The 72,089-nt window shown below is 38.5% G+C and overlaps 3 protein-coding genes and 1 long non-coding RNA gene across 13 annotated transcripts; 3 read left to right on the top strand and 1 right to left on the bottom strand.

Moving 5' to 3' along the window:
• The first annotated feature begins 20,209 nt into the window (after window positions 1-20,209).
• On the top strand, window positions 20,210-25,245 carry LOC104089003 (uncharacterized). Its single transcript, XR_684673.3, has 2 exons — window positions 20,210-22,037; window positions 22,136-25,245. It is a non-coding gene; the product is annotated as an uncharacterized lncRNA (long non-coding RNA).
• Window positions 25,246-43,426: 18,181 nt separating this feature from the next.
• On the top strand, window positions 43,427-52,565 carry LOC104108857 (E3 ubiquitin-protein ligase DIS1-like). 3 transcript variants are annotated; one of them, XM_070195399.1, is made up of 5 exons: window positions 45,633-46,088; window positions 47,115-48,845; window positions 48,935-49,053; window positions 49,152-49,624; window positions 50,535-50,672. In XM_070195399.1, the coding sequence occupies exons 2-4, from the start codon at window positions 48,062-48,064 to the stop codon at window positions 49,611-49,613; spliced, it is 1,365 nt and encodes a 454-aa protein (XP_070051500.1). In that variant the 5' UTR covers window positions 45,633-46,088; window positions 47,115-48,061; the 3' UTR covers window positions 49,614-49,624; window positions 50,535-50,672. The 3 variants fall into 3 exon arrangements, with proteins under 3 accessions (XP_070051502.1, XP_070051501.1, XP_070051500.1); XM_070195401.1 differs by lacking the exons at window positions 45,633-46,088; window positions 47,115-48,845; window positions 48,935-49,053; window positions 49,152-49,624 and adding exons at window positions 43,427-43,709; window positions 45,395-45,626; window positions 51,958-52,565 and having other exon boundaries at window positions 50,535-50,921; XM_070195400.1 differs by lacking the exons at window positions 45,633-46,088; window positions 47,115-48,845; window positions 48,935-49,053; window positions 49,152-49,624 and adding exons at window positions 43,427-43,811; window positions 45,395-45,626; window positions 51,958-52,565 and having other exon boundaries at window positions 50,535-50,921.
• Window positions 52,566-53,784: 1,219 nt separating this feature from the next.
• Window positions 53,785-60,739, top strand: LOC104108854 (nuclear transcription factor Y subunit A-7). 8 transcript variants are annotated; one of them, XM_009617989.4, is made up of 7 exons: window positions 53,800-53,953; window positions 54,701-54,764; window positions 55,539-55,684; window positions 57,558-57,659; window positions 57,752-57,916; window positions 59,940-59,999; window positions 60,108-60,739. In XM_009617989.4, the coding sequence occupies exons 2-7, from the start codon at window positions 54,737-54,739 to the stop codon at window positions 60,288-60,290; spliced, it is 684 nt and encodes a 227-aa protein (XP_009616284.1). In that variant the 5' UTR covers window positions 53,800-53,953; window positions 54,701-54,736; the 3' UTR covers window positions 60,291-60,739. The 8 variants fall into 8 exon arrangements, with proteins under 8 accessions (XP_009616285.1, XP_009616286.1, XP_009616284.1 ...); XM_009617986.4 differs by having other exon boundaries at window positions 57,552-57,659; XM_009617987.4 differs by having other exon boundaries at window positions 53,816-53,930; window positions 57,552-57,659.
• Window positions 60,740-61,504: 765 nt separating this feature from the next.
• Window positions 61,505-63,470, bottom strand: LOC104108853 (small ribosomal subunit protein eS25). Its single transcript, XM_009617984.4, has 4 exons — window positions 63,299-63,470; window positions 63,147-63,218; window positions 62,917-63,051; window positions 61,505-61,824 (listed from the first exon to the last, which is right to left on the bottom strand). Exons 1-4 carry the CDS (start codon window positions 63,299-63,301, stop codon window positions 61,711-61,713), a joined length of 324 nt encoding a protein of 107 aa, XP_009616279.1. The 5' UTR covers window positions 63,302-63,470; the 3' UTR covers window positions 61,505-61,710.
• Between the last annotated feature and the right edge of the window lie 8,619 nt (window positions 63,471-72,089).

Genomic DNA, 72,089 nt, shown 5'->3' with positions numbered 1-72,089 from the left:
ATCAATCCTGCCTGGCAGGAAGCAATGACTCAAAAATTTGATGTTTTGCACAACAATCACGCATGGGATCTAGTATCTTTGTCTCCTGGCAAGAAAGCTATAGGGTGTAAGTGGGTATATAAGATTAAGCACAAGGCAGATGGATCTGTTAAAAGGTTTAAAGCAAGTCTAGTTGTGAAGGGATACTCACAAGAAGCTGGAATTGATTACACAAAGACATTCTCCCCAGTGGTAAAAATGACCACATTGAGAGCTTTGATTGCAACTGCAGTAAAGAAGGGATGGTTCATGTCCCAACTTGATTTCAACAATGCATTCCTCCATGGTGATCTTCATGAGGAAGTGTATCTGGAGGTCCCACCAGGATTAAAGGTCACTAAGGAAGGACTGGTTTGCAAGTTAAACAAGTCCTTATATGGCCTCAAACAGGCAAGCAGGCAGTGGTATTCCAAGCTGAGTGAGGCATTGTGCTCCAGAGGTTATACACATTCTATGCTTGACTATTCATTATTCCATAAGAAAGAAGGCACTAATGCAGTTTATGTGACAATTTATGTAGATGATATAGTTGTGGCAGGGACTGATGTAGTAGAATTAGAAAGACTGAAGAGTTTTCTTCATGACAGTTTCAGAATCAAGGACCTTGTCAAATTGCATTATTTCAGGGAATGGAAGTACTGTATAAGGCAGATGGTGTAGTAATATCACAAAGAAAATTTGCATTTAGACTTATTAAAGAAATATGATTGCTTATCTTAGAGTGGCTTTTCTTCTCCCTTAGATCCTACTATCAAGTTGAAGGCCAAGGAAGGCATTCCATTACAAGATCCTACTTACTATAGAAAGCTAGTGGGAAAACTCAATTTCCTAACCAATACCAGATTAGACATTGCCTATGGAGTTCAATGCCTGAGTCAGTTTATGCAAGACCCCAGAGAACCTCATCTTAAGGCAGCCTTTCACTTGCTCAGATATCTGAGAACTAATCCAACATTGGGGATTTTCTTTTCCAAAGATGAAGATCGTACTGTAATAGCCTATTGTGACTCTAATTGGGCATCATGTCCAGATTCTAGAAAATCTGTTAATGGTTATATTGTCTTGCTAGGTCACAGTCCTGTTAGCTGGAAATCCAAAAGGCAAGAAACTGTCTCACTATCATCTGCAGAGGCAGAGTACAGGTCATTGAGGAAAGTTGTAGGAGAACTGGTTTGGCTGAGCAGGTTATTTGAAGAGTTAACTGTGCCTATTGACGTCTACTGTGACAGCCAATCTGCACTTCACATAGCCAGGAATCCAGTTTTTCATGAACGAACTAAACACATCGAAGTTGATTATCACTTAGTGCGGGATAAACTTTAGGAAGGTCTCATTTCCTTACATCATATCACCACTAGTGCTCAACTAGCAAACATACTGGCCAAGGCCTTAACATGCATCAAACATTCTGCTATATTGCATAAGTTGTTTGTGCTTCACTCACTTCCAACTTGGGGAGGGGGGGTGTTAAGACGCAAAAATTATTAATTATTAGATGTTAGTGTATTAAGTCAGTTAGTTGTCAGCTGGCAGTTAGTTATACTAACTGGAGGTTAGTTAGTGGTTGTTATTTTCTTGTTAAAACTTCTTGTATATAAGTCATTATTTTACAGAATGAAATTTGAGATTCTTGCTTCAATATATCTTTTCTCCCTCTCGATATCATTACTTCTGAATTTCGAGAACATTCTATGGAATCTCCATTGAAGCTTGATTCAAGCTCATGTTAGAAATCTGTATCGCTGTAATAAACAATTAAACCATTAAACTTTTTAAAATATATAAACAAAACAGAAAGTTAGTAATACTTGTTTAAGGAAATAAATTCTGAAAAATTAGTATAGGAATAAATCGAGCCCACTGAATACACAGTGTGTCCTTAAGGAAATTATTCCCCTTAACTACCCGAGGTGCTGGAATGTATCCTCCTAGGATAGAACGATTTAACTCACCGAAGTGTTGGTACCAAAACGCCGGTGAACAGCGAGCCACTCGAAGGCTGTAAAATACACTGGAATTTTTGTGCAAAAGAAGAAGAAGAAGATCGGAAAATTTTCTAAGGAAAGATTTTGGGATTCAAAGTATATTTATAGAGTTCCTGGCATTGTTTCTGAAAAGGTTTGCAACCTTTCAGAAACAGCCATGGCTGTTGGAACAGGTTGTTTGAAATATTGCGGAAAAATAGATTTAAAATAATCCGAGAAAGAAAACGGGCCTGACCGGACCGGGTCGCGGGTCATGGGTTATTTCGGATTGAATTTTTTGTTAATTAATTAATTAATTAATTAAATAATTGAAAAGAATTTTGTCCAAAAAGATTAATCAATCAATCTTTGAACAAATCCAAATCCGAATCTGAAGCCGAAGCCGAGTGAGCGACGACGACGACGGTGCGAGGCTTGCCTTCTTCTTAACTCTTTAAGAGCTAGAAGAAGAGCAATTATATATATACCCATCAAAAGCCTTTTCTTCCTCCTATATGGGACAATGTCCCTTTGCCAAGGAGGGAAACTCAAATATTTTATTTTCCCTCCATTTCTCATTCACCCTTTTTAAGCTATACAAGCTTACAATCCCAACAATCCCCCACATGAATGGGGAATGGATATAAAATAAAGGAATGCACGGACGCGTGTGTGTTTTACATGCAAGAATTAATTGCATCTGGATAAGTAGGTTTTCCTTTTTAACTTTTCGTAGTAAACTTATATCGGATATACTCGGTCAATCGGTAGATTTGATATCTTTGAACCGTCGAGCTTTGTTGTATACCTAGACAACATAAGTCACATAATCAATCCTTAACCATCTATGGTTCTCACGGTTGTGTTCGTTTCAGCTATGAACACCGCCTGGTTTCATGAGTGCTTAGAGAATGGGCCTTTACTTTCATTCCCCTTGAAGCGGCTTACACTTCACACTCACATAGGTAATTTCTAAACGTGTAATCCTGTAGACACACTATCTGGTCATATCCTGCCAGAATTAGCAAATCATTAAAAAGCCTTTAAGCTTTGTTGACTCATCAAAAAGCCTTAATGCTTTACCTCAATTTATGAACATTGTCTTCATCACGAGAATGGGTTGAATTATTTGACAATGTTGAACCGTCATTCATAACTTTGTTTGATCTCTTTGAACCTAGCTCATGGGATCTCCAGTCTGCTAGGTAGAGTTACTGCCATGATGACTGTCTTATACCTTAACCACATTCCCTTTGATGATCTTTCAACTGCCTCTCTAGATAGGCCTTTTGTAAGTGGATCCGACACATTATCTATTGACTTTACGTAGTCAATTGTGATAACACCACTAGAGAGTAGTTGTCTACCGGTATTGTGTCTCTGTCGTATATGACGAGATTTTCCGTTATACATAATGCTCTCTGACCTGACCTGCCTATTGCCGCTTGACTATCAAAATGTATACAAATAGGTGCCAAAGTTTTGTTATAATGCAAAGCGTAATTTTGGGTATGTTTGAGATACCCCAAAACTCGTTTCATTGCCATCCAGTGTATGTGATTGGGATTACTTGTAAACCGACTCAGTTTACTAATAGCACATGCTATATCTGGTCGCGAACAATTCACGATATACATAAAACTTTCCAATACTCTTGCATAGTCCAGATGTAAGTCACTTTCACCTTCATTCTTTTGAAGTGCATAACTCACGTCAATTGGAGTCTTGGCAATTTTGAAATCCAAATACTTGAACTTGTCAAGCACCTTTTCAATGTAGTGCGACTGAGATAATGCTAGACCTTGTGGAGTCTTGTGAATTCTGATTCCTAAGATCACATCAGCAACTCCTAAGTCTTTCATATCGAATTTGCTAGCCAACATGCGCTTAGTAGCATTTATATCTGCCATGTTTTTGCTCATTATCAAAATGTCATCAACATATAAACAAACAATGACTTCATGACCTGGAGTGTTTTTAATGTAAACACATTTGTCGCACTCGTTGATTTTAAACCCACTTGCCAACATTGTTTGGTCAAATTTGGCATGTCATTGTTTGGGTGCTTGTTTAAGTCCATAAAGCGACTTAACAAGTTTGCACATTTTCTTTTCTTTAGCAGGAACCACAAAACCCTCAGGTTATTCCATGTAAATCTCTTCCTCTAATTCTCCATTTAAGAAAGCTGTTTTAACATCCATTTGATGGATTTCAAGACCATACACGGCCGCTAGTGCCACAAACACCCTAATAGATGTTATCCTCGTTACTGGCGAGTAAGTGTCAAAGTAATCAAGGCCTTCCTTTTGCCTATAACCGTTGACAACAAGTCTTGCCTTATATTTGTCAATAGTGCCATCAGCTTTAACTTTCCGTTTAAAGATCCATTTCGAACCTAAAGGCTTATTTCTCGGAGGAAGATCTACCAATTCCCATGTATGATATCCAAAATTGATTGAATCTCACTATTGACTGCCTCTTTCCAAAATGCTGAATCAGAAGATGACATAGCTGCTTTAAAAGTTTGAGGCTCATTTTCAAACAAGAATGTCACAAAATCTGGTCCAAAGGAAGTAGATGTTCTTTGACGTTTGCTACGCCTTTGATCTTCTATACTTGGAGTATTTTCCTTTGGTTCTTCCCGAGGTCGTTTAGTTCTTTCAATTAACGACTCACATTCAGTTTTATATGGATAGATGCTTTCAAAGAATTCAGCATTATCAGATTCCATTACCGTATTAACGTGAATTTCGGGATTATAGGATTTATGAACCAAAAACCGACATGCTTTACTGTTTGTAGCATATCCAATGAAAATGCAATCAATAGTTTTTGGTCCGATTTTAACCCTTTTAGGTAAAGGAACTTGTACCTTTGCTAGACACCCCCACACTTTGAAATATTTTAAGTTGAGTTTTCTTTCTTTCCATTTTTCATATGGAATAGATTGTGTTTTGCTGTACTCTGTTAAGTATTCGATTAGCTGTAAGGATAGCTTCGCCCCACAAACTCTGCGGTAATCCGAAACTTATTAATAAAGAATTCATCATTTCCTTTAATGTACGATTTTTCCTTTCCGCAATTCCATTGGATTGAGGTGTGTAAGGTGCAGAAGTTTGATGGATAATTCCATATTCCGAACATATTTCTGCAAATGGAAATTCATATTCTCCACCCCTATCACTTCTAATCATTTTGATCTTTTTATTCAATTGATTCTCCACTTCATTCTTGTATTTCTTAAATACTTCAATTGCTTCATCCTTACTATTAAGCAAATAAACATAACAATATCGAGTGCAATCGTCAATAAAAGTAATAAAATACTTTTTCCCATCTCGAGATGGTGTTGACTTCATATCACAAATGTCAGTATGAATTAAGTCTAAAGGATTTGAATTCCTTTCAATAGACTTATAAGGATGTTTTACAAACTTAGACTCAATACATATTTGATATTTTGATTTATTACACTCGAATTTAGGCAATACTTCTAAATTAATTAACTTCCGTAAGGTTTTGTAATTGACATGTCCTAAACGAATATGCCATAAACCATTTGACTCCAATAAATAAGAAGAAGTTGAAATTTTATTCATATTGTCAACAACCATTACATTTAGTTTGAAGAGGCCCTCTGTGAGGTAGCCCTTTCCAACATACATTTCATTCTTGCTTACAACAACTTTATCAGAAACAAATACACATTTGAATCCATTCTTAACAAGCAAAGAAGTAGAAACTAAATTCTTCCTAATAGTAGGAACATGAAGAACGTTGTTGAGCGTTAACACCTTGCCGGAAGTCATCTTCAGGAATATCTTCCCATAACCTTCAATCTTGGTTGTTGCAGTATTTCCCATGGAAAGCTTTTCTTTGGGACCAGTAGTAGAGTAAGTCGCAAATGCTTACTTGACATCACAAACATGTCGAGTGGCTCCAGAGTCAATCCACCACACCTTCGGATTTCCAACTAGGTTGCATTCCGAAAGAATTGCACACAGATCATCAATGTCATCATTCTTCTCCACTATGTTGGTCTGTCCCTTCTTCTTATACCTTTTCGGGAGACAACAATCAGGGGCTTTGTGACCGGTTTTTCCACAATTGTAGTATCTGCCCTTGAATTTCTTTTTGTTCTGCTCCTTAGTCTGTCCAGAACACCTCTTTCTCTTCTTACTTTTTGGAGCAGTCTCCTCAACGATATTAGCTCCCATGATCGTTGAATTTCCACGAGACTTCTTCTCGGCTGTTTTGTTGTCTTCCTCATTCTTGAAACGAATCACAAGATCTTTCAACTTCATTTCTTTGCGCTTGTGCTTAAGATAGTTCTTGAAATCTCTCCAAGAAGGAGGCAATTTTTCAATCATTGCAGCCACTTGAAATGCTTCATTCACGACCATACCTTCAGTAATAAGGTCATGAAAAATAAAGAAATAAAAACTAAATTCTTCCTAATAGTAGGAACATCGAGGCCGAGGCCGAGGCGAGCGAGCGACGACGACGACGAAGACGGCGCGAGACTTGCCTTCTTCTTAACTCTTTAAGAGCTAGAAGAAGAGCAATTATATATATACCCATCAAAAACCTTTTCTTCCTCCAATATGGGACAATGTCCCTTTGCCAAGGAGGGAAACTCAAATATTTCATTTTTCCTCCATTTCTCATTCACCCTCTTTAAGTTATACAAGCTTACAATCCCAACAGCTCATTCACAGCAGAACACTCGAAATTGTTAATATATTCTCTCTTGAATATGACCACGATAGAGGAAGATATTCAACTTCCAAACTTACCAGAGCTAGATCATGAGCCTTACATGTGCCAAATCTTGACTTCATCACCAAGTACTGATCCCAATTGTCCAATTATGTTTATAGGAGGCGGTGACGAGAAATGCATCATGTTTTGCCGTCCTAGTGATCAGGGACGGAGCTACAGTAGTGGGTGCGGGTTCAGGCGAACCAAATAACTTTTTTCTAAATCATGTATTTGTATTAAAATATTTACTAAATCTACATAAATATATACTACCGAACCTAGTAACAAAAGGGGTCTTGGTTCAACGGTAAGGATTGTGGGTTCGCTGAGAAAGATGGGGGTTCGATTCCCAAATTTAAAACCCACACACTATAAATCCTAGCTCCGCCTCTGCTAGTGATGATCATTTGTTATGCATAACTTTGCAACCGAGGATGATACTTTGTGCCAAGCAATATGTATCAATGGAAAGCTCTACGGCTTAACCAGGCTGATATCAATAGTGATCCTTTAAAGATTTATTTCGAGAAATTAATAGTAATGAGTCTCTCAATGAGATATGTCCATCATTTTAAACGAAGAGCTCTTAATGAAATGTAACAAAGAGATCTTCCTCATGTGGATGGAATATTTTGCTAACGACCAGGATATCATAGGATTTAGGCTCTTTAAAGCAGACCCTTCAACAAAGGCATAGGCAGCAAGTAATTGTAAGAGTGCTATAGTTTAGCAACTTGTAAGAATTAATCACAAGTTCAAATAAAAATACCTAAACATCAAATGGATTCTACGTTGGTAGCTAAATCAACAATTAAATCTCAATTCATCAAGTAAATGGCAGATAAATGTCCCATACATATGCTTCGATCCAAATTGGCACTTCAAAGAGAAGAACCTGAGAAGACTCTCTTTAGACTCTCGGATATATTAGAGATTGTTGTCCTTGTTAGAGGTGATTTTAGAATTTAAACTTGATGGGTTTAAAATCTAATATTCTCTTTGGTGAACCTATTTCACTTTTGGAATTATGGGTTCAAATATTATTATTTGTTAAAATTCAGTGACCTTTTACATATATATTATACACGTGCGGAAATGTTGGGTTCGAATATTGAAATCTCGATGAACATGCTACATCCGCCCCGTTTCTAGTTAAATTATGTAATCTGTTCTATTTTTCTTATCTAGATTTCTGAAATTCGTACCGAAATTATTATACACTATCCATTCAAATAAAGCAGGGAATGCTACTCTATACCTCCCTTAATTGCTTATGTCTCTTTTTAATGTGAAAGAATGCAGGGAGGAAAGGATGTTTACATCTTAGAACTTGCAATAAGTAAGATAATTAAAATTTAACCCTAAAAATGATATAGTATAACTTTATGTTGCATTTTGGTTTTACCGAATTTTTATTATATTTACCCTATATTTGACAGGCACTCTCGAAAGTGGAGTGTTTTACTTGGTTGGTTGCTCAAGGAGCATGTCTAACTCGTGAGAATCTTTAGAAAAGGGATAAATACGTGCAACTGATGCTCATTATGTGAAATACAGAATGAGGACATCAACTACCTTTTTATCCATTGTCCATTCACCAAACAAGTCTGGAATCTCATCATGAGCTTTTTGGGAACTAAATTGGGTTATGCCTAGGACAACAGAGGAGTAGCTGTAATGCTGGTACATTAAAGGGCTGGAAAAGGCAAGAAAGAAGACCTGGGGTATGTCATCGGTGATCAAAAAATATTTTCTACAAAAGTTGTTCTCTACCTTTTACTCCTACCTCAAACAGCTAGTTTCTGGACAATTTTACTTTCTCAGCCCCTTTGGGAAAGTAGTAAGCATTTATACATCAGTAGTTCCCCCTTTTTAAATAAGTACTTATAGAAATTAAGCTCAAAGATAAAGTAAATACTTTCACACCACTCCATCTTTCGGAAAGTAAACATATATGTTTACCCTTAAAATTGGATAACAATTAAACTTATGATGTGGATTTAAGGATACGTGATTTCACTTAATACCAATTGAAATATATGAAGATTAATGATAGAATTGTACAATAAAATAAATCAAACCAGTATTTGAGTAGAACTCAACCCTTGAGTTAGAGTATCCTCGAACTAGTTGATGCAAGGACAATAAAAATACAATAAGCTGAAGAACAAAAGTGCGAGCGAGAAAGAAAATTATATTGCTTTTGTATCAGTTTTTGTCACAAAATGGTTAGAACTCCCCTTTATATAGTAGAGAAATTTTATATATGGTATAATTTTAATTATAGAAGAAAATCCCATGATTAGCTAAACAGCCGTTCTTGATTTTCCGTTATTATGCTATCTTCGGTATTACTCGATGCCTGTCTTATTTGGTCTCGATTGCTGTAGGCCTCGATCTTAGCAGGTGTCTCGAATCTAGAGCTCGGTACCTTTTCTTCGTGCCTTGACCCGATCCACTTCGAGGTCGAACTTCGATGCAACTTCTTGGTCTCGGTCAACATAGAAAAATCAGGTGGGCCCGATTTTAACCGTATATAGATAGTTCCCTCATTTTTTGGAGTATAACGACAAGGAACGAACTGAGTTTTCGATTCTCTAGTTTGACCTATTATGACGTCATCATTGTCATGACGTCATCCTCGCAAATGACCGAAAACGTCCCGTCAGTACGGTTCCTCAAACCATTAATGAGCGTCAGTTGATGGTCGGCCACTAGTGCTTTTGAACCGTCGCTATAAATCCCATAAATAGGCCCTCTCTTCATTAATTCAAATTTTACTTTCACTTTCTTCTCCAAAGACTTTACCTCTTTCAAGTTTTTCCATTTTGCGAAATCCTCAGGTTTTGTTGTTAACCCTTTCTCAAAATACCAAATCCTACTACTTCCTTCTTTCTTCAAACCCATATGAAAAATGGCAAAAATATCAAAAATGATACCACAAAAAGAAGTTGCTTCATCTTCTCAACCGGCCGGCGGGAAAATGCCAGCGGAACCTCGTATTGAGGAGTGTATTCCCAGGGGTGCGTGTTAAACTTCGATTTCAAAACCAATAAGGCTTAGTCGGTTCTAGGTCTATGTGAGCCTGTGTCAAGATATTTATGCTCGATAACAGAGAAATACCTCGAGCAGGTAAAGAAAGACTGTAACTGAGGGGATATAGAGGTGGTGATCCCGACCACCGAAGAGGACATAACTACCTATGTGAAAGGGTTTCTAAGTGTTTGCACTTACCCTTTCATGTTGGGCCCCCTCGACCACGTCGTCGTTGATTTTTGTCGTCAGTATCAAATAACCCTACGCCAAATCCATCCTTTTTTTGGCGAATTGTTATTCTGCTCCGATTCTTCGTGAGCAAAGTTGAAGGGATGCCTTTCACCCTCGACCACCTCATCATGTTATACAGCCCCCGCCTCTATCGAGGCGGGTTAATAAACCTCCAACGCCGGGCTACAAAAGTGTTGTTCTCGATCATAGACAAGGACAAGGACCAATACTGGATGGGCTGGTTTGTTCGAGTGAGGACTTCCGACCTAATCTTGGCTGAGAAGATCCCATTTCCTGAGAGATGGAATATGAAGCGTAAGTATAATCCTAATGTTAGTTCTTATTTATTATTTTTCCCCTTTACTTCCTCTTATCGATATCCCTTTCCATGATGTAGCGGTTGCTTGGATATTCCTAATCTCGAGAGATGGGTTCGGGACCTGGCCTCGACCTCTTCGTACGCCGAGTGCTCATGGCGCGATTTTTCAAAGGGCCGATGGGAGGCCAAAAATCATGGTAATCCTCCTTTTTATATATCTGACTATTTGATCAAAATGTCCTTCTTATACTTTACCAATTTTCTTGTGTGTAAGCCTGGGCAAAGATGCGGTCATGAGGCCCCCGTCTGGCGAAGAAAAGACTTTGGCCCCGGTTCTGAAACCGGCGAAGGACAACAAGAGAAAAAGGACCTCGGCCTCCGAGGATCCAGAACTTAAGAAAATGATGGCTCGTAAGCCGAGGAAGAACATCATCCCTCTGAGCGAAGAATCTGTTCGGCGTCTAAGGGATGAAGACGAAGAAGAAGAAAATGATGGCTCCGTTCTGGTGTCCCGAGTGAAGAAAACCATCGATGCCCCAAAGGCAGTTGGATCGATGGCGGTTGATGAGGCTCCACCTCAAACTGAGGGGATATTGGATAAAGACTCGGGCAAAGTCCCCGAGTCATTGGAGATCGAAGATGCTTCCCACCAAAGTGAACAAACGGTGGGTATATCTGAAGAGACCGGCTCTGAAGCCCTTCGCACTGAGGAGAATGCCCCAGCTGACTTGCTTAGGGCAATAGTAATCGGAGACTCTCCCACTCTCCCTGCTTTTTCCGAGGGGGTGATTCGGGAAGCCCAAGCTTTGGGGACCCTCGAGGTATACAGAGCTCATGAGGGAGAATAAGCCTTCCACGATTTGTTTACAGGTATCGAGGAAGCTGCCGGCCTGAGTGATGCATCGGGTCTTTTCTTGGAGGCTCAACGTGACTTTAATCGGGTAGGTCTCGACGCCATTTGTTGATGTCATATTCTTCCATTTTCTACCTAACTTTTTCTCTCTTTCATATAGGATTTAGCTCTTCATCATGAGGTGTTTTCCAAGTCTCGGGCAAAGCTGACATGATGTGAGGCTGACTTCCGAGGGCTTTCGGAGGAGAGAAATGCCCTAAAACTTGTTAGTGGGCAAAAAGAGGAAGAGATCAAGGATCTTCGAGCCGAGTTGGCCAAGGATCACCAAGATCAGACAGACCTGATCGGGCAGGTAATGACAATTTTAAAAACCCATGAGCTCGATTCAGAAACGGTGGCTAATATTTCAGTCTCTCAGCTGCAACAGAAGATTGAGAGGATCAAGAAGTTCTGCGAGGAGATCAGTACGATAAGGGCGGAGTCCTTGGAGTGGAAAGAAGGTATGGACTGCCTTGCTACAGAAAAAGAGACTATTCAGGCCCGATTGTCATCGGCCGAAAGTCAGCTCCGAGGCCTGAATGAGAATAGTTCAGCTCAGGCAAAGAAGATAGGGGAGCTCGAGGCTCAGTTGGCTTCCAAACTAAGGCCAAGGTTGAGGCGATCGTGGCCGTCTACTAGGCTGATGTTGAAGCTGCTCATGCCCAAGAGAGAGAGGCTACCGAAACTGCTCACACTCGGGCATATTAGATTGCCAAACTCGCCAAATGCCAATCTTGGAGGGAAACCCTCTAGGAGATCCACGCTCGAGGTTTCGATCTTACCAACGAGATAGTAAAGTCTAGAGAGCGTGAAGTCGAAGATGGAGTGTTGGCCACTTCCGATGATGATGACGATGATGGCAGCAAGAGCGAGTTTGAGAATGGGAAGGACCTCGATGGAGAAGAAGCTGCCCCCGGAAGAGATCAGGAACCTTAGGATTTTTCACTTTTGAACTTTTGTATAGGATCCTGATCGGACCTTGTAAATATATATATAGATCTCTTTTCTTTCTGACTTGTCTTTATTTCATTTATGCCTTGTAAAAGTTTTGTTCATAAGTTCAAGGCTTAGGCAATTTGATCGAAGTCGAACTAGTGTAGTTTTTTTAATCGAGTGAGTACTTGCTCGAACTTGAAGTAGGGTGACCCTTAGGTTTTAATCGAGTAAGGATGATTTCTTCGAACTCAAAAATAAAATGGCCCTTTAGGCTCTTAAATTAGGCTGATACGGCCATAGCAAAAAGAATGGATTTCTCCCCTTTTTCGGCCTGAAAAGTTTATCATTTAATCATATAAATTTTGTTGTGCCTTAACACGAAATAAAGGATTTGCTCGAGAGTTCGAAAGTTCCGTACCCATTAGGATCTTCAAGGGTCGATATTATCGAGACCCTTTATTTCATAATGCCTTAGCATAAAATAAAGAAGTTGGTCGAGAGTTCGAACGCCTTTGTATCCATTAGGGTTTTCGAGGGTTGATATTATCGAGACCCTTAGAAAATTTGCCGAGGGTAGCCTTTTTTAACCGGTTTGTGAAAATATTCTAAGGAGCGGAAATCGAACGTCTTTGAACTGTGTTGATTTGGTCGTAGCCTTTAACTTGGGATTCGCCTTTTGGGCTTGTTCCCTTATTATACTTTGAACTTGTTCGAAGTATCAGTCCTCGAGTGGGGTGGCCGTGACCTATAAAATCGAGGATTGCCTTTTTAAGGTCTTACGATCTCGAGGTTTAGTAATTCGATCGTGTCATTTTTTTGGACGGTAGTCCTTGGGTATCGGGTAAATTGTTTGAACTTCAGTTGTGACCCTCAAGCCGGTTTCCACCATAAATCATAAGTTCAATTGTAAAGTATAAATTTTTCTAAAACATGGAGCATCTGGTAAGGAAAAATACTTCTTCCAATAAATTATACATGCGTACATGTTTTGCTATTAGGGCTCGAGTAATCTACACGGACATGGTTCATTTGACCGTTTGGTCCTCTACAAAATTTACCTATCGAGACCTTGTCGACACGAAGTATTTTTCTTGTAACTATCCGAGGGTGATGCCCCCCAGTATTCAAGGTTGATTGTAAAGGAGCCTCGAATACTGTTGAATTGTTCTAAGTTAGCACGAACAATGGTTGTCTAGTTAAAAACCTCGTGGGAAAATCCCATTTGGGATAAAAACCGGTCTAAGGGAAAATGAGTGCAACGCGTGCCTTCACACCTAAGGACTGCGTTTGAAGAATCCTTTGATGTCTTAGATTTAACACCTGCAAACGGTCAGTATAAAATATAAATAAAAATGGAGAAGATTGTACTTTAGCAGTAATATTGTTTGAGGAGTGATATATTTTAATTGTTTGGTAATTGTTCGCCATTTGCCATGCCAAGTTTGTAGGATCATTTTCCGATGATATCGAGGGCCTGGTATGGTCCCTCCCAATTTGAACCAAGTTTTCCTTCGTTTAGGTCTCGAGTATTGAGGGTGACCTTCCTCATAACCAAGTCACCGATTTTGAAGTGTCGAAGATTGGCTCTTCGATTGTAGTACCTTTCGATCCGCTATTTCTGTGCGGTCATTCGAACTAGGGCAACCTCCTATTTTTTATCTAGAAATTCGAGGCTTGTATTCATAGCCTTGTGATTTGACTCTTCTGTTGCATATCGAAACCTGATGCTGGGTTCCCCGACTTCAACCGCGATCAGAGCTTCGGCGCCGTATACTAAAGAAAACGGTGTTGCCCCCGTACTAGATTTTGACGTCGTTCGATATGCCCAAAGGACTTCGGGAAATATTTCTCTCCATTTTCCCTTGACATCATTCAATCTCTTCTTTAGATTTTGTATGATGATTTTGTTTGTTGATTCGGCCTGTCCGTTCCCATTAGGATGATATGGTATCGACATGATTCTCTTTATTTTGTGATCTTCGAGAAATTTTGTCACTTTGCCCCCGACGAATTGCTTTCCATTGTCGCATACGATCTCGCAAGGTATCCCGAATCAGCATATAATGTGGTCCTAGATAAAATCTATGACTTCTTTCTCTCTAATTTTCTCGAAAGCCTGTGCTTCAACCCACTTAGATAAATAGTCAGTCATAAACAAAATAAATTTAGCTTTACCTGGGGCCGATGGAAGAGGGCCGACGATATCCATTCCCCACTTCATGAATGGCCATGGGGATAAGACTGAGTGGAGTTGCTCTCCGGGTTGGTGAATCATCGGCGCATACCTTTGACATTTGTCGCACTTTCGAACAAACTCTTTTGTATCTTTTTCCATATCGACCCAATAGTATCCTGCTCTGATGACTTTGTGAACCAACGATTCGGCACCGGAATGATTTCCACAAGTGCCCTCATGGATTTCTCATAGGACATAGTCGGTATCTCTTGGTCCCAAACATATTGCCAATGGTCCATCGAACATCCTTCTATACAATGTTCCGTCTTTGGCTAATGTGAATCATGCGGCCTTCGTTCGTAGAGCCCTCGATTCCCTAGGGTCCGATGGAAGCTTCTCGTTCTTTAGATATTCAATATATTTGTTCCTCTAATCCCAAGTTAGACTTGTGGAGTCAGCGTGGCCTTCTTCGATTACTGACCTTGAAAGTTGTACGACAGTCGCCGAGCTAATCTCTCCATCTTTCATTGATGACCCTAAATTTGCAAGGGCATCGACCTCGCTATTTTGTTCTTGAGGCACATGTTGTAAGGTCCATTCTTTAAATCAATGTAGAGTCACCTGTAATTTGTACAAGTACATCTGCATTCGATCTTCTCGGACCTCGAAAGTTCTGTTGACTTGGTTTACCACGAGCAGAGAGTCACATTTGGCCTCAATAATTTTTGCTCCCAAATCTTTAGCTAGCTCGAAACCTGTAATCATGGTCTCATACTCAACCTCGTTTTTAGTTAACTTAGAAGTTTTGATAGCTTGCCTAATTGTATTACTCGTGGGCGGCTTCAAAACAATGCCTAGCCCGGACCCCTTCGCGTTTAAAGCACCGTTTGTGAAGAGGGTCCACACCCCCAATGATGTACCCGACTTTATTAATAGTTCCTTTTCGACCTCGGGTACGAGGGCTGGCGTAAAGTCGGTCATGAGTCCGCTAAGATTTGAGACTTGATAGCCGTTCGGGGTCGATACTCGATATCGTACCCACTGATCGCGACGATCCATTTGGCTAATCGGCCCGAACATTCGGTCTTATGTAATATATTGTGAAGAGGATAGGCAGTCACCACACAGATCGGGTGACACTGAAAATATGATTTTAATTTCCTAGAGGCACTTATTAGGGCGAGCGCTAATTTTTCTAAGTGTGGGTACCGGGTCTCGGCCTCAGCTAGAGTTTGACAAACATAATAAACAGGAAATTGCGTACCTTTTTCTTCTCGAACTAGAACCCCACTTACCGCAATTTTCGAGATCGCTAAGTACAAGTATAGTTGTTCATCCACTTTCGGAGTATGAAGCAGTGGCGGGCTCGAGAGGTACCGATTTAGTTCTTTCAATGCTTGTTGGCATTCCGGGGTCCATGCAAAATTATTGTTCTTTTTGAGCAATGAGAAGAACCTGTGACTTCTATCTGAAAACTTCGAGATGAATCGGCCTAGGGCGGTTATGCGCCCTGTTAATCTTTGTACGGCCTTAACATTATCCACGACTGTGATGTCTTTGATCGCCTTGATCTTATCGGGATTGATTTTGATACCCCGATTTGATACCATAAAGCTGAGGGATTTGCCCTAGTCGACCCCGAATGCACATTTCTCCGGGTTGAGTTTCATGTTGTATTTCCTTATTATATCGAAGGTCCCCTGCAAATGTGTCAAATGGTTCTCTGCTCGTAGGGACTTAACTAGCATATCGTCAATATAAACTTCCATTGACTTACCTATTTGTTCGTCGAACATTCGATTTACTAAGCGTTGATAAGTGGCACCAGCATTTTTTAGTCCAAACGACATTACATTATAACAATAGGTACCGTATTTAGTGATGAACGAAGTTTTTTCCTAATCTTTCGGGTTCATTTGTATTTGATTGTACCCGGAGTAGGCATCGAGAAAACTAAGGATCTCGTGGCCGGCCGTGGCATCGATCTTGAGATCGATATTCGGCAGAAGAAAAAAGTCTTTAGAACATGCTTTGTTTAAATCTTTATAGTCTACGCACATTCTAAGTTTATTTCCCGTTTTAGGGACTATGACTACGTTTGCTAACCATTAGGGGTATTTTACCTCCCGAATGGATCCTATTATGAGAAGTTTGGTTACCTCGTCCTTAATGAAAGCATGTTTTACCTCAGATTGGGGTCTTCTGTTTTGTTTTAACGGGCGGAACTTCGGGTCCAAGCTTAGTCGATGTGCAGCGATTTATGGCGGGATCCCTGTCATATCTAAATGGAACCAAGAAAAATAATCCATATTATTGATAAGAAATTTGATGAGTTTTTCCCTGAGCTCGGGGGTTAATCCCATATCCAGGTATACCTTTCGATCGGGTAGATGCTCGATTAGTATGAATTGCTCCAGTTCCTCGACCGTCGATTTGGTGGCGTCGGAATACTCGAGGATTATGAAGGATCGAGGGATCCAATATCCATCGTCTTCGTTCGTTCCCTGCTTCTTTCATTGAGTCGAAGCCGGTAGCTGTGGTTGCTATTTAGCTTTATTTTTTTCCTCTGGATTCTGATCCTTTTGTTGACGAAAACGCCTATATCGGTATGACTTCGTCGACCGCGAACATCTCTTTGGCAGCATACTTTACCCCATACACTATTTTTTACTCCATCCGGTGTTGGGAACTTTAGCATTTGGTGAAGGGTTGATGGGACCGCCCTCATATTGTGAATACATAGTCTTCTGAGCAGTGCGTTGTATCTCATATTGCCTTCGATCACATGGAACTTTGTTTCTTGAATAATTCCAGCTACATTTACTGGTAGGATGCTTTCACCTTTAGTTGTTTCACTTGCCATGTTAAAGCCATTGAGAATCTGAGTTGCGGGTACGATCTGATCTTGTAGGCTGAGCTGCTCCACGACCCTCGATCGAATAATATTGGCCAAACTTCCTGGATCAATTTAAACACGTTTAACCTGAATTTTATTCATAAGGATAGAGATTACCAAAGCATCATTGTGGGGTTGTGAGATCCCTTCTGCTTCCTCATTATTAAATGATAAAGCACCTTCGGGCACATAGTCTCGAGTTCGTTTTCCTCTGGTGATTGATACTTTAGTGCGTTTGAACACGGGCCCTTGTGAAATATCGACCCCGCCAACGATCATGTGAATCAAGTATTCTCGAAGATGACCCTCTTTGAATCGACGGGCCACCTCCTCCCTTAGTTGATTGCAATCTTCAGTTTTATGACCATGTGTACCATGGTATTTGCATGTTTGATTGGGGTTTCTTTGGGATGGATCGGTTTGTAGGGGTCTGGGCTATCTAGTATCTTTGATTCTCCCAATGGCTGACACAATACCTGATGCGTCAATGTTGAAGTTGTATTCTGTCAATCATGGTGCTTCTGTGGGATTGGCATGTTTATCGAAGCCACTTTTGCTCATGAGCCCTCGAGAGCTCTATCTTCGATCGTTCCTTCGAACATTTCGGATGGGATTGCGTCCTGGGCCGCTGTTTCTACGATATGCGTTGTATGGTAGATACCGACCTCTACTCGATTGGGGTTCTCTGTCGATATCCCTTTGAGTTCTGCCAACAGGCCTGTTTAGATAAACGGAATCGGAAAGGATCCCCAATTCATCCTCGACCCTTATCTTCGATTGGTACCGATTATGTACATCGGACCAGGTTACCTCTGGATATTCAATTAAATTCTGCTTTAGCTGTCGTGATGCCACCGAACTTCGTTCGTTCAAACCTTGAGTAAAGGCTTGAACAACCCAATCATCAGTGACTGATGGTAGTTCCATGCGTTCCATCTGAAATCGAGATACGAATTCCCTCAACATTTCGTTGTCTTTTTGTTTCACCTTGAAGAGGTCCGATTTTCTAGTCGCGACCTTTATTGCTCCGGCATGTGCCTTTACGAAGGAGTCTGCAAGCATGGCGAAGGAATCGATGGAATTAGGCAGCAAATTGTGGTACCATATCATTGCTCCTTTCGACAAGGTTTCTCCAAATTTCTTTAGTAGAACAGATTCAAGCTCATCGTCTTCTAAGTCATTTCCCTTTATTGTGCATGTATAAGAAGTGACATGCTCATTAGGGTCAGTGATCCTGTTGTACTTAGGAATTTCTGGCATTCGGAATTTCTTTGGAATGAGTTTCGGTATCGCACTAGGAGGGAAAGGCTTCTGTACAAATTTCTTTGAATCCATACCTTTTAAAATCGGTGGTGCCCCCGGTATTTGGTCAACCCAAGAGTTATATGTCTCTACTTTCTTGTCATTTGCCTCGATTTTCTTTTCTCCCGATTCAATCCGTTTAGTGAGCTCCTCGAACATTTTCATAATGGCGGGGTCAGTCCCCAATTCGTTGACATTTGACCTTTCCGTCACAGGCTCGGTCCTTTGAATGACTTCTGGTTCGATCCTACTCGGTGTTCGGTGTTGATTTTGTAGTTGTGCTATAGCGGCCTGTTTATCCTGTAACATTTCAAATATCAATTGGAGGCTAACTCCACCATCTTCTCTGCTTTGTGTATCTCGACCACCTGATCGAACTTCCCTGTGTATACTACCTTCGGGCTCAACGCCCAAATTTGCATCTAGGGCGACATGTGAACCGACATCGACGGGATTTGCAATTGGTGCTCCCTCGAGGTCGGCCTAAGGCATCTCGATTCCTGGGGCGGCTATACTGTCGTTTTCCCCATGAAATCCAAGGTTGTTGTCACCATGCGTAGGTGTTACTTGTGAGTTTGACATGTTTGTCCTGAAAACAAATATTCTTACAAGAACAAGTATAAAGCAGTGTGTGTTGTTGAAATTAGTATTTAGCAATTACTATTATCCTTAGCCTCACGGTGGGCGCCAAACTGTTTACCCTTAAAATTGGATAACAATTAAACTTATATTGTGGATTTAAGGATACGTGATTTCACTTAATACCAATTGAAATATGTGAAGATTAATAATAGAATTGTACAATAAAGTAAATCAAACCAGAATTTGAGTAGAACTCAACCCTTGAGTTAGAGTATCCTCGAACTGATTGATGCAAGGACAATAAAAATACAATAAGCTGAAGAACAAAAATGCGAGCGAGAAAGAAAATTATATTGCTTTTGTATCATTTTTTGTCACAAAATAGTTAGAACTCCCCTTTATATAGTAGAGGAATTCTATAGATGGTACAATTCTAATTACAAAAGGAAATTCCATGATTAGCTAAACAACCGTTCTTGATTCGATTCGTTCCGAGATTTCCGCCGTGACCTTCGACCAGTCGCGGATATCTCGCTTTTCGGTTATTACGCTATCTTCGGTATTGCTCGATGCCTGTTTTGTTTGGTCTCGATTGTTGTCGGCCTCGATCTTAGCAGGTGTCTCGAATCCCGAGTTCGGTACCCTGTGATCGAACTTCGATACAACTTCTTGGTCTCGGTCAGCATAGAAAAATCGGGTATGCCCGATTTTAACCGTATACAATACACACTTATGCGGTTCAAGCATATCAAAGTACTTTAATAGCTAAACATCAAACATGTCAGTAATTGCCATTGTGTTAAACGAAATATTAAGAACTAAAATGAAATCAATCAATTATATCCCTTCACCGCTGTGATCATTTTTTCCCTTTTTTCTTTTTGAGATTAGCTGCCCTGACAGTGGTGGCAGCAGCAGCGGCGGCGACAACTCTTGCAGATGTCAGCATGCACAAACTAATCTGTCAATCCAAACACTACAACAAATCTGGCCTAAGGGCACACTAACATTTGACAAAGCTTAAAAAGTATTTCCAAAACTATATGTGGGAACACTTTGCAAGGGTGGCCTTTGCTGATAGCTTTTAGCAACACATTTTATAGCCACGCTTGCAAAGCGTTCTTTTTAAATTGAAAGACAACGCAACTTAAGTGTTGCCAAACATAAATTAATTGGCAACACTAATTCATTTATATTGTGACGCTTTTAAAGTGAGCTAAATTTGTAATTCTAAAAGCAAAAAGTGTGCGCTAATGAAATTCAATAAATTCCCCCACCCCACCCCTACCCCCACCCCCCGCGCCTTTAAAATTTCCCGTGAAACATTTCCCCTCATTTTCAAAGTGCAAAGATTTCCCTCCTAAAATCGAGACATCAGTTCATTAGGTTTTCCTTTTTGCACACCTCCACCGTAATCTCCATAGACATGCACTACCACCTCCTGTGCCGAATTTCCCTCGACCCTAAAATTTGCAGCGATGTTTCATTTTCTTTCTGAAATGTGCTCTTATATATGCCAATATTTGCTTCAATGAAATTCAACGAGAAAAAGAAAATCTCAATAGTATCAAAGTTCAAACACAGGGTTCATTCGGGTTTGTTTCATAGTATTAGTCTTATGTTTAAACTTACTTGTGTTCAGATCTTAAACATTTCTATACTAGCTTTGCATATTTGCAGAATTTCTTTGGGATTGACCATTGCATATTATCTGCTTGATGGAATGTTTGTCTGACCTATCCTTACTGCTAAAATCATTTTGGTTTTGAAGCCAATTAATAAAGTGAAATTTGTTGGATAAATAGTAAGAATTTGAAAGAATTAGTAGGAAGCATAAATTTAGTATCAAATATGGATGGAAAGAAAGAAATAATGAGTGTTTGAAAAGGAAGTGAAGCGTTAAGAAGGTATCTTATATGCTTATATATTTTCATAACTTGTTGGTTTGTACGTACAATACGATTTCAGGTCCACCATTGCTTCATTCCATAGTAAAACTTTTATTACGTCCTTTTGTTGTCAAATTACTTTCTTCAGTGCTTTGTATATTTTTGTTTTGCATTTGAAGCATTATAGTGTTACTTTCCAATTGTGGAGTTCAAAATGTTAGTCCAAGTTTTCTACTTAAGTTTGACATAAAGTTTTTGTAGCATAAACGTATAAATGCTTATGACTTGATGGAATACATTGAGGCTTGGTAGTCGAAACTAAAATGTTTTGCTATTTATAAGGTTTGATAATTAAAAGATATGCAAGAAGATATGGTATTTTTCTTATGAAGCTTTATGCATTATTGATATAAATATGAGATAGTGATGAATATACTTTAATTACAATGGGATTTGGTTTTCTCAATTGTAAAATGAGTTCAATCACTTAGTTATATGACGTTCTCTAGCCCATAAGGGGGAGGGATGACCTTCGCTTGTATTTTTGGAGGAGAATAACTTTTTACGTTTATACAATCTGGGCACAAATTCTTGTTCTGACATTCTATTGTCTAGTAGTTTATTCTTGTTCTCTCTCGCTACTTATTAATTGTATAGCTTTTGAAGCTAAGACAGAGGCTCTAGTTTGATATTGAATAAACTTGGCAATATCTGAGTTAGGTAGATCAATTTGGCATATCAAGTGACGCATACTATTTATTTTTGATGCTAGCACAGTATTTAGTTCTGATATTATTAAGACTTTCACTTTGTGATTGGAATATCAGATTCTAAAGATATTGTCCTACTTGTGACTGTATTGTGTTTTGCATCAATTCAGTTCTTGCTTACTTTAGTTTAGGTTATAATACATGTGGACACTGGAGTGAACAGAGGATTCTTCATGTTCTCAAATAAGATCAACATAGAGCAAAAGTGAGGAAGGCAAAGAAAAAGGATAAAGGTACTTCAGAGGTATGTTAAGGCATTATTCACTGGCATGTTTGGTAGGTAAAGCTGGGTAAACTGACTTTTTTGCTATTAACTTCCTTCTCTCCTTAAAATTATTGTAGGAGGATTAGTTGATAGCGAATATATATCGACAATTTTTAAGTATTGTCTCTGTACAAATTGGAGGGTTGATAGAATAGAAGTTGTACCTACGCTTTTAATTTCTTGCCAGATTCTAAGATATCAATGGTAGCTAAGTGATTATAGTCACTTGTAAGAGGTACTCACCTTTTGAAAAAGAAATCCACTAATCTAGTTTGTCCATCATTATATACCAATTAAACGAAAGGAAGCAACAGAATCATACTACTCTAGAGAGAATATAACTAGTTGTATGGATGCTAAGAAAACAAATGAGGAAGGCCAATAAAGCATGATTTTTTTCCATATGTTCTGTTACTCAAATCATTCGATTACATTTTCATCTCAGCACTGTAACATGTATAGATTTCCTCTACTTTTGTCATTTGTTTTAGTCGTGTATATGTATATCTCTTACTTATATGTGATAGTATTGTTCCGAGTTCCCAAGGGGCAAACTCTACCACATTGCTCTGAGTTTGCACTTGCATACTATGGATTTCTATCTAATTACTAATTTTATTTTGTAGGAAAGTTTTGTTGGGCAATTAAAAATAGTGCCAAAAGACTATTTGATCTATTAGAATTTAACGATGAAGACTTTAGACAATTACGATTTTTGTAATTCCTGATACTACAATAATACATTTGATTTTGTAAAGTTACAAGCATGAACCTTGAAATAATTTGCTTTGTTGTATTACACAAGATTTAATCTTTTTTGAAGTTCATTGCAACTATATACATTGGAATTATTCTTTTGTTATTTTTATATAATTGAGTGCTTGAGATCTTCGTATGTGATTATGGGATATATAAAAAATGTATTTTATTGAACACAAACGCATGGATTATAGAAATATATAAATCAAATTACTTCATAGCTTAGACACAATTGCCACACTTCAAATGTGTGGCCATAGGGATTGGAAAATTTGTGTCTTATATAGTAGCAAAAGCAGCGGTTTCAAGCGTGACTTAAAGAGTAACAAAGGCCACGTTTTTCATGTGTTGCTGTAGTACCGAAAAGTGTTACCATAGAGGGTACTTCAAGCGTGGCCTTTATTAATTTTTAGGCCACGTTTTTCAAGTGTAGCATCTAAAGCAGCACTTATAAAACCTTGTCTTAGAGGAAAGGTTACGCTCATATAGGCCACCCCTCAAAAAGCATTGTCTTAGGTCCCAAAATGCCACACTTTCGGTTAGTTTAAGCAAGGGCGAAGCTACGTGTAAGGGTGATCAACTGACCACCCTTCGCCGGAAAATTATACTCCATATAAGGTAAAATACTACTTGTTATTGATTAAAAATAGACTTTGAACACCCTTATATAGTCCACTGTCAAAGGTTTGAACACCCTTGTTGAATTTTCTGATTTCGCCACTGAGTATAAGCCACACTTTTCAACTGTGGTTAAAGACCTAAAATGTTATAGTGAAACTTCCGTGAACAGTGTGGACATGTGCTGAGAACTGGAAATCTGTTATGTTTTTTGGTTTTGGGTAGTTCCTTCCTTGGTTTTACCATTGCAGTGACCGCAAACAGATAGAGTATAATGTTGTGAGACATTAAATTTCGAATATCGCTAAGTACAAACCAGGAGGAGGAACTTACAGAAGTTTCTTAGCCCTTCCTTTTGAGATGTAGTGGTGGAGTTTCTCAACCCTTGTGACACGTATACCGAGTATTGCTCTATAAATTCACTGTTTGATCATTTATTTGAAAATTGTTAGGAATTTTATTTAGCTGTGTGGTCAACCTGCTTAATGCAATTTCGTTTTTGATGTGAAGGTGGAGTTATGATTTGGCATAAGTATGGAGTTTTAACTGGTTAAATTGTATGTATTAAAGTGCTTAGGGAGGTATAGTCTCGTTTATATCAAATATATCCTACCCATCCCGCAGCTTACATTACAACCAAATAAAGTCTTACTTGATCCTTGACTGAATGAGCTCAATTAATAGAGTAGTACATTACGGGCAAGCATATGGTACATCCTTTGTAGTACATGAATGTTATTTCTGAGAGTGAGCGAATTTTTCCTAACTTGAGTTCCTAATTGTTCTTAAACTTTATTGTGTGTGGAACTACTCTCTATTATTGTGTGAGGGCACTTGGTTCATGAAGGAAAGGTAATGTCACTGACGTCTATGTTAGAGTAAGTGAGCAGGTTGTGAAAAATGTGTGATGATGTTGAGTCAACTCTTGAGACGAGGATGTTACAGTATTGTGCTTAATCTGTTTGATTATTCTTGGAATGATGAGTTAGGAGAGTTGTTTAAAAAGGTCATGTCTATATGAAGTGTAGTTTGATTGCTCGAGGACAAACAATGGTTTAAGTGTGGGGTGTTGATGGTAGGCTATAATCCCGTATTTTAGTCGTTTATTGCACTATAATTCACTGCACTTTACTTGTGTTGAGCTTTAATTGGTAGTGTTTTGCACTTATTATGTGTTTTATGCCTTGTAGGAGTGATTCCGAGTTATGTAGATGTTGTGGAGCTAATTCGAGCTATTTCGAGCTTTGAAGTCTAAGTAGAAGCCCAAGCAATTAAGCTGGGATCACGTTTCGGGGGTCGAAAACCAAGTCTGGATGTCAAAAATTTGAAAAACTCATTTTTGGCCACAATTTGCACTACCGACCCCGCGGCATGCCTCGCGGGACGCTAGTGCAAAAAGTGGTCAGAAACAATATTTTGACTTCCCAATTCCGCTAAAAAGGGTAATTTCGTCTGGGGATTATTGGGGGATGGCTTAAATACACGAGAAAATATCATTTTCGAGACTTTTGATCGAATTTCGACCTAAGGAGGCCAAGGAGGCTAAGGAGGAGTTGGAAGAACACAAGCACAAGGATTTCATCATTCCTTCCTCACTCAAGATCCGGGTTTGGATTGAATTTATATTTTCCTATACTTTAGTTACATTTGTGAAGAACTTCTCCATGTCTATGGAGTAGATCCTTTTGGGTTTTGATGGATTTGGTATATTAATGATTGTTTGTGGATTATAACTCTATTTTTATGTATTTGAATTGTTTTTAGTAGATTTAATTGTTGCATCTATATTCACTTGTTCTTGTAATCGAAAGAGGCATAAGTTGTGATATCTTTGCATTATATTGTTGGTTGAGTTCATAGATTCTTCTAAGTAATCGAAAAAGGCTAGTTGAATCATTGATTAAATCTAGTTAGGAGAATAATCGAAAGAGGTTTTCCTAAAGACCGATCCACTACGCATTCTTGCATATCTTCACAGTGTTTAAATTGGTTCATCTCGTAAGGTTAAGACTTAATCGAGAGAGGAGTTTTTGCTGAACGTTTGAACTAATAATAGAGTGAATTCGAGAGACTCACCTAAACATTGAAAGTGAATTATCTAGAGTTAGATCCCGAACAATTATCTTGCACTTATTCTGTCAAAACCTTATCCACATCCACTAATAAGCTTAATTGCTTATTCCTAGTTTCGATAGTCACTAGTCAATAGCTGTAGATTTTAGATTCTTAGTTAAATTTTATTATTAATCTTATAAATCTCAATTGTTGATCCTCCTAGTGGCAATCAAGCTAGAAATTACGAGAGTATTGTTTAAATCTAATCCATGTGAATACGATATTATATTATACTATCTTTGACTAGCGAGCACAATTTAAGTGTGTATTTTACGCTCGTTAAATTTTGGTGTCGTTGCCGGGGATTGGAAATCAATAGTGTTTAAAATAGTTTGTAGTACTAATTGAGGAATTAGCTTCTAATCTTTTCTTTTATTTTTAGTTTTGTTTGGTGAACTTCTCTTCAAGATTTCTTTTGTTGAAGAAATCTTGAAGAGCATATTCTTGATATTTAACTCTAAAAGATGTGAAGATGGAATACAACCAGCCTGAGAAAATGGTAGAAGAGTTAGCAGCTAAATATTATCAGCGGTGTGGTATATATTTTAAATGCGGTAGAAATTATCTATGGGTTGATTGTCAAGTAGGTAGGTATTCTTCTTATGGTTCATCTTTTGAACACTCTCACTTTATCTCTAGTCCGTATAGGTATAAGGATTCATATGGACACAATTCTGACTCTGGTTGGGATGAATACCCTTATTATGACTGGAATGTAAGCGAAGTGAGACAATCACCTCAAGCGGAGAATATTAGTTTAGAAGATCTTATATATAAGTTCATTAATAAGGTGGAAGAGAGATTTACACACGATGATGAAGCTACTAACAACCTAACAATGCAAGTGAATCAACTAATAAGTACACTTTCAGAAAGGTCATTGCATTATGATAGTGAATATATGGAGGAGATTCCCTATGAGAATTAGCCTACCCGAGATGATGAACATCTACAAAGAGAGTTTTTCACTCTTCAAGAGGACTCTTTTTCAACTGAGATGATTGAAGATGAGGCTTTGGTTGATTGCGCATCAATAAAAGAAGAGTTCAAATCCCCATCCACCTATCCATATTTAAAAATTTTAGTAAAAGAGAATGAGCAACAAATGGTCTTGGACATACCAAAGGAATTTCTTCTTTATTTTCTTATTCTAACCTTGATCGTGTGGATTTTATTTTGGAGGATTTATAGGAATATGCAGGGATTGATCTTATGAATGAATGCAGAAACAAGTTGAGGATAATCCTACAAGAACAATTCACCGCTTAAAATGAGGCCAAGAAAAAAAGAAAAGAGCGGGTCTTACAAATATCCTTAAATGACTTTGGCCTGATGAGCTCTATAAAGAATCCCGAGGAGCGAAAACAAAAAATGAATTCAGAATTAGGGGTGGAGTTCACAAGTTCTCGCAAACGAAAAAAGTCCAGGGGAGTTTCCTTTACCTTTTGCTTTTTATTTGTATATCATGGGGAAATGCCACAATTTAAAGTGTGGGGTGGGATGTAAATATGTAAATAACTATTTGTTTTCGTTTCTTGTGTGTGTTTTCGTTTCTTTTGATTGAAATTTTTAAAGTCGAAGAAAAAAAATATTTTCTTTAGGTAGTATAATAATTCCCCCATTGGTTTTTCTTTGTATCGCGGTTCTTTTTCAAGGATTTTGTTTGAACCGGTATAGTTAGTTTTATTTTTTTAGGAGTAGGAGATCTTGTGTTGTGATTTTAATTGAAAGCAATATCTCTTGACTTTATTATACCTTGAGAATAGTAATTCTTTAGTTGTGACACTTATACTCAGTTATTTACTCTTGTATAAGTACCTTAAATTGTATGATCTTAACTTTGCTTAACTGCTTTGACTAGAGTGTCTCGATGAGTCTGATCCTGAGTGAGTTATGCGCCATATGTGTGTGAGGTTTCGTGTATTCTGTGCATTACATTTGATGTCTAGAACTTGTCCCGTATGTTTGCAAAGCGAAATAATAGTTTTATTCAGTCTTGGAAGTGATATAGGCGTTTCTTTGTTGAGCCAGTTATATGTTGTTATCCACCTAATTGTTATGTATCCTAGTTGACCCCTTTAAGACTGTAATCCTATTTCTTTGGCAACCACATTACAAGTCTTACCCAATTGTTTGAATTGACCATCTATTTGAACCTTCTTACCTCTCACGAGCACTTGAAATTGTTATGAACTTTGTAAAAGTTAAAGTGTGGGGTGTTGGTTTGGCTTTTGAGTGGAACTATTGAAATAAGGAGAAATGTGCACTGTTTTGAAAAAAATAAAAATAAGAGCCACTTGAATTGAAAAAGAAAATGAAAAAAATAGTTGGATGGTTGCGAAAAAACGATTCCTTGATAGTGGCATTTCTTGATATAATTGTGCGTAAAGAAGTAGGGAGTTGACATATTTTGACGTGAAGGTGGACTTATAGTTTGACATAAGTATGGAGTTTTAATTGATTAAATTGTATGTATTAAAGTGCTTAGCGAGGTGTAGTCACGTTTATCAAATATATCCTACCCATCCCGCATCTTATATTACAATCAAATAAAGTCCTACTTGATCCTTGACTGAATGAGCTCAATTAGTAGAGTAGTACATTACGGGCAAGCTTATGGTACATCTTTTGTGGCACATGAATGTTGTTTCTAAGAGTGAGTGAATTCTTCCTATCTTGAGTTCCTAATTGTTCTTAAACTTTATTGTGTGTGGAACTACTCTCTATTGTTGTGTGAGGGCACTTGATTCATGAAAGAAAGGTAATGTCGTTGACCTATGTGTTAGAGTAAGTGAACAAGTTGTGAAAAATATTATTGAGTCAACATTTGAGGTGAGGATGTTACGGTATTGTGCTTAATCTATTTGATTATTCTTCGAATGATGAGTTAGGAGATTTATTTAAAAAGGTTGTGTCTATGTAAAATGTAGTTTGATTGCTCGAGGCCAAGCAATGGTTTAAGTGTGGGGGTATTGATGGTAGGCTATAAACTCGTGTTTTAGTCGCTTATTACACTCTAATTCACTGTATTTTACTTGTGTTGAGCTTTAATTGGTAGTGTTTTTGCACTTATTGTGTGTTATATGCCTTGTAGGAGTGATTCCATGTTATGTAGATATTGTGGAGTTAATTCGAGCTATTTGGAGCTTTGAAGTCTAAGTAGAAGCCCAAGCAATTAAGTCGGGATCATGTCCGGGGGTCGAAAACCAAGTCTAGATGTCAAAAATTTGAAATACTCATTTCTAGCCACAATTTACACTACCGCCCCGCGGCATGCCCAGCGGGGCGCGGAGCGCTAGTCCAAAAAGAGGCCAAAAATCATATTTTGGCACGTTCTGAAATTTCCTACATGCGCGATGTATGGGGCGGCGCGACATGCGGCGCGGTAGCCCAAAAATATTAGAGTGACTTTCCAATTTCGTTAAAAAGGGTTATTTTGTCCGGTTTTTATTGGGGGATGGGTTAAATACACGGGAAAAATACCATTTTCGGACTTTTGATAGAATTTCGACTTAAGGAGGCCAATGAGGCTAAGGAGGAGTTGGAAGAACACAAATACAAGGATTTCATCATTCCCTCCTCACTCAAAATCCGGGTTTGGATTGAATTTATGTTTTCCTATACTTTAGTTACATTTGGGAAGAACTTCTCCATGTCTATGGAGTAGATCCTTTTGGGTTTTGATGGATTTGGTGTATTGATGATTGTTTGTGGGTTATAACTCTATTTTTAAGTATTTGAATCGTTTTTGGAAGATTTAATTGTTGCATCTATATTCACTTGTTCTTGTATTCGAAAGATGCATAACTTGTGATATCTTTGCATTATATTGTTGGTTGAGTTCATAGATTCTTCTAAGTAATCGAAAGAGGCTAGTTGAATCATTGATTAAATCTAGTTAGGGGAATAATCGAAAGAGATTTTCCTAAACACCGATCCACTACGCATTCTTACATATCTTCACAGTACTTAAATTGGTTCATCTCGTGAGGTTAAGACTTAATCGAGAGAGGAGTTTTTGCTGAACGTTTGAACTAGTAATAGAGTAAATTCGAGAGACTCACCTAAACATTGGAAGTGAATTATCTAGAGTTAGATCACGAACAATTATCCTGCATTTATTCTGTTAAAACCTTATCCTCTTCCACTGATAAGCTTAATTGCTTATTCCTAGTTTCGATAGTCACTAGTGAATAGCTGTAGATTTTAGATTCTTAGTTAAATTTTATTATTAATCATATAAATATCAACTGTTGATCCTCCTAGATGTCAATCAAGCTAGAAACTACGAGAATAATGTTTAAATCCAATCCTTGTGGATATGATATTATATTATACTATCTTTGACTAGAGAGCAAAATTTAAGTGTGTGTTTTGCGCTCGTCAGCAATTTAGCATATAGAAAAGATTTCAAAATAGTCACGCCAACATCAACCTACAACTAATTGAAATTTAGGGTTGAGTTTTCGCTTAAATATGATCAACTACAGAACAAGCCAAAGACGTTAGATATCAAACGAAAACTTATTCTTCTCATTCATTTTCTTAATAACCTGCCTTGATATCTTTTAAATTACTGATTAATCTAATATTAATTTAGCTATTACTGAAATAAACATAAATAGTAAGCACGCTTACCGACCTTAAGCAGTTAAGCGCACTATAATAGTTTTCATTTCGAAATGCCTATTACAGACATTTGAAAAATAAATATAGAGTGCTAAATTCTAATTACACACATTTATTCTCTAACTACTATTGAGCAGTGATCTTATATGTTGAGACTGGCAGTACACCAGCATAATAGTTTACTTTAATAATCTAATACAGTAAAGTTTTTGAAGAGCATAAAATAATGAAAAGGGACAAGGGTGATGAACTGATAATGCCCTTATTTGGGAAGTCGGCCCGGGGAGAAACCAAAAGTAAATATAGAAAAAAATTAGAAAGGAAAATATAATAAAAAATTGGTGGTATCAAAATGCGGGTATGTCGGGATATTTTATGTCTTTCTAGGAAAATGGATACCTCCAGAAAAGATTTTAAGTTCAATTCATTTTTTTACTCTCGACCAACCCACAGACTTGACTTCTTAGATTTAAGGTGATTTGAGTATCTACCCCAACGATACTACTGTACCGTACCATTATGGAAGAAGATCCGAGCAAGATATGCACCTATTCAGGAATGAAAAATTATCAATCTACTTTCATTTGGTATCGTGGCCTAGGTGGAAAGGAAGGTGGGATGTGTACACTCAATAACAAAAATTAATTGTTTTCTGATTATCTATGTGTACATAATAACTTAATAATAATTGTTATTATATGTATGGGTCAAAAATTAACTCTAATATTATCAAACCTTGTTAACATTAAAAGGTATTCACAGACTACCATGTGTTATCAGTACGACTTCAATAAAGACAGGTCGAAGTGGTTCTAGAAGCGATGAAGGTTGCGGCCGAAGAGTCAGCACGAATCAAGATCGAGAAGTCATCGTAGATCAGGGTCGAAGTCGAGCATCCTAAACAGAGTTATAACAACTAGTTTTAGGATAGGATATAAAAGAGAATATTCTAATGGATATTCTATGTACTTGTACTATTAGTGTTTTTAGGAATATGTTCCCTATAAATAGAAAGAGACATAATGATATGAGGACATAAGATATTCACTTATAAGAAAACACAATGACTTTATTAAGAGAATTAGACCCTATTGCAAACATACGAAAAATACCTTTTTGCTAAGATTCTTGCCTAACTTTTCTACTCGATCCAAGAACAACCTGAATATTCAAAGGCCCATCAATCATTCCTCATTGTCAGAAGGAATATCAACAGATCTTACCCCTTTTCGGGTGACTCATATGTTCTTATTTACATAAATACATACATTGATATTTATTGTTAGTTAATGCTATCCCACTACCTTTGATCATTAAATATTGTTTATATTGTTCATATTTATTGTCATCCGAGTTAACACACACGTATTATTTTATTACAAAATAAGTTATCTCATCTTTTGGATATTAACATTAACTAAGATTGACTCTTCTTTATTTAAATCTAATTGGTTGGACCAAGATCTATATTTTGGGTCAAACAGTTTGGCGCCGTTTGTGGGGACTTCATAGCTAATTTTTTAGTTTCCTTTAGATCTACAGCTCACGTGAGTCACTAACCTAAGAAACCCCAAGTTCTTTCTCTTTCTTTGCACGTACGGAAACCTACATGGCAGGTAACCAAGGAGATAGGACTAAAGTGACAGGTGATTTCCCTGACAACCTCATGAACGCTATAATGAGAGATGTGAAACACGAGGCAATGATGTGAAACCCACTGCCTCCCCCATGTGCGGCAGTTCGCCTCCCCCATTGTAGCATAACAAAACCAAATGGAAAAAGGGCCTCCACGTCCACAGGAGAAGGGACGCCACCGACCATGAAAAAGCTCCTCAAAGCGTGGTTGACCGATACACTAGTAAGCATTCTCAACAAACCCACTCTATGCATGACTATAGAGACTGCAAGAGCCCATATAGTGCAACGAGCAGACGAACAAGGCGACTAACCAGACTCTCCAACACCAGGTATAACTCACAATGTTACTAACAATGTAGGTGACAACGTCCTCGTCGTTGTTCTAAAGAGGATGGAAGAAATGGAGAATGAAAATAAAGCGCTCAGAGATCAAATGAAAGAACACCAAGAATGAGTCAATAAGATACCGGGAGCCCCTAAGCTACTGCAAAAGAGGGACACTGGTAGATTCGTAGAGCAGCCGTATAACTAGGAAGCAGCCCTGCATGCCATACCAAAGAACTTCAAAATGTTGTCGTATCTCAGGATATACGACGGAACGATTGACCCCGAAGATCACGTGACTCATTATTTCACCCCCGTGAAGGGCAGCAGCCTCACCAAGGAACAAGTGTCCTCTATATTGCTGAAGAAATTTGGCAAAACCCTTACCGGAAGGGGGGGAATTAACATGGTACTCATAGCTACCAGCCCGCTCCATAGAAACCTTCAAAGAAATGGTCGATAAGTTTGTAACGGCACATGCCGGAGCCAAGAAAGTCAAAATAAAAGTAAACGACATATTTTCCATCAAGTAGTCCTTGGGAGAAGGACTAAGGAACTTCCTCACCCGATTCAATAGGGTAAGGATGACCCTGCCAAACGTGTCCAAGGGGATGGCGGTCGCGGCGTTTCAGAACGGGTTGAGTAGAGAGGGTTCAAGAGCGACCAGAAAACTGCTGAGCCGGTTGATGAAATATCCTCCAATCACTTGGGATGAAATCCACAGTGCTTACTGTGCCGAAGTCCGAGTAGATTATGATGACCTCAACAGACCAACTCGACGACTCGTCTCGTTACAAGCCGAGCCCAGAAAAGAATGAAGATATAACATAAAGAGGGATCACCCAGTCTCACGACCCAACATGGAACGACATCAGCCATACACTAGGGGGCTCGCCCCGCCTTCTTTCCGCTATGATGAAGGCCCATCCAAGCCGAGAACATAGACTCACCAGAATGAGAGAGGTATGTTCCCCTTATTATCTGCTCATAATTTTTGTGTGTCAACTACAGAAATAGTCTATGCCTTGGAAAAACTCGAAACGAAGGTGAAATGGCTGCCCAAGATGAGGTCGACCCGAGCACCAGAAAATCTAACGCCATCTACGAATTCCACCAGGAGCGCAGACACAAGACAAAAGACTGCATTGCTCTCAGGCAAGAGGTTGTGAATATGTTGCAGCAAGGACACCTCAAAGAGCTGTTGAGCGACAAAGGGAGAAACAACTTTGCCAGGGGACGTGAACGCCAAGGCCCACGAAAACCACTGTCACCAGCTCGCACTATCAACATGATCATTGGTGGCAGTGACGATGCCTCCGTCAATGACATTAAATTCACTACCACTCACAAGCTCAAAATATCTATCACCCACGAACGGTATGACGAACTCGAATAAAGTATCATCTTCGACGAGTCAGATACCGACGATTTGACTTTCCCTCACAATGATGCTCTCGTAATTACTTTGTGCATTTTAGATACTGATGTAAAACGTATCATGGTGGATGATGGGAGTGGAGCGTGCATTATTCATCCCTAATTCCTCACCCAGATGAGAGTCGAGGACAAGATAGCCACACTATATCACACTAACCGATTTTAATAATGTAGTTGAACGGACATCAGGAGAAATTACACTCTCCGTCTTGGACGGCGGCATAACGCTGGAGACGATATTCCACATCATGGACCAGGCCACCACATATAATGCCATAGTAGGATGACAATGGATATATACCATTAGAGTCGTCCCCTCTAACTTATACCGAGTAATCAAATTCTAACATCTTGGGAGATATTCAGCATACGGGGAGAACAACGCACGTCCCGGGAATGCTACCGCAACGCATTAGACAGCACAACAACCCAACAGAAGAAAGATAAGAAAAAAGAGGCATAGCAATCAACAGGGCCGAGATCGACACTAGAAGAGACCAGGGACGTCATCATGGATCCCGAAACGGTTGAAGCCGTGGACTCGACTATAGAGGACCTCGACCATGTTCAATTAGATCCTAGCGGCTACAGCAAAGGGCCTACATCGGCTGCAAACTCCGAGAACCAGGTAAATTTAGTCAATTCTTAATTAATGCAAATTTGTTTGCCTTCAGCCATGCAGATATGCCGGACATCTCCAAGGAGATCGCCACGCATAAACTAAACGCCGATCCACTCTACCCACCCGGTAAGGTAGGTTAGACAAAAATCCAACCCCGCCATCAACAATGTCGTCCACGAGGAGGTGGAGAAGCTATTAAAAAATAGCTCCATCAGAGAGTCGAAATACCCCAAGTGGATCACCAATGTAGTGATGGTCAAAAAGAAAAATGGGAAATGGCGTATATGTGTAGACTTCACAGACTTGAACAAAGCGTGCCCGAAGGATTCGTTCATGTTACCACATATTGACCAACTCATCGACGCAATGGCCGGGCATGAGCTGTTGAGTTTTTTGAACATGTACTCGGACTATTACTAGATACTTATGAAAGAAGAGGACCATGAGAAAACCACATTCATCACCCACCAAGGAACATATTGTTATAGGGTCATGCCATTTAGGCTGAAGAACGCATGAGCTACCTATCAAATACTGGTCACGAAAATGTTCAAAGATCGGCTTGGCAAGACCATGGAGGTATATGTCGACAACATGCTGGTCAAATCCGTAAAGACGGAGGACCATATCGACCATTTGAAGGAAGTTTTTGACATAATGAGACGGTACGGAATGAAACTAAACCCAGAGAAATGCATGTTTGGCGTAGCCTCGGGAAAGTTCTTGGGCTTTTTAGTGTCACAACGGGGGATCGAAGTCAACCCAAACCAAATCAAAGTTATCGAAGGGATACCGGAGCTCCTGACTACCAAGAAGCAAGTCCAAAGGTTGACTGGTCGAATCGTCGCCCTATCGAGATTCATATCGCTGTCATCTGAAAGATTTCACAGATTTTTTGGCGTACTCAAAAAGGATAACGGCCTCGAGTGGACGCCCGAGTGTGTACAAGCTCTATGAGAACTGAAGGTGTATCTGTCATTACCACATTTGCTCTCAAAGGCTCAGACCCGGGAAACATCTCCTCATTTACCTAGCCATCTCCGAAGTGGCAGTAAGTGAGATCCGAGAAAGTAAAAGTATGCAATCTCATTTTTATTACAGTAACAAAACACTCGTCGACGCCGAGAAGAGGTACCCACACCTCGAGAAACTAACCTTGGCACTTATCATAGATTCACAAAAGCTTAGACCCTATTTCCAGTGCCACCCTATCTCGGTCGTTACCAACTTTCCTCTGAGATGAATTTTACATAAACCCGAATTATCGGGGAGGCTGGCCAAGTGGGCCATCGAGCTAAGCGAGCACGATATCATATATCAACCGCGAACAACGATAAAGTCGCAAGTTCTCGGTGACTTCGTCACAAAGATAATGCCTGAGATCGAGAAGGAAGCTGTCCAAGCTTCTCTCCAAACACAAGACCTCTGGGTCCTATACACCGACGGCGTATCCATCACTTCCAAATTCGGACTGAGACTCGTACTCGAGGTCCCTACCGGTGAAGTAATTCGCCAATCTATAAGATGCCCAGACATGACTAACAACGAGGCCGAGTATAAGGCCGTAATTGCAGGATTGAGACTAGCACTAAACTATGGGGCAAAACGGTTAAAACTCTGCTGTGATTCTCAGCTCGTAGTCAACCAAGTCACAGGGACTTTCCAAATCAAAGAACAAAGGTTGCAAACATATCAGACCTAGATCTGTAAGTTGCTGCCCCAGTTCGACAAATGCCAGATCGACCATATCCCGCGTGCGTAGAATGTTGAAGCGGATGACCTCGTTAAATTGGCCGTAGCCACCAAAAGCCTCATAGCTGGGGATAAAAGTGTAGTCCACCTCCTCAACTTGTCGCTAGACCAAATCGAGGTAAGTTTAACCTGGGATTGGCGCAATCATATTATCGCCTACTTGCAGGACGACACACTCCCAAACGACAAGAAGGAAGCCAAAAAACTAAAAATGCAGGCAACCAGATAAAACCTCCTCCACAGCGACCTATACAAGAGGACATACGACGGCCCTCTGGCAAAATGTTTAGGCCCAAACCAAACCTAGCGCGTCCTCGAATAAGTCCATTAAGGCCATTATAGCGCTCATTCCGGCAATCGAGCGCTCGTTAGATGTCTCATACGGGCATGATACTACTAGCCCACTATGAAAAAAAGATGCCAGAGTTTGTGAAGAAATACGAGCAATGTCAGAAATACGCCCCAATAATTCACCAAGCATGCGGACATCTCCACTTAGTCACCTCTTCGTGGCCATTCATTAATTGGAGAATGGACATTGTGGTCCCCCTCCTAGTAGGGCGAGGTAGTGTATGATTTTCGCTAGTTTTAACTGACTATTTCTCTAAATGGGTGAAAGCTGCAGCGTTCGCCCAAATACACGAACGAGAGGTGATCACCTTCGTATGGAAAAACATCATCTGCCGATTCGGCCTACCCAAAGAGATCAGCTGCGATAACGGACCCTAATTCACGGGAAAGAAAACTTCTGAATTCTTCGAGAAATGGCATATTAGGAGGATAGTTTCAATCCCGTATCACCCAGCAGGTAACAGGCAGGTAGAATCCTCCAACAAGTCCATATTAAACATCATAAAGAAAAATCTCGAAAACGTTAAGGGACTGTGGCCGGAAATACTCCCAAAAGTATTATGGGCATTTAGAACCACCCCGAAGACAAGCATAGGAGAGACACCATACTCTCTAGCTTACGGAAGCAAAGCAGTCACCCCGGTCAAAGTCGGAGAAACCAGCCTAAGGTACTCCCACAAAAGCGGTACTATTAATGACAAAATTAGAAAGCAAGAACTCGACGAGATCGACGAACGAAGAGATATGGCGTACATAAGGATGGTCGCCCAAAAGAAGCAAGCGGAATGATACTACAACAAGAAAGCAAATGTCTGACCGCTCAAAGTCGGGGACTATGTACTCAAAGCCAAAACCCAAGCAAGCAAGGGTTCGTACCAACTAGAGACAATGAAAGGAAAATAATTACCTAACAATTGGAACATCAGCCATCTCAAATACTTCAACTTCTAAAAGGAAGAAGCGCCCCAAGTCGTACTCTTTTTCCCTCACTTGAGTTTTGTCCCATTAGGGTTTTCTCAAGGAGGTTTCTAACGAGGTGATGAAAGGGACACTTCGAATTGAAGTATGCGAAGGAAGGACTATTTTCTCTTTCATTACCTAACTCCTCAATAATCTCCAAGTCGAACAATGAAGGGACTAGATAGACTGGGACTAGGACTGAAATGCCAGCCAAATGCCCAAAGCTTGTAACTTTCTCCAATCATGTAATCAGAACAACAATGTCAAAGTAATAGAAACTTACGCTTATAAAAACCGCCTTAAAAAAGGTTAAGTTCGACCCAGCTCGAACAACACCTATCGGCCCTCGGTCACACCTCAATAAAAGGTCAAGTTCGACCCAGCTGAACAACACATATCGGCCCTCGGTTGCACCTTAACAAAGGTTAAGTTTGACCCAGCTCGAACAAACACCTATCGTCCCTCGGCCGTACCTCAATAAAAGGTCAAGTTTGACCTAGCTCTAAAAATACCTATCGGCCCTCGGTCGCACCATAACAAAGGTTAAGTTCGACCCAGCTCGAACAAACACTTATCGGCCCTCGGTCGCACCTTAACAAAAGGTTAAGTTTGACCCAGCTCGAACAAACACATATCGACCCTCGGTCGTACCTTAACGAAAGGTTAAGTTCGACTCAGTTTGAACAACACCTATCAGCCCTCGCCCACAACCAAACAAAAGGTTAAGTTCGATCCATCTCGAACAACACCTATCGGCCCTCGGTCACACCTTAATAAAAAGTCAAGTTCAACCCAGCTCGAACAACACCAACAAAAGGTTAAAATTTGACCAAGTTCGAACAAACACCTTCTGGCCCTCGGCCGCGATTTAAATAGGTTAAAATTTGACCAAGTTTAAATAACATCTATCGTCCCTTAGCCACATTTCGATAGAAGGTTAAACTTAACCGAACAAGAAGTAAGTCCGACCAAGTTTAAACCTAACTGATCGAACCTTAGATATACTCGATCTGTGTGGACAAATGGGTGATCCAACCCATAGCTATTCAACCCAAAGACTACGACCAGTCAAAGAACGATAGCAAAAGTATGATGGAGCAAAACACGCAAAGTACATGAACAAATCACGGCAAATAAGAAAGGCATAAATGAAAGCAAAAACCAACTTTAATATTTATAAAGAAAGGTTTCTTACAAAGGCTCTTGAAGACGCCATCAAAAATACATAAAATTATAAAAACAAACTATTGTTGGCCATCGCCATCACGACCCACAGCGTCCTCACCGGTTCGGTCTTCAATGTCATCACCGACCCGATCTTTAGCGCCCTCTCCATCCTCGTCGGAGGGTAAATAGAATCGTACCAGGCCTCATCCTCAAGGTCATCTATAGCATCCTCTCTGTCCTCATCTTCTTCACCAGGGTGAGGTGTAGTCGGGTCGTAGCCACAAGCAACCCGAGCCTCGTGAACCTTGACCCGAGTATCCTCAAAGTGTGCGGTAGGAATAGAGCCCGCCACATGCAACTCATGAAGCACATCCAGTCGGGCCTCGGCATGAATCCGTTCTTCATACAGCTCACATGGGACGTCGGGGAAGCCAGAAGCCGTAAATGAAGAAGGTCGTGCAAGAATTTTGGCCTTCTCGACCTATAGAGCAGCAACTCGATCATAAAGATCGGAGGCCTCTTTTTCTAACTCCCCAATCCTTTCATCGAGTCGTTCTTCTTTAGCCCTTATCATCGACAAGTCATTTTCTCGCTCAGAATAAAGGGTACGGTTTGCCAATTTAAGGAACTCCACCCTCCTCCGAGCCTCTGACCGAGCAGACTCCGCCTCATCAAGCTCATCCTTTTTCTCGGCGACCTCGCCACTGAGAGCCTCCACCTTGAACTGGCACTCTTCAAGTTGGCCTCGCAGCTGGACCAATTGGGCTTGGCGATCACTGCATTGGGCCTCTACGTCCTTACTAAGATCAAGCTCATCCTCTTTGCTCCTCAACGTCCCTTCAAATATTTTACATTTCTCCACAACTTGCATCAGCTCCTCGTCCCTCTTCTTTAAGTCCTCCCTCAGGACCCACACATCGCTGACTTCGCGAAGCCGACACTAGAGCTCCTGGTACTTCCTAAGGCACGTTGTATACTTGTCTTTCAACATCACATAAATTTTTTTACATCTCCTCTCTCGTCAAGCACTCTCAATCTCTAGAATAACCCTCTACAAAACAAAGAAAAGGAGTTAGAACTTACAAAGAAACTAAAGCATAAGGAAAAGAACAGATGATAGTCGTATTTACCCGGAGAGCTAGACCAACAATGTTATTCGACAAAGTGCTATCATTTATTATCTCGAGGTTCGTACCCTCAACTTCAGAATAAAGAGGACCAAGGACAGGGACTACTCCCTCGGTATTTACAAGCAGATTATGATCCGTTGGGATCGTAATAGTTCTGGAGACCCCTTCCAACCTCACCTCGAGTTGATTAAGTCCCTCGTCGATCATCCTCAACTCGTCTAGATCCATATCGAAGTCAGACCCGGCATACTCTTTAGCAATAGCCTTGTCTCTGCCATCAGTAGAAGAGGGAACATCCACTGTAACCCTAGAATACGAAGCCTCTTCTTACCTCGAAAGTGCGAGGCCGTCGTCAGGCATCCCAACTTCGATCGTCTCCCCCAAACGACGCATCAATGCACTCACGTTCATATCCTCCAAGTGCGGGTCCTCGGAGCCCACCCCAGTGCTCTCTCCAACATGTATTATGGTTGTCTCTCAAAGAACAAAGTCGCCTTCTTCCAAGTCGACGGCTACTGCCTTTCTCCTCCCGCATCCACGGCTCTCCTCTTACGAGGTATTAGACTACTATCCTTATGAGAGATATCGTCTTCCTCATCAATCAGTGAAAAGAGTTGAGGAGCAGAACCAACGGACATAACAGAGGCAGGCTCTTAGACTGCGGCAGCCGGGGGAGGGGTCGGCACAAAAGCGGCTATAGTCACAATAGGGGCAGAAGCCTTCCTCTGAAAGGATGGCACCAGTGTCAGGATCCTTCGAGCAAATAGAAAAAGTTACCTGTCAAAGGAAGAGTCGGTCTGAACTTCTTGATGAAGCTAGGCCAGTCGCGGATCCCTACGACGTGAGGGGGGATTTGCTCGAACCAGTCAGATATGCGCATGACTAAAATGGGAGGTTGATTGTTGGCTACAAGGAAATGAAAAGTCCTTCAACTAATTCCGAGCAAGTAAAAGAACGCAAACAAAAAACAAGCACTTACGTGTGTTATTCCAAGCCTCGGGAAAGCCATCGGCGTTAGCCACCACGTCTTCGGTCCTGACATAGAAAAAATTAAATCAGAACTAGCGATTGGCGACTGGTTTTATCGTCCCTCTTCATCACCAAACATTTGCCTCCACGATGGTGAAGATTCAACATCGTTCCCCTATAGAAGCTAGGGGCGAAGAGATGAACCAAATGCTACAACATCAGCTCGACCCCGGCCAACTCGATAAATTTGGTCAGCATTCTAATAATTTTGGAGACATATGGCGCAAGCTGAGCAGGGTAGACGCCGTAGTGACGACATAATTCCTCCACTAACGGAAGGAGGGGGAAGGCATAACCGATGAGGAAGGGATAAGCATATAGAGCGCAGTATCCGGGGCGATGAACCTGCACCACGTCTTTACCAGCTAGGATCGGTTCGATATGGTTTGGAAGGCCGAACTTGGCCTTGATTCCGCCAATTCTTTAGACATCATCGTCGATAAGAAAATCCTAGGCGCGGCGTCCGGTGATTTAGTAAGGTCAGACCTAATGTTAGGATTACGGGGTATTATTTTCTCCACTAACGGGAATGCTTCATTATCAACAATGGTGGAAGCACCCTCCCCATGAGAAGGAAACACAACTGCCAAAGGAGCAACGCAACTCCTTTCACCAGTATTTGATGGTAAGATAGACATGATGCAAAGTAATAAAGAAGAATAACAAGGGGGAAAGAATGGGATGAAGTAGAGGAATAGAGTGAGGAAAGGAAGTTCAGAGAGGGAAATGGCAAGAAGAAGGATGGTGCTCTAAAAAGTTAGAAGAAACAAACTTCAAACTCAAGTCCAAAAACCTCTATTTATAAAGATCATGGCACTAAACTCGAAAATGGCTCGTCATAATTGGCACCGAAATCGAAACGGCAGATCCGATTAAGGGTCACGCACGAATCGAGGTAGCGTATCGGGAATATGCGTCATAATGATGCCTTATGTCATGACGTCATTCTAATCCTTGGACATGATAACTCCAACAAATCGCCTGGGAAACTTGAGGTATTTGAAATATGCGGTCCACAGAGGGCCACGTGGCCCATTCGACACGACGTTTACGACTCTTGCAGCTTACTCGATAATTTCGACGAAAAATGACATTATCCGCTCATCAAGCTCACCTGCGAGGACGACCTCAATAAGCGGAGGGACTAACTCTATGTGTCAAAAAATATCTATAATATGATCAAACCATGTTAACATTAAGGAGGCATTCACAGACTGCCATGTATTATCAGTACGACTTCAATAAAGACCCGCCCAAGGTCGAAGTGATTCCAGAAGCGATGAAGGTTGCGGTCGAAGAGTCAGCAAGGATCAAGTTCGAGAAGTAGTCATAGATCAAGGTCGAGGTCGACTATCCTAGACAGAGTTATAACGGCTTGTTTTAGGATATGATACAAAAGAGAATATTTTAGTGGATATTCTCTGTACATGTACTATTAGGGTTTTAGGAATATGTTCCCTATAAATAGAAAGAGACATAATGATATGAGACATAATATATTCACGTGTAAGAAAACACATTGACTTTATTAAGAGAATCGGACCCTATTGCAAACATGCGAAAAATACCTTTTTGCTAAGATTCTTGCCTAACTTTTCCACTCGATCCAAGAACAACCCGAATGTTCAAAGGTTCATCAATCATTACTCATTGTCAGAAGGAATATCAACAGATCTCACCCCTTTTCGAATGACTCATGTGCTCTTATTTACATAAATATCATCCATTGCTATTTATTGTTAGTTACTCCCTCCGGTCCACAATAAGTGACCAATTTGCTTTGGGCACACCCATTAAGGAAATATAATATTCTAGAAAAAATAGTTAGTGTGACTAAACTACCCTTAATTAAATATTCTGGTATAGTTAATGTGAGGAGTAAAAGACTTTTTAGAGATACGTACATAAGGGTAATTTTGAAAAAACACATTGAATTTTTTCTTGATTATATAAATGAACACTTATTTTGGACCAAAATAAAAAAGCAAATTGATCACTTATTGTGGACCGGAGGGAGTAATGATATCCACTCCCTTTGAGTCATTAAATATTGTTGATATTGTTCATATTTATTGTCATCCGACTTAATACACACATATTATTTTATTACAAGTTATCTCATATTTTGAATATTATCATTAGCACGGATTGACTCTTCTTTATTTAAATATAATTGATTGGACCAAAATCTGTATTTTGGGTCAAACATTATATCCATAGAATTTAATGAAATTATTAATTTAGGTGGTAATTTACAAATTATTTATTTTTGAATCACATTTTAAAAGCTAGTGAACGTAACGGCTGACAGTAATAGTGATAAGCAATGATGATTGTACGATTTTGGCTAATCATATTAATCGCGGTTGGCGAAGAAGATGAGCATGGTAATTGTGCAATAATAACTAGTGGTAGCCAGAAGGTGATGGTTGTGCGGTGGTGATGAAATGCACAATAGAGGTGATTCGGTGAAAGTTAGTGCTGTTGTGACTAGTGGTGGATATGGTTGGTGAGGCGGTTGTGCCGTTGATTGGTAGTAGAAGTATTTTTTAAAAATTTCAATCGAAAAAGCTTTTCTTTGAAAACACCCTCAAAACCTTTGTTCAAAAAATATATTTTTAAAAAATTGCAAAATTAAAAAGACATATTTATCACAAAAATATTTTCAAGATCTCTAAAAGATTTCTACAAAGAAAATACCACCTAAATAACTCTATAATCTGCCGTTCAAATAGAGCTGTTTAAACTTTAAACCGATCGATGGGATTTATTAAACTCTTAATACTGCAGGCAGTCGACGTCGTTTTAGGGACACTCTCTCTTTCTTCTTAACCCAAAAAAAATCCCATTTGGCGCCCATTGCCTATTCCCCTCAACCCCTGTTTGGCTTTGTTTCCGTCCAATTTCCAAAACAGGGCCCCCCAAATTTTGCAGTTTCCAAAGTTCTCTTTCTTCTCGTTTGTTACTTGTATTCTCTCGAGAACTCTTGCACACGCTCCCCGTCCCCACCCGCCCCTCCTCCTTCAGCTTTAATTTGAAATTTGAAAATTTCCATTTTTCTCCAGAAATATATACTCTCTCTGGAAGTCAAATTCCCGCATTAGTCGTCAGCTATCCCTGGTACTTTCTTCATGTTTCCCATTTTGCCTCAGCCTTCTTTAGGGTTTAACCTATTCTTAATGGGGTTTTGTGATTATAGATCCGTGTCGGCTTAAAACCTAGGTATTCATTTTCGATTTCCTTTTGTTTCCCACTTGAAAATGCTCTTTCAAGTAAGTTATATGTATGTTTTTGCGAATTTAATGTGTGATTCTTTCTGGGGTATTTTTTTTTTATGTGTTTTTTCGCAAAGAAGGTATAATTGAAATAGTGAATTAGTGATGTTTAAGATGCTCATGTCACTCTATCAAATGTGACATTTTGGATTGTTTCCCAATCTGACTTATTAAGTGGAAATTTTTGTTTTGCGAAATGACTTTTTTCAAGTCCAGCATTATCTTCTGTTTTTATGGCGTATACAGTGCTGCCAAGTTCACTGTAAATATTTGATTTGTAAATGGAGATTTCTATATCTTTCTTGTCCTTTTAGTTGGAGCCATGAGCTATAAGCTACAATCACACCACTAAATAACAACATTCGGAGCTTGCTAGATAAAAAGAAATTTAATATCTGATTCCTTGGGCTACCCGGGGTGTGGCGTAATGGCAACCTATAATGGACCATAGGAGATCACGGTTCTAATTCTAGCATAGGCAAAAAGGAAAAACTTAGGTGGTTTCCTTTCGTCTTTCTAAGTCTTGGTAGGCAGAGATCCTCGGTATATGTGCTGGTGGAAGGTATCAAGTACTCAATGGGCTAGTCGAGGTGTGGCAAGTTGACATGTATGCCACCTTTGTCTAAAAATTATTTGATTCTTCAGATTGCAGATATCATAGAAGAGTGTCCTGGTGTTTAGATTGATTTTGCCTTCTTCAATGGCTCATTTTTCCGGGAACTAAATAAGAAATTCGTTGGTGCAATGCGTGTCACGCAATACATGCATGACTGTAATTGTAGATTCAAATAGTATTACTTTTACTATAGAAAGGCTTGGAAAATCTTAAAATGCTTAGAGTTAGATGCTTAATGTTGTGCTTGGGACTTGGAGATTGTTCTGGTTTTCAGATTGTCTAGGGAAGTTGTTTGGAGAATTACATACATCTCCGTCTTCTCTCAAAAGATGCCTGATATTCTGATTCCGATATGGATATAGACAATGTAAACATAGAAAGCAAAAGTGATAGCAAGACCTGCGAGTAGATTTAAACAATTGCCTGGAAAAGCACTTGCAAGAGGTTTTGTTTTCTGCAGGTTTCTGTGACAATGGTGCTCACGTCCTATATCTTATGTTCGTAAATCGCTGAAATTCAACTAGTGTTTGAGATATGTCTTCTCCTCCAGTTCTCTCACTATCATGTCAATAAAACTTTTTGGATTGCACCTATTTGCTTAAAGTAAACAAGGAGAATAGTGTTAATATGTCAGGCATCATGAGATCTTGGAGAAGTTGTCTTTCAGTGGGTTGTCATTTTGCCTTTTGATTAGTTAAATGTTATTGTTTTGCTGTGTGAAAGTAGCTTAGTGTCTTTTAAGTTCATTATTCTGGGTTCTGTCCACTGAAGACGAAATACCCTCAAGTAACTGAGTTATATGGCATCTTACAGATGGTCTGGTCTTACTGAAATTTTTGGATGTATCCCGTTATCAACTATTACATGCTTATTTTATGTTTAACCTTATTTGATGGAATACTTGGCTTATGCAGTGATTAACCGCTTATAAGAGCAATGGCAACTGGAAGTCCTTATTTTGATGACTTGCGATGTCAATCTGAGGTCATTAATCCTCCACGAAATGAAGACTGCACGGACATAGGTGAACATATGAATGAGCTTGCTCAGCATACAACAAAACCTAATGTGACTGTTTCTAGTAGTGTTCGTGAATTATTGGAATGCCCAGTATGCTTAAATGCTATGTATCCACCCATTCATCAGGTATGATTATCTGAATTTCTTGCTGATAAATGCTGATGGGTCCCTTTACCGGCCTTTACTTAGTTACATTCTAAAAATACAATGTTTTCTCATTCACCACTTTAGAGATGGGATTTTTAATCTTTATGTCAGTGTTTAGAAAAGCGATCGCTTTGTCGCTTTAAGCGCGACGCGACGCGACCTAGTGTTGCTTCTAGCTGCCTGAGGCGACTCGACCGAGGGAAGCGCACGCTTCAATGGAGGAATCGACGAAGCGACGAAGCGAGTAAAGCGATGAAGCGATCGCTTCTGGTAAAAAAGCGCAGAGGGCCCTTTTTAAAAAAAAAAACTTTGGGTCTGTTTTTTAATTATACAAATCAGACCCTAAATCGACAAAAATTGGCCATTTCTTCTTCTCTCTTCTTCGATCGACGTCGACCAAAGCCTAGGGTTCAACTTCATCGACATTGCTGACCAGTCCAGGTAATTTTCTTCTTCTCCTTTCTTCTTCTATTTTTTTTCTTTCTTCTTTCTTTCTTCTTCTTGTTCCCGTCAGATTCTGCTTTTTTTTCTTTCTTTTTCCTTCTTTCTTCCTTCTTCTTCTTCGTTTATCTCTGACAGTCCAGTTTGCACTGTTCAGACTTCAGCGTCTTCTTCTTCCTTTTATCTCTAACCTGTCCAGATCAGATTCTGTTTTTCCCCCCTTTTATTCTTCTTATTTATTAATTTTAATATGTATTTTAGTTTATAAAATTAATTATTATTTATATATGTTATATTTTTCAGTTTATTTGATTTTTTAATGTATATTTCAGCATATAAAATTAATTATTATATATGTTATATTTTTCAGTTTATTTGATTTTTTTAATGTATATTTCAGTATATAATATTAATTATTATTTATATATGTTATATTTTCAGTTTATTTGATTAATTTTATATGTATTTCATTTTAGAAAATTAATTATTATATATATATATGTTATACTTTAGTTTATTTGATTTTTTTAATGTATATTTCAGTATATAAAATTAATTATTATTTATATATGTTATATTTTTCAGTTTATTTGATTTTTTAATGTATATTTCAGTATATAAAATTATTATTATATATGTTATATTTTCAATTTATTTGATTAATTTTATATGTATTTCATTTTAGAAAATAAATTATTATATATATATGTTATATTTTAGTTTATTTGATTTTTTTAATGTATATTTCAGTATATAAAATTAATTATTATTTATATATGGTATATTTTTCAGTTTATTTGATTTTTTTAATGTATATTTCAGTATATAAAATTAATTATTATATATATGTTATGTTTTCAGTTTATTTGAATTATTTTATATGTATTTCATTTTAGAAAATTATATATGTTATATTTTAGTTTATTTGATTTTTTTAATGTGTATTTCGATTTATAAAATTAATTATTATATATATTATATGTATTTTCAGTTTATTTGATTATGTATTTTCTTATATCTTAATAGGGATTTCAAAATGTCTCAAAGATCGAAAGATAAAGACCCGGCTTGGCGATATGGCGATAGAGTTAATGAGAAGAATACAAATATTGTATGCAAGTTTTGTAACAAGATTACAACGGGTGGAATTTATCGCTTTAAATTCCATCTTATTGGTGGCGATAGAAACGTCACAAGTTGTCCGAAATGCCCACCGGAGGTGAGGGATGAAATAAAGAATTTTGTTGAGAAGAAGAAGGAGCAAAAAAATCAAATGAGTCATCAACCATTGGTGACCAATCTTGATGATGATGATGATGATATTGAAGAATTGTCACTTCCAACTAAACATGGAAGAGATGCAATCTCTTCAAGACATGGATCGACGGGTACGAGTAAGACTAAAGGTCCTATAGATTGCTATTTCCCAAAGAAGCCGGAAGGAAAGAGCAGTGGAAAAGATGTACAAAAAATTGCTAAGGACATTTTGAGGGATCGTGCAGTTAGAGCTTTTGCACGATAGGTCTATGATGCTGGGCTCCCCTTCAATTGTGTCAACTATACTGACACTTTTGGAGACTTTATTGAGGCCGTTGGTCAATACGGACCTGGAATGAAGCCTTCCACTTATCATGAAATCAGAGGTCCTTATCTAAATAAGGAAGTGGAGGAGACTAATAAAATTGTGCAGGAACATAAAGTTGTGTGGAATAAGTATGGCTGCTCCATTATGATAGATAAGTGGACGGCAAGAACTGGGAAAATGATTATTAACTTGTTGGTGAATTCTCCCAAGGGAAGTTTGTTTCTTGAGTTCATTGATGCTAGCGACTCATCCACTGACCACATCAAAATATTCACCTTGTTTCAGAACATCATTGAAAAGATTGGCCCAAGCAAAGTTGTTCAAGTGGTTACTGATAATGCGAGTGAAAATGTGAAAGCGGGTGGCATGGTGGAAGGAGCGTACAAGAATGTCTATTGGACTCCATGTGCGGCTCATTTGTATCAACTTAATCTTCGGGGACATTTTCAAGGAAAAACCCTTCTCTACAGTTTTTGGCCAGGGCGTTAGGGTACATTCTTATATTTCTCAACGGCCCTTGTTATTGAATATGATGAGAAGATTCACCAGACAAAAAAATTTGGTGAAACCGGGCAAGACAAGGTTCTCCACTGCTTTCTTGACTTTACATAGTATCCACTTGCAAAAATCCAATTTGAGAAAGTTGTTCACTTCAGAGGAATGGAGCAAGAGTAAATTTGCAAAGGAAAGTGCGGGGAAAGATGTTGCACGCATTATTCTTTCTTTTTTTTTTTGGAATAATGTCCTTCATGCTCTTAAAATTGGTGGCCCTTTGGTTAAAGTACTCTGTTTGGTGGATGGGGAGAAAAAACCATCAATGGGCTACCTCTATGAAGCTATGGATAGGGCCAAGGAGGCTATTCAAGCATCATTCACTGATGAGCAGAAATATGCAAAGGTCTTTCAGATTATTGATGCAAGATGGAGTGAGCAACTTCATAGACCTTTGCATGCAACTGGACTTATTCTGAACCCGTCACTCTTTTATGATCAGCATGAGAATAATTCATTGGCTAGAGAAGTGTGGACAGGATTCCATGAGGTTGTTATCAAGTTGACCCCAGATGAAGACTTGCAAGAAAAGATAGTAGATCAGCTTGCTATTTACAAGGCAGCTGAGGGACTTTTTAAGCTCCGACTTGCTATTAAACAAAGAAAGACGAAGTCGCCAGGTGACAAAGTGCTTCTATATTTTATAGCTCTAACTTTAATGTATTTTTTATACTTATTAACTCTTGAATATTTTTTTTCACTTCTATAGTTGAGTGGTGGGACGAATATGGTGTAGAGACACCGGATTTACAGACTTTTGCCATCAGAGTTCTAAGTTTAACTTGTAGCTCATCCGGATGTGAAAGGAACTGGAGCGTTTTTGAACACGTGAGAAATAAAAAGAATTATTTCGTGTTTTGAGATCAAATAAATTATATCTCAATTGTGCCAACTCCTACTAATTAGTTGACACATTTTGTTTGCAGATTCATACAAAGAAGAGGAATCGACTAACTTTGAAGCGCCTCCATAATCTAGTGTTCATAAAATACAATAGAGCATTGAGGCGTCGCTACAACCACCGCAACCTAATTGATCCAATTCTTTTGGAGAATATTGATGAGGTTAATGAGTGGCTAACCGGAGTCCCCGAAAATTGTAAAGATGAAGAAGTATTTGAAGGCGACTCTAATTTCACTTGGGGTGATGTTGCGGTTGCTAGTGGAGTTGGGGAGAATCCTTATGGTTTAAGGGGGAATACTTCAAGTTCAAGCTCGATTAGGAAGGGAAAAAGTGTGGCTACTACAAGTCAATCCCTATCCCTAATTGATGAACATGAAAGTGATCATGAAGAGGAAGAGGAGGGGGAGGAGGAAGATGACGAGCAATATGAAGATAATAGAGGAATTCAAGATTTTGACAATCTTGAAGAAGAACAAGAAGAGTAGAAGAATAAGAGGTTGATTCTAGTAATTTAGTAGCTTTGATTTTGCTTGTCCTATGGTTTGTGGAGGATTTGGTGGTACCTAGTACCTACTTTTAAGTTTTTAAATTGAACTTTTTGATTATTTATAATTTTATATTGTGTCTTTGCAAGGTTTACATTATGTTTTTTAAGAATTGCGCTTCACTTTAATAAAGTGTGCGCTTCGCTTTTGAAGCGAGGCGAGCCCTTGTCGCTTTTTTGCGCTTCTCACTCTTAAAAACACTGCTTTATGTAAACAAATGCAACAACAACAACAACGACCCAGCGAAATCTCACTAGTGGGGTCTGTGGAGGGTAGTGTGTATGCAGACCTTACCCCTGCCTCGAAGGAGTAGAGAGGATGTTTCATGTAAACAAATAGAAAAGAGGAAAAAGAGAAAATAAAGGGGGGGGGGGGGGGGGAGATAGGTCTGGTTTTTCTTTTAGAATAGTGCCGGATAAAAACTTACATGTTTTTCTTTGTCTATTTTATTTTTTTAAATGAAACAAATATTCCTCCGTCTCCAAACGAGAAAAATTGTTTTATTCCCAATAGTACCATGTAAAATGGAACAGAGGGCGTAGGGGGGGGAGATAGGTCTGGTTTTTCTTTTAGAATAGTGCCGGATAAAAACTTACATGTTTTTCTTTGTCTATTTTATTTTTTTAAATGAAACAAATATTCCTCCGTCTCCAAACGAGAAAAATTGTTTTATTCCCAATAGTACCATGTAAAATGGAACAGAGGGCGTAGTGATCTATGCTCACAAACTATTACTGGTGTGATATCTTTTATACAGTTCTTCTTCTTCTTTTACAAGACGCTCCGCCCGTTATTGTTGTCCCTGTTTCTTGTCTGTGCAGTACTTAATTCTTCTCTCTCTCTCTTTTGCCCTTATTGCAGTGTTCCAACGGTCACACACTGTGTTCTGGTTGCAAACCTAGGGTGCATAATCGCTGTCCAACATGTCGGCATGAGCTTGGTAATATTCGATGCCTTGCATTAGAGAAGGTTGCTGCATCTCTTGAGCTCCCATGTAAATATCAGAGCTTTGGATGCATAGGAATCATTCCTTACTACAGCAAGCTGAAGCACGAATCTGAATGCTCTTTCAGACCCTATAATTGCCCCTATGCGGGCTCAGAGTGCACTGTCATTGGCGACATCCCATATTTAGTTGCCCATTTGAAAGATGATCACAAAGTTGATATGCATGTCGGCAGTACTTTCAATCATCGTTATGTAAAAGCAAATCCCCATGAAGTGGAAAATGCTACATGGATGCTCACCGTAAGTACTGTTGCTCTTCTTCCATTCACTGCAGATTAGCTTTTGGTCTGATTCAAAGTAGGCAACTCTAGCAAACAATTCTGAAAGTGTGCTAGATTTGTGTATAGGGGAATGTTAATAGTGTGACTTCTTTGCTGTGAAGTATGGGAGCATGAATATTATGCTGTGAGTTCAAGACTGACTCAAGTCTTTTTGTTTTTTAGTATTTGCAGTCGAGATGCTATAAGGTTCTATTTGGCATCCCTACTTTTCGCTTCTTTTGATTGGGGGGCGAAATAATGCTTTTTAAATAATAAATTCAGTTTGTTCATAATAGGAATAACAAATCAAATTCTTCACTTTCTTTTATTAGCATACTACTTGCCCATAACCTTGAAGAAAATAGAGGAAGGAGATGAGGGGAGTGGCTTGGTGGTCTTCTTGTTCATTTTTTATGGCTTGTTTTTTGTTTAGGATATTGCTTGATTACGTAAGCTGGAAAGCCATTAATGTTTTGACCGATACCCTTAATCTCAGTGGTAGATCATTTGGCTGTATGAACTGGAATATCCTTAATCTTTGGACATGAGCACTGGCATATCTTTTATGTAATTTGGCTGCCCATTGTAAAGTGGCTGTTGTTTTGTGGGCCTTTTGAATTTGGAGGATCAATTATTTGGCATCATATTCTAACGTTGTAATTTCAAAACGGATGAGGGATCTTTTCTGCATTAAAAAAAAACCTTTTGCTAAATTTGCTCTTTTAAGGAAAAGCTTGAGCCAGGAAAATTTAGCCAATGAAGATGGCAAAGATCTTTCTTTCCATGGCAAATCCCATGTACTAGGATCTTCTCGTCTCCAACAAAGTTGGCTAGCTTGGCAGATTGTTCTGTACCTACCTGGTTATATGTTATGCTGTACCTTTTTCTGTGTGCTGTCTTTTTCACTATGTGGAATCTAATCAGCGGTTTTTTAGCTGATATTGTTGCTTAACTTTTGGTCCTGTACTTTGAGTTCATATCTGGAATAATGTGGTCTCATTTTAATTTTCCTCCAGGTTTTCAGTTGCTTTGGTCAGTACTTCTGTTTACACTTTGAAGCATTTCAACTTGGAATGGCACCGGTCTATATTGCATTTTTACGGTTCATGGGTGATGATGAAACGGCAAAGAACTTTAGCTACAGTCTTGAAGTTGGAGGCAACGGAAGGAAGATGATTTGGCAAGGGGTACCAAGAAGCGTTAGGGATAGTCACCGTAAGGTTAGAGACAGTTTTGATGGCCTCATCATTCAACGTAATATGGCGCTCTTCTTTTCTGGTGGAGACCGGAAAGAATTGAAGCTTAGAGTTACTGGTAGGATATGGAAAGAACAATGATGTCGCAGGAGACTTCTTAGTACTCTTTTTTGATCTAAGAGACTTCTTAGTACTCTTTCAATCCAAGGATTAGGTTTTATTCATCTAGCAATCCATTGAAGTCTTCTGATCAATGTATTTTTCTTGAACAAGGAGCAACCTCTCTTTGCTTTTCCTTGATAAAAATACATTAGTGAGAAGTCCTAGTAATTTTGATTTTTGAGGAATGCATCTTGCTCTAGGTGGTATTGCTGACTAAAGTGTGCTACAGTGAAAGATGTCAATCCATGAAATTCTTTTTGTTGAAATATCCATTGCAGAATGCCCCTATATTCTCTTCCATAAGCTTGTTAATCAAAAGTGGGATTGGTTCAAAAATCAGGTAAATAATGTAGATTCTAACATGTTAATTTGTTATTTCCAGTGATAGAATTGTGAAATATATAGACAAATGTGAGAAGCTACTATAAATTTAGGAAGTGTGTTTGCATTATAATAATCGTGTAGTAACCAGTCAAAAGGTAACATGTTTGAGAGCATGTTCATAGTGAAACCATGTTATACATAATTCGACTTAAGACTTTATTTAGTAAGTTTTACAAATTATATGACATGTTTAAGACTATAATTTTTAAAGGATATATTTGCTATTTTATATATATCTTTATTATAGACTGCAAGAATTAGTTTTTTTTCTACATTCTTATATTTTCTAAGTTAAGATTACAAGTTTTTTAGAGAATAATTCTAAACTTTCTGCATAATTAAATTAAACTTGATGTCCTTTTACCTCAGTTGTAGGGACCAGTATGACGCAGCTTGAAGCCTTCAACCCACTGCCAGTCTGCCACATTCTCATATAATAGAATATTTTTATTTGACGGAAAAAAAAAAGAGAATTCTTTATTTAAATGATTTTATTTTACTGACAAGCCCAATTTAGGGTCCACATAAATTTCTGGCTAAGAATGCAACTGCTTTTCTCTTTCTGTCTGCCAAAAATTTGGACCACTTCGTCTTTCCCCTCCAAGCCACATATATTCTGTTTCCCATTTTTCTTTTTTCTTTATTGGGGGTAAATTACATATACACCTACTATTAATTTACCAACGTATTTTATATTACAGTCGACTGATATTATATTTAATAAAATGAAAAATATCTTAGTTAAAATGGGTTTGTTATGTCGTTTGAAATCCTTTACATGCTTAGGTGATTTTTCTTCATTTCTTTTGAAGTACTATTTTTGCCTAAAATTACGCAATATTATAATTTTGGAATTTTTTTTTGGTGAGACTAACTTTCGTTATCGTTGAAGTTATAAAACGTGCATTTACATAATAATATATAAAGTAATAATTATTTCATAGAATTCATTTAAAAGTTAATTAAATTAATGCTTTACTTGAAATCTTGTAACGAGAATATAGTGTTTTTTTTCTAAATTTAAGTAAGAGAAAAAGTAAAAAGAAGCTAAGAATAGTGAAAGCCAACGTGACAACTCCCTGTAAAATGTTTTACTGCTTTGGTAAATACCGGTCTCACCACACTCCACAGAGAAACAACAGTTGGAAACTTCCGCTGCTGCTACCAACACTGAATAAAAGCTCTGAGAAAGAAAAGAACACAGGAAACGCCAGAAATAAAACCGCTTACTATTTATTTTCTATTCTGTACGTGAAGCTCTCCCTAAAAGGTGAATTTTTCTGTTCAAAAACCTAATTTGTTTTCAAATTAATAAAAGGTTGGATTTCGGAACAAAAAATTGAGGAATTGAGCTTCCTACTTTGGGTGCTTGCATGTATAAAAATTCATTTATGAGGTGTTCGTTTGAGCTGTTTAAGTTTTCAGTTGCTTATGAGGTGAATTTTTCTTATGCTTTATATTTCGATTTGAAATCTAACTTTATTTTTATCGTAATTGAGTTTATGTGCTGAATATGTTGAGATATTATAATGCCAGGACTCTGAATTTTTTCGTGTTATTATCTAATTGTATTTCAATTTCTAATGTTGAATTTAGAGTTTGCATGTTTTTGCATAAAAAAAAGTGAAGAAGTCTCAAAAGGAACGGAAAATTGGATTTGAGCTTAGCATCTTCGGTTATTTGTTTCTTTTCTAGTACGGAACTTTTGTTACTTAACTGGAGCGTGTGAAAATTCATGTACTTTTAAGGTTGATTTGTAGTTTGAAAGATGAAAAAAATGAATAGTAAGATGTGTCTGTTTTAATTGCATAAGTAATTTGGATTTGTGGCATGGATATCCGTAGGAAATGGGTTTATGTGTAGAAATGCTGAGATATGAGAGAGGAAGAAGTCTGGTCATTATATATGAAGGTTGAATTTAGGTTGTGTATGGAATTACTTATGCTTGTTCAGGTATATTTGTGGTACAGTATGTGCTATTTTTTTGCTGATCCGCCCTTTTCTTTTAACTGCATAGGTTTGTTAATTTGGGGATTCTGTGACAAGCAGCGTCATGACGTCCTCGCTTCATTATCATTCAGGTTATTTTCTGGTTTTCCAGTACACTATTTTGTCGGTGGTATAAATTTGTTTCTCGAGTCCTTAAATGTGTTATGTTGAGCGTGAAGTTAGCTTGATTCACATGTCTTTCATTACTGAGTGATGTCAGTACCCTTGCTCTTCTGCACATATAGTGTGATATGAACCCTTACTCCCGTGGTAGGAAAACCTGGCACATTTTTTGTGTGATTCCTCCAGTTTTCTGAGTTGAAGCATATTCATGACATCAAATGTGCAGCTTGAGAAATTTTCCGTACTATTGTGTAAGATTTTTTATTTATTTATTTATTATTATAAGTATTGTGGAAGATTGTTAAAAAAATGAAGGCAGTTGGAAGAATGCCACTATGCATCCCTTGGCTAATTTGGAATGAAAGATGTAGGTTCTAAAATAACTAAAGGGATGTAAAAAATATAAGATAATGTTGTAAAGCAAATATCCCAGTATGTGTAGATAGTCAAGATTCGGGAGTACTTGTTAGATGACACTGGTTGATCCGATTATCTTTTAATACATTCTTTTGATGCCTTTCATGGTGTGTTATCAATAAAAAGTTGTCTTATCAAAAGATTTTGGCTTATCATAAAAGAAGAAAAGAAATTACTGCCAGTATATGCTTTTGTTTAACATTCGATTTGTAAAGAAACAGAGTCAACTCGGACAAAAGCAGGAGGAGGCTAAAGTAAATTGGGTATGTGCTTTTGGTTACATAATGAAAAGGTTCTAATTCCCGTGTTACTGCAATAAATGTCAGATGGTAGTGAGAATGAACAGCCAGAGAAGCAATCAGAGGCTCACAGCGAGTCTTCATCCCCTGCTACTGGAATGTCTGTGCCTGGTATTGCAACACCAAATATGCACTATGTGATGCCCACTCAACTTGGCAATGGAAATGCTATGGTATATTTGAAGCTCATATTAACTTCTACTGCCAGATTTGTGAAAAATCGCTATTAAGTCCGAATCTGATATCTTCTTCTATGTGGTCATTATTCTTGCTGACAGATGCAACCACCCTCCTGTTCATTCGATCAGATGTGTTCCTAGAAGTGTTAACTTTGATTGAACTAGGGGCCTCGTCAAATAGGCTATAGATATCTCAAGAATTAACTGATTGAAAACAAAAGAGTTAGGGCATGGAAATATATTGATGATGGTTCTGTGAGTATTATCATTGTTGCACTTGTTAATAGGCTTCTTTGTTTTGTGAGATAAAGTGCCCTTGTTCATAGTTGGTCATAACAAGAAATTATGTGGTTCTGATCTTCCTTGACCACTTTGATACTTGAAATAGGGAACCGTGTATAAAACTTGCCCAAATAATTGAATGTGTAAAATCATGAAAGCCCAAGTTGATAATAAATAGGTTAAGGCGGGGCATAATGGAACTATGATTGCACTTATGATTCTTGTATCTAGGGATGAATCCATATGATGCAAAGGATGCCTAGGCTATTATTTTGTGACAGTAATTTCAGATATATGAATTAATATACTGATGTTTCACGTCAACCTATAAATTGAGAAAAGTTGCTTCTTAGATAAGCATAACAGAATAGGCTGGGGTCGTTCGGACTATTTGAGAAAGTAATAGGTGAATATGAACCTAAGAAGAGGCAGATTAATGCATCAAGTCTTAGTAGTATTCCAAATGTACTTGGGAGTAGGATGGGAGATGTTTCTGCTTATAGATTGTCATGTTGTCGACCTGGCTGATATAATAAAGGCTGATAGCCTCTGACTGCGAATTCGAAAATTTGCATATTTCTCGAAGGAGTTAGATATTGCTTTTGATCACTGATAAAAACGTTCAGTTGTGAGAAAAAATACCATGTCTAGTGTGTGCTTATGTAAGTAGCATAATGTTTTGAATGGTGATGTTGTAACATCGAGAATACGTATTTCATGGCTTTTCGATATTTACGACCTGTCATGGGTGGATTTTTCAATCATAACTGAAGACCTTGGGAAAGTTTATATTTCCATTTTAGGCTTGTCTTCTGGTATTTTCATTGGTCTGGCAAATTGGTATGACCAGGTTAGATACACACACTTTTATTTTAATCTCCCTATTTGGTTTTAAGTAAAATCCTGTTTTACAAGCTTGTGTTATATGGAACTAATTCTCTAGGAATTGCTTCGTTTTCAGATTGCGAGATCTGTTTGTCACTCTTGCTCTAGGAACTGCACTTGCCACAATTTGGCTAAAATTTTCGTGTAGGTCTGTTGGCCTAGAGTTTCGTTTAAGGCAAGTCTTTGTCCTATAGGAGGGATACACTAGCAGAATTCCTTGATCACCGTGGAAGGGATGATCTGAATCAAGTAGATTTTTGATGCAGCAGCTTGAAGTATACAGTTAGTTATACTGTAAATGCTTGTCTAAATGCAATTGCTTTTTAAGTTTTGCCAGCTTTCAGCTTCTGGACGAAATTTAGTGCTGTAATTGTTTCCAACTGTCGTTGAAAATCCGTGGTCCCTATTCAGATAGACTGCTGCCTAAAGATTAACCTGGAACTGGATGTTTTAGCTCCCTCCTCTCTTACATTTGACACACATAATACCAGCTATGTTAAGTATTCTTAGTAGGACATCCTTTTTTATTGGACAGCTTCTAAAGAATCTAATAGAGACTATAGATCTTTAAGGTACCAGTTTAGGAGTTATTTGAAGCCCATTTCTGTGTCTACTAATTCTATATACACACTTTGGTGATTGGTTGTCTTGCTTCTATTTTTATGATAATAAATCTGCATCAATTTTTCATTAGTTGCAGGCTCAAACAGCTTATCCTTATCCAGATCCATACTATAGGAGCATCTTTGCACCATACGATGCACAGCCTTATCCTACACAACCTTATCCAGCACAACCAATGGTATTAGATTTTTCTTAACATTTTTCATTTGGAATTTATCTTAGAAATGTCCCTAAAAAGTTGAGAGCTGTATTTATGCCATTTTCTCTCAGGTTCACGTTCAGCTAATGGGAATTCAACAAGCTGGTGTTCCTTTGCCATCAGACGCAATAGACGAACCTGTTTTTGTTAATGCAAAACAGTATCATGGCATCTTGAGGCGTCGACAATCTCGCGCGAAAGCTGAGTCAGAGAAGAAACTTCTGAAAGCTAGGAAGGTATTTCTCGGGAATGCATTTTTGTCTTGTTATTTGTTAAGCTATTTAGTAGTCCAGTATTATTATTTACAGGTTGTTTACAGGTGACCTGGCAGCTTGTTCTTGTTTCATCTGCTGATTTATCATTTCCTAGTTTAAAAGCCTTCTAAATGTTAAAATTGCAAGTTATGCGCATACTTTTAAGGGTCTATGCATTTCTAGTCCTTCTATAAAATAACACATGCATGGATTAGTTATGTTAGGATTATAATACATGATTTGTTATGCCGTGAATAATATATAGGGATTATTATGAGATGAATAATTATGTATGGGTTGTTACACATCAAGTAATATGTAAGGATTGCTATGCAGCTACTTTGAGAGCATCTTTGGTAGATACTTCTTGGTATACTAATATCTGCATTTTGTCCCACATAAAATAATACGTAGATTTCTGCATAAGTTAGGTCGATATTAGTAGTGCAGAGTCTAATGCCAGAAATAAAATACTAAAGGGTCGTTTCGTTTGGAATAAGGCTATTATAGGATTAAAATCCCGGTAACTAAACGACCCCTAAGTTATTAATGTCGAGTTCTATGTTGCAAACCTAACGTATTAGTTATGCAGAATTTTATTCCATGATTGTTTTTCCTTATGAGGCCAACCAAATGACGCCAAAATCTTAAATTTCTTTTGGAAAGCTGAGCATGAAAGAGACAGCAGAGCAAGTTCTCAAATAGATTTTTGCTGGACTGTAACTTTAGACCCCTCTTTTTTCTGTTGCTACACGTAAAAGATCTTAGTAGTTGATAGCATGCCATATTATTTTCGCATTACATTGTACAAAGGTTTTTGATGCAACAAAAGCTCTTAATTTTAGAACATCTATATTATTGATCAGTTGTCCATCAAAGTTGCTATAATCTTTGGGCATACATCATTTAGATGTAATAAGAAAAGACCCTTAATTTGGAGCTGGGGAAAATTTTTCTTGCTGTTTGACATACTTTCATTAATTACCTTTTGAGGGAGCATCATAGAGTTGCAGGTTACATGTGCTGTAGTTTCAAATTCACTCCGTCTTGAAAGTTCAAGTACAAGAAAGAAAGCAGTTTTGGCTAACTGCTTTTTCAACCTTCTTATGCATTACATACCGAGCCTGATATAGCCTATTAAAAAAGTTTTAAAGCCTGTCTTTGGAATTCTCGGGTTTAGTGATCTAATTGCATAATCCTCGTTTGACAAATTTTGAGAGCTACTCATGGTTCCATTTAAATGGAAATAGTGGAAGTATATTTGCACATGGAGCAATGTGAAAGCAAAAAAATGTGATTAAATATTTCGTTTGTAAAATAAACATAATACTGCAAGATCTAATGCATATTTTGGGGCTAATTTATCTAGATTGGTACTGCTCCAAGTTCGCTTTGGACCCAGCAGAATCTGGTTTTAACTTTTGTGTAGAATTCATCATGAAGAACTAATACCTCAAACTGGGATAGAACAGGATCACTTTGCTCCTAGAAATCTGGATTTAGTTTCCTAAGGGTTTCTATGTGTTGCTCACGGTAATGGGGGGACTACGTGATGTTTTACCTAACTTTTTTGTACTTTCAATATCTTTTCCTTTTTGCTTTGTGCGTCTCTTTTCAGCCAGGAAAATACTTTCGAAAGTATTCTTGCTTTTTTCTTCTATTGAAACTTCGTTTTTGATTGTAGAAATTCCCATTAACATCAGAAATAAAACTGAATAAACGAAAACCTCCAATGCTCATGTTCTTTGACCTGGGCTCTCCAAGGCTCTTCCAATCTCGGACCATTCCCTGGACTACCTTCCTGCTACTGAAATTTATGTGATGATTTTGACGGCTTTCAAATCTTATTCAATCTGATTAGATATGTAACTGAAACAAAGTGATTCCATTTCGGGTTCGTAATTTGAGGATCTATCTCCTATAAAAAAGAATCTTATCTATTAATTTGTGTATCTGGAAAGTTATGGGTTCTGATCAATAATGTGTTTTACTCCGTAATAAATAGCTCAAAGATGAATATCAACTGTGCTGGACCATCTCTGCCAGACCCAATATCATACAGTTGGTAATGAGGTGCCTTACCCCATGATAGAAGTTCTTATATCTGTTTCTGAGGCTATGTTATTCCAGCACCAATTCCTTGGGAAGCTCACAGTGCAAAATAATCTTGCAGCCGTACTTGCATGAATCACGCCATTTGCATGCACTGAAAAGAGCTAGAGGATGTGGGGGTCGTTTTACAGCGAAGAAAACTGATAACCAGCAGAAACAGGACGAATCAGGTGATAACTCACAGGTCAACATTAATCTTGAGTCTGAAAAAAACGAGGTTGCTTCTGCAGAGAACGCCTCTTGATTTATGCAGCAATGCAATGTCAAGGGTCTTTGTGGACCACGAAAACAGCATGCTTTCGTCAAAGTGAAACTGTGGCAGCTGGACAAAATAAGGGTGATTGTGGTGTTCTGTATGATTATCTCAGTATAGAAAGATCTGAATAGGCTACTTGTTTGAGAGTTACAAAGTGGTCACTGGGCGTATATTCTCAAAATACTATCTTTCTGAACTTGTTCGTATACATTCTTCTTATCCTGTTGATTTGTAATTACTTTGAGATTTGTTCAAACTGTAGCTCTGGTAGCTTTACAAAATATTGAGTCAGAAAGTAGAGTTCACAACATTTGACATTATGTCCGTTAGTTTAGGAAGATAAGCTTGTAGTGCTGCTGGTTGATGGACTCTCATTTCGAAGATCATGCGTTTTTGTGTCAATATCTCGGTAATAAGAAAAGTTTCCACTGTGATTACTGCTGCTTGACTTTTGTCTTGCAAAGCAACGGGTCTTATATTCATGTCTTGTGTTTACTTTTAGACGTTCCCAGTCGTGGTGGCTCTGTTAAATTTTGGAAATATTGAATGAGGAAGTAGGGTTCCTTGTACAGTAACATTTAAAATTACGTTCTGTTAGTTTAGGGTAATAAAGGAAACTTGCTATTTCCAGGTGCAGCCACAATGACATGCCCATTTGAGAAATGAAAATCACTAGGGGAAAAAAAGGTTTTAATACATATATGCCAACTTTAGTTGAAGACAAAATTCCCGTTTAACACAGGCCGTATTTCACACCAACGTTTGCCAAAAGTGCCTACCTCTCGCGAACTTTAAGTGCGTAATTGACAACAAATGGATAAGTTAAGACTAATTATGTACTTTCCCTTACTTGGCTGTATAATCAATCAATGCTACTTTCTGCCTCTAGACCAAATATCAAATTTTGGGCAGTGTATATCATCCTTGGCCATTGTTCACTCATCACTTATCCATCCATTACCGATTCAACTTAAATTTTATGTTTAACCTACAGATCGAGCATCACCTTTTAGGAATCCAAGTTACGGCAACAGAACATCCAATACACCCCCGTTATTCAATGACAAAGTTCTCTCTCGGATCAGGTTCACAAATATTGTAGGACAGAGAAATTAACTCCACCCATAGACCAATGCAGAATTCATATACCTTATACTACAGCAAGAGGCCTGGGGGGTAAGGTCGGAAATCTAGTATAACCCTTTCTGGAACAAAAATATAAATCATAATTTCAGAAGCCAAAGAATTCAGCGAGTAACAGAACAAGAAGAAAGAAAAGAATTCAGCGAGTAACAGAACAAGAAGAAAGTCAAAATCTTCAACTCATCGCACAAAATTTATGTCTTGACATGATGTTTCAAACAAAATGAAAGCTAATGAAACAAACAAGTCTAACGCTCTTAAAGCCTTAGGTGTTGGTAGCCCTGGTGTAAATCTGCTGGCTAGCATGAGCAGACACCATCCTGATCGACCCTCTAGCCATCAAATCCCTAATTGCCTTCCTAGCAAGGGATCCACTAATCTGCAAATTCAATCAAATGAACAGTATTAGCATAAGGATATCAGCATATAAAATAAGTTGCCTATACCAACTTACTGTCAATATCCAAAGTATCATAAAAAAGTCGGAAAATTCAACAAGACTAAATTTCTTTCATTCAAGAATGAGTCTGCAACAAATCAAAACTGATTCTCCCACACAGCAGCAGAGCCACAGTGTTGAACACTGTCGCATGAAAATTCAACTGTATATATGTTAGATATTACGTTTTTTTTTTACATTTCTTTAGATTTTGGACCCTTGGCAAAATTCCTGCATTTGCCACAGCTGCCACATCCAAATCCAAGTAGCTCCCAACTCTCTTTTAGAGGAAGATCAAAACGAACTTCCACATTTGAGAAGTTTTTTTCTGTAACCAACTCTCAAGTGTTGTGGGTAATAGGGGAGAAGAGGTCTTTCAAAAGCACTATAGAACAACCCCAAACCCACATGAAATCAATTGGGTGCAAAGCTACTAGTAACCATTTTTCCAATCTCAATTAAACCAATTTGGAATATAGCCACTAGGTATGATTCAATCTTTTAGTTTCCCTGCCTTGGAACATAAATTGAGGTTTTTAACAAACTTTTTATTTTGAAAACACTCATTTTCTCCAAAAGCAAAGACAAAAGCAATTCTTCCAATCATGAGAGTCCAAAAGTAAACTGAAAAATATTCTCAAAGAAACACTGATAAATAATTTCTATTTCAAACGCAACTAGAAGATCATGCTATCATGGTGTACGTCTTATAATCCATGTTTCAGTAAACAGAAAAGGGCATATACCAAGACACAAAATATACATTTCATGTTAAATTTGTATTGTTACTCTATATGTAGCAAGATAAATTTGCATTGTTAATCTATTTTTGAGAGTAATGTAATTCTAAAAACAACTTACATACAACACATTTCCTAAGTCACAATGAACAAAATCATAATTTATCAATAACCGGGGCAATAAAAGCGCAATTGTCCCTTGTTTAAATAATCCAACACAATAAGCAAGCATATTAAGCTGTCACAAAGCACAAAACTTAAAATTCAACCTACTAAACACTTAGATCCATACCCTCAAACGGTCGGAGAGGACGGAAGGGGTGATGAGCTTATACTTAGGGGCTTCAGACAGGAGCTTGTCGTAAGTGGCCTTATCGAACAAAACCATGTTGTTCACCTTTTCCTTTTGCTTTCCCTTGCTCCACTTCTGTCAATTCAAAAAATACCAACAACATTAAAACCCTCAAATATTCCAACAAAAACGAATAATTGAAGTCATATCAAAAAGGAAAAAGCTATGACCTTCTTCTTCTGCTTTCCACCACCAGACTTGGCGGGTTTGGACGATGGAGGAGGAGCTGCCTTCTTCGGAGCCTGCAAAAATGGCCAACATATCAGCATTCAATTCTCAAACATTTATATATATATATATATATGACAGCAGAGAAGCTTACCATTGATGGCGGAACTGCGCAAGGGGGTATGGGGGGAGGGGAGTATCGGAGGCTAGGGTAAGAGAGGAGGAGAAGTGGAGTGCTAAGAGCAAAGGCGCTATTTCTAGACCTGTATCTATACCTGGGGAATTCTAGGGTTTTTTTATTGGATCAACTCAGATGGGCTTAACTTATTTTGGGCCGATGAGTACTCAGCCTTAAATACATTACAAAAAAATTGCAGAAATATAACACCTTTTGGGTTGGTTTTAATTTTTAACCAATGTTTGTCCATGGGTAGAGCTTTAAGGTCAAAAGTTAAAATTATTGCCCATAGGACAAGAGAGAGGAAACACTTATTAAACTTGATGTTTTGCCCTTGGGACAAGCGTGGACGAGTATTCAAAACTATCCACTTTGAGGGTTATTTGTGACCTAGTTTTAAGTCTTTATATTAAAACATCTAGCATCTCCTAATGTATTTGAAAAAATAATTACAACACAAGTCCGTTCCAATTTTTTTTTTTATTTTAAACTCCAGGACATTATGCTGGAGTTTGAAACTTTTTACATGTGAAAATTATGCTAGAATTTGAAATTTGATTGTCCAAGCTTTTTCATCATATACCATGAATTAATATAAGTATTCATCGCACAGTGATCAAATCTACTCAATCAAATTAGATATCTATTCATTGGTAGCCATCACAACATCCTATCGAGGAAATGATATTTTGTGCCTGCTTACAACTTGAATAGAAGAAAATGGTCTTTTTCATATCTCTTGTTTGTTATTTTCAGATTTTTTATGCGTAAAATTGAATATCGCTTGTAAAAAGACATAAAACTAAAAATAATTTTGTAAAAGGACTACAAAACCAATTCTCCTCCAAGGAGCATGGTCAGTCTTTTTGTCCATTTTACGTATTAAAGTAAATTTAATACCTCTGATTCAACATGGACATGGTATAGATTTAGGCTATCTTTTAAACATAGCTTTAGCCATCACGATTTCCTTCTAATGCTTCCAAACTCATTTTTCAAATGCTCATCTGTTTTCTACTCATAAATAAATAAGTATATTGATAAATAAATAAAAAATATGTTAAAATATGTAGAAGAGTCATAAAAAGTGCTCGACATGTCTGCTATTTGTCATTTATTTCAACTTTATTAATTTAATTTGATTTTATTTCTAACAATGAATATGATCCGGAGATAATATGTAACATTGTACTCTTCCATATTCAACACCCAATTATGAATCATATTAGTTTAAGTGAATGGTTCGGATAGCAGAGTCGTTCGATTATACGTACTGAAAGTGTTATCTTTTAAATCATTGCCATTTTGTGTTCATCTATCTATCTGGCATGAAATTTACAATTGAAATTACCTTTTTATTGTTACACAAATAGCCTGCCAGACTCAATGTTTACTTTTTCTAGCCAGTATACATAAATTATACGTATTTATATATATTATACATAAATTTTACATAAATTATATATCCGCCGGCTATTTTTATCTTAAGAGATTAAGTGGGACGGCTATTTGTGTTAATTCTTTCCCTTTTTCAAGCCTTTTTTGGATTGGCAAAATTGCATTAAACTTCATAAAAGAACACTTTTTCACCACTAGCAAGTGCACATGATGGTGTCATAGAAGTATAATTTGAAATTAAATAAGAAAACAGTCCAACTTACACTTTGTATACGGTCAAAATCGGGCTCGCCCCTTGTGTGATTAATCGAGATTGGAATATGATAGGTTAAAGTTCGACCTCGTATTACATCGAACCATGATGCAAAATTAGATCGTCGAGCTCGTGACCCAAAGATCGCTCAGGATCGAGATCGAAGAAAACTTACCGAGCCAAATAACGGACTAGCCGAAATATTCGCGATCGGTCGAGGATCACGGCGGAATTCTCGGCACATATTAAGGAGAGCCCGAGTAATTAGAAAATCATAAGTTTTTTACCTTGTATAGAATTGTACCAAGAGTAGGACACCCCTACTATATAAAGTGGGGTCTGATTATTTGTAATAGACATCATATCAACGCAACATAAAGTAATATACTGACACTTTCTAGCTTCTATTATCTTGTTACTCTATTAGCATGTTCATACTTCAGTTGAAACATCTTTGGTTCGAAGGTAGTCAAACTCAAGGGCCAAGGCAATTTGATACGCGTGGTTTGCATTTATTCTTCTATTGTCAATTTCAATATTAATCTGTCTTCTTAATTTGTGCCAAGTTATATCACGTATCCTTAAAACCGCGTATAAATTCAATTGTTATCCATTTTTTTTGGGTAAACAGTTTGGCGTCCACCGTGGGGCTAAGGATAATAGTAATTATTTCGTGCAAACTTTCATAACACACATTATTTTACTCTTATTCTTTGGAGTATTTTTTATTCCAGGACCAAAATGTCTAACTCACAATCGGCACCCCTTCATGTTGACAATGATTCTGGCCACCACGGCGAAAATGACAACACAACACCAGGAAATGACGTACCTCTGGTCGATCTCGATGGAGTTCCGGTTGTAGATCCGGTTGACGTCAGTTCGCATGTACCCATCAACGTAAATTTGGTCGTCGATCCCGAGGGCAGTGTCCGTAGGGATGGTCGATCAGCCGCTCAAAGCACCCATGGCGGCGAAGAGGGTGGGATCAGCCTGCGTGTAATCTTTGAAATGTTGCAGGCTCAACAGGCAGTGATAGCCCAGCTCCAAAACCCGAATCGCCCACCGGACAGGATCGAGACCGAGCTATCCCAGGAAGTTGTCCACAAGGTCGAATCAGCTTCAATGAAATCGAACGAGAAAGAATCGGGGACCGACCCTGCAATCATGAAGATGCTCGAAGAGTTGACAAAACGAATCGAGTCGGGGAAAAAGAAGATCGAGGCAAACGATAAGAAAGTGGAAACTTACAATTCCATGGTCGATCAAATCCCGGGGGCACCACCGATATTGAAGGGTCTGGACTCCAAAAAAATTGTACAAAAGCCTTTCCCCCCGAGCGCGGATCCCAAACCGATTCCCAAGAAATTCCGAATGCCCAAAATTTCTAAATATAACGGAACGACCGACCCGAATGAGCATGTCACCTCTTATACATGCGCTATCAAAGGGAATGATCTAGAGGATGATGAGATCGAATCAGTCTTGCTAAAGAAATTAGGAGAGACCCTGTCAAAGGGGGCTATGATATGGTACTACAATTTGCCACCTAATTCTATTGACTCATTTGCTATGCTTGCAGATTCTTTCGTAAAGGCACACGCCGGAGCCATCAAGTTCGAAACCAGAAAATCAGACATTTTCAAGGTAAGGCAGAAGGACAACGAAATGCTTAGAGAATTCGTGTCTCGATTCCAAATGGAACAGATGGACCTGCCACCAGTCATCGATGATTGGGAAGTTCAAGCTTTCACCCAAAGACTCAATGTTCGAAGATCGATGGCTTCGTAGTAGTTGAAGTAGAATTTGATAGAATACCCGGTTGTCACTTGGGCCAATGTACATAATCGGTATCTATCGAAGATCAGGGTCTAAGACGACCAACTCGGGGCTCCTTCCGGGTCCGTTTATCCTATCAGACCCGTCGACAGAATTAAGAGGGATATCGACTGATAACCGAGGTCGAACAGATAATGATATCAACCATATAATAGAGATCGCAGGAGCGGCGGACCTGGGCGGAATATTGTACGAAATGAAAAGAGAAGTGATCGAGGTCAGAGCTCTCGAGGGCTCATGAGTAAGAACGGATTCGACAAGCCCATCGGACCTAAAAAGGCACCTCGGTTATCAGAGTACAACTTTATTATTGACGCAGCCGCCATCGTATCAGCTATCGGACGTATCAAAGATACCGGATGGCCTCGACCTCTACAAATCGATCCAACACAAAGGAATCCTAACTGAATATGAAAATATCATGGCACACATGGACACATAACGAAGGATTGTCGACAATTGAGAGAAGAAGTACCTTGATTATTCAACAATGGGCATCTTCGAGAATTTCTGAGTGACCGAGCTAAGAATCATTTCAGAAATAGGGATTCTAATAAACAGAATGAACAAGACGAGCCCCAACACGTCATTCATATGATCATCGGAGGGGTCGATGTTTCTCAAGGTCCGGTGATAAAACGCACCAAAGTATCAATTATAAGGGAAAAACGGACTCGAGATTACATACCATAAGGAACTTTATCTTTCAACGACGAGGACGCAGAAGGAATCATGCAACCCTATAATGATGCACTGGTAATTTCTGTACTCATGAATAAAACTCAAGTTAAACGCGTGTTAATTGATCTAGGTAGTTCGGCCAACATCATTCGATCGAGGGTTGCAGAACAACTCGACCTACAGGACCAAATCGTGCACGCGGCCCGAGTGCTAAATGGATTCATCATGGCTTGCGAAACTACTAAGGGAGAAATAACGTTGCCGGTAAACATAGCCGGTACCACCCAAGAGACCAAGTTTTATGTGATCGAAGGGGACATGAGGTACAATGCCCTATTCGGGAGGCCATGGATCCACAACATGAGGGTTGTTCCCTCGACCCTTCACCAGGTATTAAAAATTCCGACACCATAAGGGATAAAGACAGTTTATGGGATGCAACCCGCCGCAAAGGATATGTTTGTCGTCGATGAAGTAATTCTGATATCAACACTCTCATCGACAAAGGACTCAGGTTCGAAAGCGAAACAGAAAGCCAAATAGCAATCATCGATGCCAGCCTCAACCCAATAGGACAAGCAAGGTATTGACGAATACGACGATCACGGGGTTCCTCGATCCTTTATAGCTCCCGATGATTTTGATGCTACTAAATCAACGGGCGAAGAGATGGAGCAAGTCATACTGATCGAACATCTACCCGATCGAAAGGTATACTTGGGCACGTGATTAACTCATGAGCTCAAGAAAAGACTCATTCAATTTCTTATTGCTAATATGGATTGTTTTGCTTGGTCCCATCTCGATATGACAGGTATTCCACCGGAGATCACCACTCACAAACTAAGCCTGGACCTAAAATTCCATCCGGTCAAGCAGAAAAGGAGACCGCAGTCCGAGATCAAGCATGTTTTCATCAAAGACGAGGTAACTAAACTCCTTAAAATAGGGTCCATCCGGGAAGTCAAATACCCGCAATGGCTAGCATACATAGTGGTAGTCCCTAAAAAGGGAATAAAATAAGAATGTATGTGGATTACAAGGATTTAAATAAGGCATGCCCCAAAGACTCTTTCTCGTTGCCTATCATCGATCGCATGATCGCCGCCACGGCCGACCACGAGATTATAACGATCTGACCGGTCGTTTTGAGTATTTACACTTCGCTCGGTTGTTTGAGGGAATGAGTAGCTTCATATTATGTATTATGACTTATGTGAATCATCGGTTTTGGTTTTCAGGTTATTCGGATTTGATTTGAAAGAATGATTCTCAGCTAGAAGCTTTAAATTTGAAAGAGTTGACCAAGTTTGACTTTTTGTGAATTTGAACACGGAACAGGGTTTTGATTGTTCCATTAGCTCCGTTCGGTGATTTCAAACTTAGGAGCGCGTCCGGATTGTGATTCGGAGGTCCGTAGTTGAATTTGGCTCGAAATGGCGAAAGTTGAAATTTTGAAAAGTTTGACCGGGAGTGGACCTTTTGATATCGGGGTTGGATTCTGATTTTGGAAGTTGGAACAGGTCCGTAATGTCAAATGTGACTTGTGTGCAAAATTTGAGGTCATTCTGGATTGATTTGCTATGTTTCGGCACGAGTTATTGAATTTAAAAGTTCAAAGTTCATAGATTTCGATTTGAGGTGTGATTCGTCGTTTTGATGTTGTTATGCGTGATTTGAGGCCTCGAGTAGGTCTGTGTGATGTTATTGGAATTGTTGGTATCTTCGGACGGGGTCCCGAGTGGCTCAAATGAGTTTTGGATGAGGTTCAGATCATTTTCACTTCATGTTGCATTGTTGAAGGCTGTTGGTTCTGGTATGATCGCACCTGCGGTTAATTTGCGCAGGTGAGATGGCCACAGAAATGACAAAGGCGTCGCAGAGGCGAGGTGAGTGCTAGGTGAGGAAGACTGCAGAAGCAGAGATTTGGGCGCATATGCGGATGCACATGTGCGAAGTGATGGAGCGCAGGAGCGAGGTAGTGCGCAGGTACGGATGGTGGCTCGCACATGCGATGGCGCAGAAACGGATATTTTGTCTTCAGGTACGAGGGTCGAGTTCTCGGCTGATACCGCAGAAGTGTAGGTTATGTCGCAGAAGCGGCTAATGTGCCGCAGGTGCAAAAATGCTGGCAGAAGCTAGAAATCGAGGCTTTGGTTCTTTCTTCATATTTTGTGATGTGGGACTCGGATTGAGGCGATTTTTGGAGAAATTTTCATCACAAGGATTAGGGTATGTGTTCTCTACTCGATTTTGGTTATATTTCATGAATCTACCTTCGTTTTTGGTAATTGGATTGTGAATTTTAAAGAGAAAATTGAGGGTTTTGGCCTAAAGTTTCATAATATGAATTTTTGAGTTTTGAACATCGAATTGGAGTCGGATTTGAGTGAAACTAGTATGGTTGGACTCGTAATTGAATGGAATGTTGAATTTTGTAAATTTTGTAGGATTCCGAGGTGCAATCCTGGGTTGGGCTTTTGGCCGATTTTGGGCTTTTGATTCAAGATTTGATCATTTTTGATCGGGATTGGTTCCTTCAGCATTGTTTGATGTATTTGAGTTGTTTTTGGTTAGTTTCGAGCCGTTCGGAGGTCGGAACGCGCGGGATGGCATTTTAGAACATCGCTTGGCCTGCTCGGTATTGAAATTGGCTTGTTCGAGGTAAGTAACTCTTATAATCTTGGAGCTGATGGTATGAAACCCAGAAATATGTGTTATGTGATTAGTGTTGAGGTGACGCACATGCTAAGTGACGGACTTGTGGGCGTGCTCCATGTGAATTGAGACTCTGTTGTTCCCATGGCATTGTATAATGGTCCTACTTTGTTCATATCCGTGTTTTCAGTGATAAAGTAGTTAAGCTGTCAATCATGCTAGATATCATATTTAGGCATTATGCCGATACTGTTTGGACCCATAGTGGTCGTTTCTTATTGTCATCTCACTGATTTCATTGATATTTCATACTTAGTCATATCCATGCATTCATACCATATCTCAGTCTCAGATATTATTTATTGATACATCATATCATTGTTGTCGGGCTAGTTTCATGACATTGTGAGCTCGTGAGTGAGACTGGAGAGATTGATGTCTGAGTGAGGTCGAGTGCCTGAGTGAGAGTGACATTTTAGGATCGGGCTGCACGCCGCAGCATATTATATTGATTATATTTTATATGGATCGGGTTGCACGTCGTAACGAGCCTGAGGGCTGTATGTATATGGATCGGGTTGCACGCTGCAACGAGCCTTAGGGCTGTATATATATATATATATATGGATCGAGTTGCACGCCGCAATGAGCTTTATGGCTATTTATATGTTATGGGATCGGGCTGCACGCCGCGACGATATAGAGTTTGAGCTGAAGGAGCCCCTCCGGAGTCTGCACACCCCCAATCATCGCAATCGACTATATATATGTGGATCGGGTTGCATGCCACAACGGGCCTTATGGTCATATATGGATCGGGCTGCACACCACAACGAGTATTGTACAACGCTGAGTGATTGATTGTGCTGAGCATAGTGAGAGAGAATGTGAGATAGTGAGATTGAGTGTACATGAGCTCATTGTTACATCCCATGTTTTCGTACGTGAAAGTACGCTATAAGTAAATTGATGAAAGCTCGAAAATGAGATATTACATCCCGCATTTTCGTACGTTAAAGTTTCGTCGTAAGTTAATCGACATAAGTTCAAGGACAAGATTATTTTTGAGGTTGTAAGTATTATTATATTTCAAACAAGTTATAAGTAAATTCGTGAAGGTAAGGGGGTAAACGAATCGAAGAAAATGAGTTTCGTCGAAATTTGACATTTAAAAAAAAAATACGGTCCAAGCTGTATTACCCCGTATTTATGGACTAGTGCTATACTACATGACCATGTTAGTAAGGTATATGAAGTATATTAGTATTTAAGTGAAATAAGAGTTAGAAATTGATTGTTTGGAATTAGTATAAGTGGATAAGTGTAAAAAAAAATGTGTTGTCCACGTGGGACCATGACAATTAAAGAAAGAGGTGACTAGTTTGTATTAAAGTGTGTCATTTATTGGGCAATCATGATTTTCAAAGTGGTGGCAAATGGGGGTGAACCCCCCCCTCCCCCATATATATATATTATATCAAATATAATCTTGGATAGTTCTATTTTTGGATATGCTTTAAATTATACACTTGATATGAGAAAGTTTATAAATGGAATTTTCTTTGTTATAAAGATAGAAATTATTTTCTCACAAGAAAAGAATATTATCTTTTTACTGTTTTAAGAATTAAGCGTACGAAAATTTATACTCTTTATACGAGATTAGGAAAATTAGAAGTTAATAAAATATATGTATTTTTACATGGATATTTTAATGAAATAATAGTGTATGTATTACTTTTATATGGTACCATAATTTATTGATATTTTAATATTTGAATAATGGTACTTTAGGATGAGGACAAGGTTTCTAACTTTGTTTTGACATTATTTTACGTGATAGTGTCTACTCAATTAGATATCTATATATTATTATATTAATAAAATTGTTAGAGGATGTCAATCAACCTCGTGGGTAGGATCAAAGTCCCTTTTCTT

The sequence above is a fragment of the Nicotiana tomentosiformis genome, chromosome 2 (assembly GCF_000390325.3).
Source record: "Nicotiana tomentosiformis chromosome 2, ASM39032v3, whole genome shotgun sequence".
Lineage (NCBI taxonomy): Eukaryota > Viridiplantae > Streptophyta > Magnoliopsida > Solanales > Solanaceae > Nicotiana > Nicotiana tomentosiformis.
The sequence above is the reverse complement of the archived record's forward strand: the minus strand, read 5'-3'. Positions and strand labels throughout refer to the sequence as shown.

Coding starts and splice junctions, on each gene's coding strand:
- LOC104108857 (XM_070195399.1), top strand. CDS start 48,062: ATGTCTATTGGACTCCATGTGCGGCTCATTTGTATCAACTTAATCTTC. Junction 48,846..48,934: donor AAGAAAGACGAAGTCGCCAG/GTGACAAAGTGC, acceptor TCACTTCTATAG/TTGAGTGGTGGGACGAATAT. Junction 49,054..49,151: donor ACTGGAGCGTTTTTGAACAC/GTGAGAAATAAA, acceptor TTTTGTTTGCAG/ATTCATACAAAGAAGAGGAA.
- LOC104108854 (XM_009617986.4), top strand. CDS start 54,737: ATGACGTCCTCGCTTCATTATCATTCAG. Junction 54,765..55,538: donor CTCGCTTCATTATCATTCAG/GTTATTTTCTGG, acceptor AATAAATGTCAG/ATGGTAGTGAGAATGAACAG. Junction 57,917..59,939: donor AACTTCTGAAAGCTAGGAAG/GTATTTCTCGGG, acceptor CGTAATAAATAG/CTCAAAGATGAATATCAACT.
- LOC104108853 (XM_009617984.4), bottom strand. Junction 63,052..63,146: donor GTGGAAAGCAGAAGAAGAAG/GTCATAGCTTTT, acceptor TTGAATTGACAG/AAGTGGAGCAAGGGAAAGCA. Junction 61,825..62,916: donor TCCTCTCCGACCGTTTGAGG/GTATGGATCTAA, acceptor TTGAATTTGCAG/ATTAGTGGATCCCTTGCTAG.